Here is a 70910-nt window from a genome sequence, read left to right as displayed (position 1 = left end):
CATTGCCCGGGTTTCTTCTTCTGATTCAGTTTGACCCTGTAGTTTCCCTGAAACAGACATGTTCTCTTCTGTTTTCTAAATAATCATCAATCTTTTTTCCCCTCTTGATTTAAGGAAGCCACGATCTTTGGCTATGTGCTACTTAGGATCCTAGGGGCTCAGCGCAAGCAACTGACAGAGAAGCCAGTAAATGATTCCAGCTGAGCGGCATAAACAACTAGAGCTTTTGTCGATACGAAATGAAAATGACCATGCTTTCATTCTGGAAGAAACTGTGGTATTAGAAAGCATAGATTTGACACAACAAGCTAACACATACACTCTTCAGATTCCAGTAGACCTATGCCATATTAATTATTTATCAAGATGTTTTCTTAAAGCAGTGTCTTTGTGCCTTTAATTTTCAATTCCCTTAATGCTATGAGGATCTCTGCTGGCAACGCATCAATTATTAATAGAGTTAAAACAATATTTGTTTTCCCCAAATACATTTTTGAATGCTGTCCTCATACCAGTTAGGTTTTTCTGAAACTTTAATGAGGGTCTCTGATTTCCTCCAGACTCATAGCTGAGGCACAGACTGGGCTGGGCCTTTGATTTGGCTGTCGGAGCATGCATGGCACCACATCCTTCACACTGTTCGTCCCACTGGGGCTGGGGGAGTGATCAAGCTAAAGAGCTGTGATGAGGGAGGAGAAACAGCAGCACGTCTGTAATTGGGAATTTCAGTTGCTGAGTTCAGAGGTTCTGTTGTTCTAGTGACTGTTTTGCATTTTCTTACTCCAGCAGCTGTCCCCGGGCTCAGTAGAGACAGCCTGTGCTTTTCTTGGTTTGGAAAACTTTTCTCCTAATGAAGAAAACAACAAAGAAGTTCCTTTAATCTATGAGAAAGCCATTTCAATTCAGCAAAAGGATACTTGAAACATCATGGGTTTAAGAATTTTATTCAATCTCAGACACTTCTCTCTCTGCTAGGGAGGATATAAAAAATTAAAACCACAAATACTGCTTCTTGCTTTTCTAGGTCCTAATTATAAATACATTTTCACAAGGAGGAGTCAACTTAAGCTTAATATTGTGTGAAATCTCATAATTCCAATACAGTCTTCACTTGATGTGGATTGGTAATTGGCGCTGTAGAATCAATTTTTCCCATACTTGAAACACCCAAATGAGTATGAAATGTGTTGCATTTGTTCCATGCACGTCTACAGTTCTGCACTTTGCTTGGAGAGGAATGATCATTCTGATGTATTTTTTATAACAGAGCAACGTTTCCTCAGACTTTGATGTTTCACGTATGGAGCTATTATAACCATTTGCCATTTAGATGCATGATCCGTGGCTAATCTCCAAAGCTTCGATGCATGCAATAATTATTACTATTGATGTCACTGCACCATATTTAAAATATGAACATCTCTTTGGAAGTCTACAGCTAACAGAGGAGCAACCAGTCCACACCAAGGCTGGAAATTTCCTGTTGGTAAAGAGTAAACCTCTGAAACAGTGTTAAGATGACATCCTATAACCTTCAGTGAGGCACTGACTATGATGAATGCAAGGGCTCAGAGAGCAGGAGGGTGATGCAATGTGTGCTCTGGTCTCTCTGCATGGAGAACAGCTCTAGGAAATTGAGCCCTGGGGTCTCCAGATGCCACATTCTGACAATCTGCTCTTGACGCCTGACCCTGAACTCAGCCATGTGGCATGTTTCACGCAACTCCTGCACCTAGGGCTCTGAGTAATTTTACCTGTGCAGTGTGTCACTGGCATTCAGGAGCCTGGTGTTCAAACCATGGTTTTCAGACCTGGCTAAGCAGAACAGCTGGAAGTTCCCCAGAGCTCTCCACTGCCCTGTCATGAAACCTGGGGCTGGTTAGATTGTTAACTGGGGCATTGTCATGGGGGTTTTCATGAGGGCTGAAAAGCAGTGAGTCAAAGAGAATCCCTCTTGTTCTAGTTGCTTTCACACATTGACATTTAACCAGAACTGCCTGTCCTGCACAGATGTGCAGGAACATAGGCATGGAGAGAAAGTGAAAATCCTCAGAGAAGTTTGCTACTTGTGCATAAATTTGGGGTGTGGGTTTAGCCTTGGAGGAACAAATGTCATGTCTGTAAAGTTTAAAAGATGCCTTGACCTGGCTGATATGCTGCAGTGGAGTCAAGGTTTCTCATTAATTTCATCAAAAAGTTCACTTCTGTTCTCCTGGAAACTCTTCCTACTCTTTGTCTGCTTCTTCAGCTTTTTGGGGACCATCTTTGCAACAACAAAAGCCAAAATGGTCAATGGCAGCAAGCTGTGATGACCTGGGGACCAGTGGTGAGAAAGAAGCAGCCACTGGATTACGACACAGGAAACAGACCCTGGAGAATGCTTCTGGTGCAGGAGGCAGAGGGAGAAAGTTGGAGTCCCAAAAGACTGTGATGCACCAGTAGCAGAGGACCTCAGGACAGTTTGTCAGGCCAGTACCACACAGTGCAGAAAGCTGCATTTCCAAGCATGAACGTCTCTAGGCAGAGAGCAGTCTGATAGATTCACATTATAGAAGTCACTGAGAAAGAGACGCTTTAATGAATACCTTCTCCAGTACCTTGATTAGACTGTGCAGAATTATGGCCTGCAGAGAGATGTGTACCTCTACCCCAATGGGCACGGGTAAGGTATACTGGCAGCCTGGGCACCTACCGTGCAGTTGTGGCTGCACGGCCAATCTCCCACAGATCCCCTGCTGACGGTTTGCTCTTCTATGCAAGTTGTGACAGAAGTGGATGTTTTTCATGGAGATTAAGACAAAATTACACTTTGGGAAGCAGTTACTGTGACACACCTGCAGAGGAGAAACCAGAGAGCCTCCCCCACTAGACTCCTGTGCATAGCCTAGAGCCCCTGGCTGAAACATCTTCTGGAGAGGGACCTCCAGCCCTGCCAGGCAGACACTCACTGCCAAACCGCACCACATTCCTCATCCTGGTGTCTCAGAGAAAGCCCCTGCTGCTGTAAAAGCATCTCATGTAAAAGTTGGCCAGTTTTAGCAGGCTGAGTCTGAAAAGCAGAAGTGCAGTCACCTCTTCAGCCTAAGCCCTGTTATCCTCTGTCTCTTGTACGCAATCTCACAACAGAAGTACTGGTCTGCTCACAAGTCTGGGAGCATTTCTTACCCCTGAGATGGTAACAACCAGTCAGGGCCAACCAGCTAACTAACTGGCCCACTAACTAACCAGGCCTTGCATCCCACATACGGAGACACTGAGTGGATGTGCCATGTCTGAGGTTCCACAGAGTGCTGACCATGCAGGCAGACCCAGCCCATAATGAACGCTTAACACTTTTTTCAAGTTTCAGCTGAATTACAAGATCAGGAAAACTAACACTGCTCACAGTTCCTGTGGTCTTATTTGCTGCAGTAGCCTGAACATATGTTTATCATTAGACTATATCTAGAGCTCTTCTGTTCTTGCAGAGGAAATGCAACATAAAGCAAACACATTTAACAGGCTGCAGGAAAACACCGTGGCTTGCATGGCACTACCCCACACTGGGGAAGGTGAGTCCCTGCTGGGGGAATAATGCGAGGCAGCCATGCAACTTGCTGCATAATTACTTCCAATGCAAAACTGGCTCCGCATCACTGCCACGGCCAGGCGCAACTTCAGCCAGCTCTGCGCTCTGGGAGCACACAGTGCTTGCACTAACCACAAGTTTGGCCCACGGGTGGCTTCATTTTCTAAACCAATCAAGTTCTCCAACATGGATTACAAAGTTGTTGGAACCTGCACCGCTTAAATCATTCAGTACTTTATTTATTATGTTAACATACAACTTGCCCCACCAACCCCTGCAAAACAGGTCAGATTCCTCCATTTGTTCTATGAGCATCCTGGTCTCCACACTCCAGCAGCCTAGGTAACGTTACAAAGCTGAAAATGTGCAAATGTGTGGGCCTATATTAACACTTTCAATTTGCTAAAATGTACTTTATTGGTCTCTAATTACACCGAAGCAAACTGCACTAATATATTTAGCTAACTGTTAAATTATGCTACTGGCAACCATTTCTGGAAAGTCCAATTTAACAACTCTGAACTTCTAACTAGTAGGAAAAAAGTTATGTTTTGATTGCACATGAATGTTAATGGTTAATAAATTCCTAAAGCTTATGTATCAAAATAGTTTTGGTGCGCAAAGGCTCATTTTTGTATCAAGAACCAATATTTGCTTTAGTTATCTTAGCATAATGTTGTATCTACAGAAAAACTTATTAGAAAATAACAACAGACAGAAAACAGACCAAGGTCTTCAGCCTAAAAAGTTGCATGGGTCTGAATGCACTGGGAAGAGTCTGCTTGGAGCATATAGGACAAGATTAGTTTGATTCTGAAAAGTGGATGGCTTAAGCTGCTAAACTGAGCCTCTTCCCATGGACACCTGGAAGCAGCCTGCAGTGCAGTCTGGCTTAAAACAGCCAGCTGACACCAAGCTAAAGTTGTTACCCTGCATCTCCTTACAAAGAAAGATGTGCAACCCACAAAACTCAGGCTCCTGCAAGCCAAGCCAAGCGCCAGGGAGACAGCCTGTCTGGACAGGGCATGCCCTTATGCCTCTGTCTAGTGAGACCACCTTTCTGCCCTTCCATAAGAGGTGTTAATTATAGGCCACCTTTGCCTTGCTCAGACTCCACTGGTTGGTCTGACATGCCATGTCTGAGTAGAGATTTCATTGATTTTATTACATACAGCCAGTGTTTTACATAGCAGGATCAAGAGACAGAAGACAGAGAGTGATTAGCTGAAAAAGAGAACAAAAGCCCAAGGCCAGCAGGGGCAAGATGCAAGGATCAGGAGTCGAGGGCAGACGAGAGCATCAGCAGTCAGGGAAGAAAAGAGCTCTTTGGAGCCACAAGCCAATTACACATAGCAAAGACATTCACTTTTCACTGACTGGATGGCCTCATCTTGCCTCCCAGCCTTACTCAGCCACTATGATCAGAGCCATGACCTTTACTACCTCTGCCTCTTCAGAGATGCATGCAGTTGCCCCGCTCATGTGGTCCTGACCTGCTCTGCTGGCTGCAGGATCTCTCCTTCCTAGGCCCCTGGTGACTTAGGCAGCTGCTGGTAACTCAGGAGCTGAGCCCTGCTATGCAAACAGGCTACAAAAATTGCTCCCGAAGACACTGGATATAGTCGACTATCTGGAAGAAAATGTGAAGCCATGCAGAGAAGTGCAACCAGAACTCTATGCAGGTTCTGACCAAAGCAAAACTCTTCCCTGGCAGGCAGAAATGCCTTTGTTGGCCTCCAAAGGCAGAGCTCCGCATAGGTCCTGGAGACTCCAGTGGACACCCTGGTGCTCCCAGCATCCATCACCTCCTTCTCAGCTGCTTTTAAGATGATCACTGTACATGCTCTCCCTTTCCTCTTTTAATCTACCAAACCAGGAAGATTGTCAGTGTCACGGTTAGTCCAGCTGTGCTGTATTGTCATGTCATCCCAGGAGCACAAACCAGGCAGAGACAAGTGTAACTTATTCCTTTATCAACACTGTCTAATGTCCATGCCTGACAAACTAACAGCACAGAAGACAGACGTAACAAGAGCTTGCTTTACAGATCACTTTATCTCCTTTCTAGTTAATAGGGTTCTGGTGGTAAAATTATTGAACGCTCCAGTTCCAGCTTCTAGGCACTACTGCTGCTCTCTTGATCCAAGACTGAGCAAAATTAGCAAGTTTGACACACTCCCTAGCAAAAGCTCAATTGCTCATCTTACCAGTGTGCAAATCACAAAAAAAGTTGAGTGCAGGAACTAGATTCACAGCTGGTGTAAATCATACTAGCTCCACTCTTGTCTGTGAGGTTGCTCACTGTGGAGCTAGCCCAGCACCATGAAAAGGCCTTGGCATGTTCATGTATTTCCTATTTTACTTTCAAAACAAATAAGGTGAATACAGCATCTTGATACTTAGCTGATGACAAGAGACCTAACATGCCTCAGCAGGACGACACAAAACGCTCCCGGATGTCTTTATCACCCACCAGGGCACTCCATTTGATTTCCCCAGCAGGGATCGTTGGTAAATCTACATTGTGAAGGAAAGACCAAGTTAATCTAGAACCGAGTCAGGCATTTCATTCTGCAATACAGCAACACAGATCAGAAAGCACTAGGAAGGAGGTTAAGCAAAGACAGAATCTCTCTGAAGGGGGCTGTCAAGCCCCAAGCCCGTCAAGGCCGAGCGTTGCCTATTCAGAACACCCTGTGGCCACAGCATGCCTGCTTCTGCTGGCAACAGCCACTTCACAGCAGCTCTCCTTGGGCGAGGCTACTTCCCAGCCTGACATTTGCATAGTGAGATATCTGCAAAGTCTAATCACAGTTTTAAAAATAGATTAAGTCAAGCATCAAATAGAGTAAGTTCAGAACGCAGGTAAATAGTAATCAAGTCTGGCCTGCATTCCCTCCCATGCTGGACCTGGCCACGAGACCCTCAATGCTGCACGTAAAGATGACACAGCCACCTGAGCAAATCTGCAAAGAACCTCTGGGGTATTTAAGCGTTCAAGTGACAACACAGCACAGCACAGTCTTGCTTTAATGTACGTTACCAGCTGTCCTTCATGAGTCGGGTTGTTTAAAAGAAAACAGAAGTACCGATGGGGGCACTTTTCATAAAAATACGTTTGTGTATCTCAACAGTATGCAATAAAGTTCTCTGGTATAACACTGATAACACATTAACCCTAGGTGTATGTGCCCAGGGTCACATACATTTCCAAAATAACGCTTTCAAACCAACACTTCATGTAGATTGCTTTGAATTCACTGAAATAAGAAGCACAATCAGCACAAGGTCATACCCGTCCCATCCCCTCGTGCTCTGTCCTTGTGCGTGTATCGTCAGTTCCCAGACGGAGGGGTGGGTGGGCAAGCAGCTCTGGCTCAGGACACTACCTCTCTGCCAGATTACAACCTGAACACAGCATCTCTTCTGGACAGGGCTCTAACAAGCCCACATTGTCACTTGAGGGTTGGGGATTATGGTGACAGGAAAGGCATTACAGCATTTCCAAAGAAAAAAAGAGCCTATTAACCTGCTGCAGAGCACAGAGCTCTTTCCTGTGGCAGAAGGTGCTGTCCCTGTTTAGGAATCAAAAAACAAAAAACAAAAAAAAAAAGGAAAAATCCCAGGAATTTTTTGGCTGCTTTCATCTGGAAACTTGTCCCAAAAGTCATTTCTCAATGTGAAAACAAAAGGACACACAGGACTTAATCACCTGAAAGATGCCGCCTCAGATCTCATTCTACCCCAAAACAAGTACAGTTGAAATATACAACACAATTTTTAGGCAGCTGTGTCAGCCTTGGCTTTTTAACTTGCTATTCGACCTTAACCTGCTACAGGAATCAGAATGAACAAGGCTTGCTCAGCGTCTCTGGCACTCTCCCACTTATTAGCTGCCCAGGTCTTAGTGTGCAGAGCACACAGCAGTAGGAACAAATGAACAGTCATTGCTGAGAGGGAAGCAGCTGAAATACCCATAATGAAAATTCAGTGTTGAAAATGCTCTGAACTTACTCTCATTTTTTCAGGCTTACATTGAAAATCTTTATTATTACCAAACATTTGATGTAATTTTTAAAAGCGATTATAAAACTGAGAATAATGGTGATATTGTGTTACCTTCCCCAAGGTGGGCATCAAAAGGTAGAAAGTTGTGTAGTTAACTAATGAGGCTACAGATGGGACACAGGTACCCACACAGCTTCTAAAATCCAAAAGGGGACTCTGGAAAAGACCCAGGTATCTCTCAACTCAAGAGAAGAGAGGAGAAAAAAGAATTTCAGCTGTTGCTGCCCTGGTCATTCTGTCAACAAATCAATAAAAGAGCTTCAAATGCTGCATCATTTCTGCATCGTCAACAAGCTACTGGGTAGTTTCCCTTTCCTCCGATTTCAGTTCCAGAGATGAAGAAATTTCTTCTGAATAATTTGACAACACATTGGCAGAATAGGCTTTGCACAAGGACACCATAACTCCTTATCTCTTGCCAGCCTACAGAAATGGTGGAAAGTCTATGGAGAAATGACTGTGCATCCTAGATGGCAACAATGACAGTCAGTGCTTAGCAAAGATACATTAAAAATGGTGAAGGATGAAATGCCATGCATGGAAAATTGCAACTACCTTTTCCTACTACCTTAGGTTCCTCGTTTTTTCTGCGCAATCACTATTACACGATAGTGACTCCTAGCACAGTTAGATCACGGCCTTCTGTGGCCAAACTCTGTACACATATAAACCACGTGAAACTGTCTTTACCACTGAGGTTTATATTCCACTGGATATATTTCTTCTGAACACCAGAGCAGAAAACAGCAGCTGATGCCTCTATAGCAGAAAGGCAGAGCTTAGTGATAAAACAGCAGTCAGACCTCCATCACTTTACTGCCTACGAGTACTTTTGGTGCTTGCAAAACTGTCCCTGCATCACATCTCCAGACAGAGTTCTCCTCATTTTTCCTAGTGAGGCCAGAAAACATCTCAGGGCTAGGTTCACAACAGCTCTCTCCAAGCAGTTAAGGAATGAAACACCAGCATCCTTTTCCTCTACTCAGCCCTCCCTCCCTTCCTGTCCAGGATCTTTTTGGCCAGCTAGCTAGGTAGAAGAGAGCCACATTCTGGGCAACTTCAGGAATAAGGAAAAGTCCCAACTTCTTGCAGCAAAGTGCCAGAGTTGCTTATCATCTGGATACACAGAAGGAATACCTGTACAGTATATAAATCACCTGTCATCATCCTCCCTGGAAAACTCATTATTATAATAGTCTAATCATTGTGATATCCACTGGTATTACTCCCACTAACATTAATCCTGATTAGTTCATTTGGTATTAATGTGGATGTCACAAGTACTTCCACGTGATTTTCCAAGCTTGTTGTGTACTGAAGACCATCCTGGTTTCTGCTTCGAGGAAAAAAGCTGTTCATTCATCACCTGTAAGAGAGTCAGGCACCAAAGTCCCAGGATTCATTAACTAAGCTGATCCCTTAGGTCTCCCAGTGTCTTCCTCTTAGTGAAAAAAGTACTTCATACCCCGCCACTGCGCAAGCTCCTTGGTGTAGGGGCTTTGTATTTTCATTTTGGTATTTTGTGTACATTCCACAGAGCTGAGTGCAACATCAGTGCTCAACAATTAACAACCTGTCCACAACTCTGGAGTCTCAAAATCCATCCAATAGGTAGGGTCAGTCTTTTAAAGAGAGGGAGCAGCTGGGGTTTCCTACATGTGCTCCTCTGTGCCTGTGCTGTCCCCTGGACGTGGGAGCGGGCCCAGCCTGTGGGCAGGTTCCACGGGCACCGGGTGTTTCACGCCAGCCTGCAGCACGCAGCACCGCTGCTGGTGAGAGGCACGTTCTCCTGTAGTAACAGGAACGGGGATAACGCTGTCTGCTCAGCCCAGGCGTCTTATCAAAGAGCCAAGAGTTTTACTACCAATTCCTTCAATGCTCTTTTAGATTTCACCAGCTCTGCCTTGGACATGGCTGGAATACCAAGCACATGGAGGAGCATCAGCTAACCCATGCTGCCCTCTTCAGGAGCTGCGACTGAACCATCACTGGGGCGCAGCACAGCCCTGCTGCAGGGACTGATTTGGACTGGTTTTCATAAACAGGCACACCAAAAACTTCATTTTAGCAAAGATAAAGTGCTTCTCAAAAGGAAGGGCTTTTCCTACGGCACTAAACGCGCTCATCTTGGGCTCAGGCTCATAGGAGCAAGAATCAGCTTTTCTTCAGGAAGAACGCGCACCCAGGAGATGCAAAGGAAGATGAAGAGCAGGGCAGCAGTGGCAGTAGCTATACCCACTGCCTGTAACTGGGGAAGCAAACAGATGGAACGAGATGAAGGGTAGCAAAACCCATATTCCCTGCTTCACATTCTGATGCAGTGGATAGGACACACATGGGGATTCCTTGACGGCACATGCCATCACACCTACACCACAGTGAGCTCAGCTGCTTGATCACAGTCACGCACTTGAAACACTGTCGCCGTCATACTTCGACAGAGGACTTTATAGCTCAGGAGGCAAAGCATCCAATGACAAAGCAGTTGGTCCACCCAGTGATGGGAATATGCTGCCCCAAAACCAAAAGGATGGGCATGCCATGGATGGGAGAGGAAGAATGCCAGGAGCTGATGTGCACACTTCTCTGGGGCTTGTCGAGTGATTAACTCCTGAAGCAGGTGTAGAGAAGGGGTGAGTATCAAACAACAGGGACATAGCAATCAAAATGCAAACATAGATCACATGAAGTGGGAACAAGGGAGGATTTTAGCATTACACCAGTACGGGGAAAGACCAGAAAGAAAGTCCTTGAATTTCAACCTGTTATGTCTCATCAAAGAGCTAGAATTCAGCACAATGAAGCTGTTTTTGAAAGGTGCAGCTCCATCTGGGAAGGTCATGGTCTAGCCTGTGCTGCAAAGGCCTGCCAGTAATGCTGTCTCAGTAAAGGGCTTTTAGCTTCTTCCCATTACACAATAGGAAAAAGCCAGACCCATCATATCCAAAGCAGCTATCTGGAGGCAAGCTATGGCACATTTCAGAGATCGTGTGTTTACAGTCCAATGATGTTTAAATCTTTTGCTCCCATCTGCCACCCAGGGACATCTTTGCATTTTGCTTTTATTTATCACCAAAGTCTGTTCTCATTCCAGCCCACAGAGACTAGTGAACAGTGTTTCTTTATTTTTCATTCCAGAGGATTATTACTTATGTTGAACCCATTTGTCCCTAACAGAGATGTAAGATGTAGTTCCCTAGGAATTCAGATGTTATTTAAAGTTCTTTTCCAATATCCAATTTGCCTTTTATTTATTTAGGGAGCTATTTCAGCGGGAGCCTTGCTGTTGAGAGACACCATGACTTGTTTACAGTGCTGGTCCTGAAGGCAGCCAGGAGCTGGGGGAGTTGGGCAGGTGGCAACATTACAGATTAAAGAAGTAATTACAACAGAGAATACAACATTAAATAAAAGCAAAAATAGCAAAGACAAGAGAGGAAAAGGAAACATAAATTGGGAAAAATATACTGGTGCTTAGGATAATCACAGTGCGGGGACTGGAGTATGCTCCTGAGCAAGCACTTCCCAGCCAGCCATCACCTCACTTAGAATCACAGAATGCTTTGGGTGGGAAGGGCCCTTTAGAGCCCACCCAGCCCAGCCCTTGCAGTGACAGGGACAGCTTTAACCAGCCCAGGGTGCTCACAGCCCCGTCCAACCTGGCCTGGGATGTTTCCGGGGATGGGGCCTCCACCGCCTCTCTGGGCAACCTGTGCCAGTGCCTCACCACCCTCACTGTAAAACATTTCTTCCTTATATCCAGTCTAAATCTATCCTCCTTTAGTTTAAATCCATTACTCCTTGTCCTGTCACAACAGGCCTTGCTAAAAAGATTCTCCCCACCCTTCCTGTAGGCCCCCTTTCAGCACTGGAAGGCCACAATAAGGTCTCCCCGCAGCCTTCTCCTCTCCAGGCTGAACAACCCCAACTCCCTCAGCCTGGCCTCGTGGCAGAGGGGCTCCAGCCCTCGCATCATTTTGGTGGCCTACTTCAGAGTAGCTCTCCCCGTGCATGTTGTGATCGTGTATGTGGCTGCTAGCCGGGCTGGCGTGTCACCTTTCCAGAGGCTACCAGCCAGGCCTGCACTGACGTGATGGCTCCTGGACCACGGTGCTGGCTGGCAATGACAACCCCCTTCTCACTGTCTCACAAGAGAGTGATATGCTTGCGCCTGTCTGGAGCTGCTCTGAGCCTGCCTGACAAGAGCAGAGGGACTGAACAAAATCTTGCGGCCAGGCATTCCCAGGCCCCCTCACAATACAGCTCACGGCCAGACACGCAGCGAGGAAAGGGACCGGCCTCAGTCAGGAACCAGGGGCTGAGCAGCCTCATTGGCGTGGAACTTCCCTGGCAATAAGGCTCCTTGTGCAGAGAACTAGCCAGGCCCCTGGGCACAGCACCATGCCGCCAGCTGGACACTCCCTCTGCGGCACTTGCTTGGCAGCACCAAAAAACTGCATTATCCTTAACTGTAGGGGCTTCTGAACAAGCATTAAGAAGGTACATCTGTGCCCCAGACACAAAGTAGCTGGTAATTATGCCTGCTACTGGTAGTTTCCTTTGGTCTCACTCTCCGATCATTTAATGGAAAGTAGATTATGCAATAACTGAATGTTGGAACCAGCAGACACCACCCGCCCCCCAGCAGGGGATACACATTATTTACCCATAAATAATATTCCAAGGGTTATTACCATGTAAACTGTGATTAATTAAATTCACAGGAATTATTTGAGGCATGTAAATGGGAAGATTCCTGCAGAGGAAAAGATGGGGAACTGGCTCTATCCTGACAGCAACACAGCCATGGAGTGAGAGGAAGCCCTGAACTTGTCCCCGTGACTCTTGTACTACACAGTGAGCAACAAAGCATGCAAAGGAATGGGAATGGTGGAGACCGGAGTCAGTGTCTGCTTAACCCATTCAAAATTTCCATCTAGAAAGGCCACAACCTCCTGACTGTCTGCGTTCCTCCATGCTAGAAGGCCACCATCCCCTTGCACAGCCTTTAAGAAGACTCACCAAAAAGTTCATAGGCTTAGATCACCATCCACTGCACAGAAGCCTCCATAAACATACCCAGGGCCTCGCTGACTGTCTCACAGAGAACTCAGAAAGGATCCTAGATGCTGACTGACCCTCTTCATGCCCTTTCTTCCTCCACCCCAATCAATCAGCAAAACATCACCAGATCAGGGGCTCACCTACCGATCTCCAGTGGAATCCGATATCCACGCAACAAGGCACTCGTCTCCTGTCTTTAGACCTGACTTCCACTGCTGGCAATACAACTTTCACTGCAAGAACCAAACACATTGCAGCCTAAGTTGTAGTCATCTCTGATGAGCCAGAGGGACATTTTAGTGGTAAATAAAACAACAGTAAAAAATATTGGCCCTAGGTGTAAACCTGCCTCATACGCAATTTCTTACCTAAAATGTGTCAAACTTAGGATAACATAGACATGTAAGAGCGGCCACATGAGTTCAAACCTAAAGTCCATTCAGCCCAAGATCCTGCTTTTGGCAACAGACAGGAGAAGAATGTCTAGAGAGGAATGTAAGAATTAGGAAAACACGTAGCAGCACGTCCCCAGCCTCTGGTAGTGTGCATACAGTTTGGAAACTTTCTGAGTCGGAATGGGGTGGGTCTTTGGTATTTAATATTCACAGATGGATTTTTCTTCCAGAATTTTATGCTTTCATTTTTTGAAACTTTCAGCACCTACATCATCCTGGCACAAGGAGTTCCACAGCTCCAGTATGCACAGTGTGAATAAGTATCTCTTTTTTTTTTTTTTTTTTTGCTTTGAGTTTGACATGTGTATTGTCATGACCTTCCCTCCACCCCCAGCTCCTTCACGAACAGAGGCAGTGAACAATCATTCCTTCCTCATCCTTCCTATTCTACATGACCTTATGCACATGTATTCCATTTAATCGTCTCCTTTCCAAGGCAAAGCTCTCCTCATAAATAAGCCATTCCAGATCTCTGATCATCTTTGTCTCTCTTATCTAACGTTTTCTATTTCAGTTCTTTGCTTTCTGAAATGAGGGAACAACACTGCATAGAGTATTCGAGGTGTGCAACACCAGGAATTTATGCAAGGACATAATCCTGTTACCTGTTTTGTTCCTTCTCCAAGAACTCGTAACGTTATTTACTATCATGACTGAGTGCTACGCCAGCATTTCCATATAAGTATTTATTACAGTCTCAGGTCTTGTTCATGACTTAATCACCCCTGTAGTCATCACTGTATGCACAAAATTAGGATTGTTCCTCCTGCTCATCACTTTCTATTTCTCTACACTGAATTACATCAGGTCAGTCACTCACTATATAGAAGAGTTTCCACAGTGCTCTGCAGTGAACTATTTTTACTACCTTGAATAGCTGAGAATTGTCAGCAAACGTAGTCATCGTTTGTCCTTTTCTCCAGACCATGTACGAGTATGTCAAACAGCTGAAGCACGGATCCCCACAGGATTCCTCTGGTGACCTCCCTTCACCGTGAAAACTGGCCATTTCCTCCTATACGCTTTTTAAGTTATGTGTCCATCTGGGGGCCTGTCCTCTCAATCCATAGCTGCTTGCTTTATTTAGAAGTCTTTCACAAGTGACCTCAATGAATTCTTTTTGGAAATGCAAGTGGAATGTATAAATCCAGTTCTTCTGTCCCATGTTTGTTGCCTCCTCCAGAGAACTCCAAGAGATTTGTGAGACATGCCGCTCTCTACAGGAGTCCTAAGTCTTCAGCGTACCACATTTACTCAGGTGCTGCTGACTTCATGCATTCCTAGGAGAACAAGACACTGATTCCTCCCACACCCCATGCTGTCTCCAGGTTTCCCCTGATTAGGTTACAATGACTGGTGCACAGGGAGTTTTCCCAAGTGGCAGCATTGACATACCCTGGGAACATTCAGCCAAACGTTCCTATGAAATCCTGCCTGCGCCCTCAGCAGCACAGGACAGCTGGGAGAGGTGCCACCACTGTGGAGGTGTGTATCGGAAAGGTCAGAGGTGGTGCAGTGAGGGGAAGGTGAGCACTCCCATCCCATCTGCATGGTGGTGCTCCTCCTCCCAGGGGCACAGGAAAGTTCCCTGGCTCTAGGGTGCCAGCCCGCAGCTCTGCCATTGGCAACGGGCCGTTCACCTGTGTCCACCCTGCTCTTGATGTGCCCTGCCGCAGGGACTCCTAAAACCAGCTTCAGAGCAAGCAGTTCAGATCCACACTCACAACAGCGGCACAGGTGCAGCAGACAGCAGACTGAAAGAGCATGTGTAACTTGGGAGCTATTTGTCACAGTCTTTGTTTAATTTCATAGAGTGAAGACAGAAGAATATAGGATTAATCACTTTAAATTCTATATAGTGACAAAGCAGCAAGTGCATTTAACAACTGAAATATACTTTGTAGACAGTAATGGATACTGTTAAAGTGTAACCTGGTAGTTGGATTATCAAAGGCAGAGTCTATCAATTTTTGGTTTTGTATTAAAGTTGTTTTTTCCATCTGTTGAAAGTGGCTCTTTGTGATTTCACAGGGCATTACACTTCATGTGTCTCATTTGCTGCACCCAAAGGAATTTCACTCTGCTACATTAAAAAATACCTTGGGACGCTGGCTAAGCTTTTAACTTTCCAGAACACGCTGTTCCATGTCTGCCTCCACCCCAGCAGTTACCTTCTTTGAAGGTCTAATTTATACATACATATATGCATATAATGTAATTCACATGCCATATTGCCTTTGTCACAATGAGGATTCTGTCTCTTTCCCATTGTGCGAAAACCATGGTCAGCAGCCCAGCTTCTACCACGCTTGTCCGGAAGGGATACACCTGATCTCTGATGCACACTTTGATTTGTGTAAGTGCTTTTGCTTTCCTGTGCACTACACACAGGTGAACAAATTGGAAACTACATCAAAGTTCATTTTGCTGCGGATGTCATACAGATGCATACTGAACACACAGATACATGTGGGTATGCTTTCACTCTCATGTTAATCTTATTTTTATCTTTTAAGGTAAAGTACAGGTCATCCTAACTGAGTGTTACCATGCCAAAGCAGGACTACCTCTTAGTAGAGGATCATCCCAGTTGTACCACCAAGACTACCATCCATTACAAGTGCCATCACAAAACCCACTTCCAAATGCATCATCTATCCTTCCTTTAAAACCACAGCAATTAAACACCAGCAATTTTGCCTCAGTAGTAAGCTGGGTCTCCCAGTTGTCCCAAGTTCTCAATGCCTCTAGCTACCTGCACACTTGCCCTTCCTGTTATTGTCACTATATTGCATCGACTCAGGTCTTGCTGTCAGTAGATCCTTATTCTGAAGGATCTTGCTTCAAAGTAAATTTGGGGAAGGCTTAGTATATTGCTGAATCTAAGCTTCCTACTGGGTCTTCCCCAGCTGCATCATGGCTTCACAAAGCTGTTAACGGGAACCGGTGGTTCAGCTTGGTAGGTGGTTTGAACCTGCTGTGCAACACACACTGGCAAAAACAGAGAAGGGGCTAGGTCCTGCACAGCTGTGCAGTCTGGTGGACTACCTTTTTAGAGCACCGCTACAGTCCACAGTTTCCAAACACAGGCTGCGTGTAAAGCATAGCTAGGTGACTCATTGTGACATGCAGCCCACTCCCACGATGATGCATATTACATTCCTTTTAAAATCATTATGAGAGAATTTCCAGGGCAGAGGAAGCTGCACAGCATTTTCATGGTTTGTTACAACATGAAGGGATCCAGAGTGCACGCTGCTTCTCTTATCTTCACTGCAGTGACCCAGAAAGTTCTCTTCCCCAAGAGCTCCAGTCTGCTTGTACTACAGAGTTGCTCACAAATAAACAGAGGATGTTCCTTCTCAGAAGGTGGATGAAAACACACCCTTAACTTTTCTATTAATTCTCCTCACCACAACAAGTAGCTGCTCATTTCCAGAGCACAAGGGGAGCATGACCTGACTTTGCAAGGATGCCAAGCACTCCCGCCCTGGACAGCCTCTCTGAATGCTCTGTGAGGAGCTTTGCTACCACTGGCACCATACAAGGTGGGTACGCAGGTGCTCAAGAAGAGTCAAAACCAAAATTCCACTCTACATCAAGTGCAACACCTTGGAACTAGTCAGGAGGAGGCAGCAGAGCAGCAGGGGCCTCTGCCACTGCAGCAAGCACCCATCTACAATCTGCCCGTATGGAGAAAGGAAAAAACCTGTCCAGTCTGAGAAGAACAGAGAACAATGCTCAGAAGCAGCCCCTGATTCCTGCTGGGCACACACAGAGCCACAACAGAGTGGAGCTTCAGTTTTTCTGCCACAGCTCAAGCAGTGACACCAAGCTATATACAAAGCAGAAAAATGCTGGGCATCACAGGCAAAACTGAGAAGCCTGAGCTTGATGTGTTTCTCTCCTGCATTTTCTCACAACCTCCAATATTATTATAGTGACGCACAACACCAGAGAATATAATTGCTGTAGTGATTACTTACAGCCATTACATTAAGCTTTAAAATGCTCCTTTCAAATTGAACAATGTTTTTTCAAAGTCAACAGCTGGTTCACAGCTTGAAAGCAACAGTTAAGATAAATTAAATAAAAAGGGTAATAAAATCACAGACTAAATTTAATTTCTGAAGCACATGCAAACTCCAGCACAGCCTTTAAAATATCTTTTAAAAACATCCACAGAAACAAAAGTCAATACAACCAACAATTGCACTGTGCTCATTAATAAGAATGTGATGTATGAACACAAATAACCGTGTATACTTCTAAATATACTTATAACAGAGCACAAAACCAAATGCATGCAGCATTTATAGCCCTAGTCTGGGGGATAAATCAAACAGAAGTTTCAAATAAGATTTGTAAATCTTGGGAGGAAGAAAAAAGATGTTTATATATATATTCTTCCTCTTAAGGTACATACATATATATAAAGTGTGGTTAATGAAAATGACACTTCCCTACCCTTAGGATAAAAAAGTGATCTGGTGTGCACTCAAGATCAGTACAATGCCAGGAGCCTTTATCAGCTCCTGAAATGCTGCACTACTGGAACGACAGGCAAGACTTACATTTCTAGAGTGCACGACTTCATTTAAATGCCAAGAGACTTTTCTCTGGCCTGATCTTCTCTTTGCCATTGGGAGAACACTATTCACAATTCAAATGGCCTCTGCTTGGCTCGCAATGAAGTGCCAAAGCTACACATCCATTCGGGTGAGGCAGAGAAATGCAAAGGAGCCGTGCCCTGGCTTCCTTCCACACTTCTGTCAGAAAAGCTTTCCCCCTACCACACTGTTCCAAACAGGCCGACTAGCAAGCAAGATGACTCTTTGCCTCTGTCCTTTATATTGTTGATCAGCTGTTCAGCATTTTACATCCTAGCACAGTTGAAAAAGAAAATGATGCAAGAATCAAGAATAAATATTCCACCTTCTTTATCACAACTGAGTTTTTCTGCCATATCAGAAAGGCTGTTTCTCATCAATGCTCATTAGCAAGAAGAAATATCCCAAACCAGTTTTCCTTGTAAATCTTTCCAGCAGGCAGACAGATTTGGTGTCACGGTTTTACAACAGACGTATATGAGACAGGTATATTGCAACAGACAGGTATGTTCTCCAAGTTACACACCATTTTCCTTCCTTCCTTGCTGTCTGTCCCTTGCAAGCAGCAATAGGGACTATGACAGAGAGAAAAGATTAGCCAGCCACTTGCCCTAGAAATCACTGGGACTCCCTGTGTAGTAAAAACTGCACTAAGTACACATCCAAAAGAATGAGATGAATATGTAAAAGAGGATGTACCTCATTACTTTTAAGGAGACGCATCTCTGTGAAGGTGGATTACACCAAATATTTTCCTACACTTGGTGCATGTCGTGGTTTAGCCCCATCCAGCAACCAAGCACCATGCAGCCGCTCGCTCACTGCCCCTGCCCCGATGGGATGGGGGAGAGAATCGGAGGAGCAAGAGTGAGAAACACTCCTGGGCTGAGATAAGAACAGTTTAATAATTCAAATAAAGTAAAATAGTAATGATAATAATAACAATATAATAATGAGAATAACAATAATGATATACACAGCAAGTGATGCCCAATGCAATTGCTCACCACCCGCCGACCGATGCCCAGCCAGTTCCCGAGCAGCGATCGCTGCTCCCCAGCCAACCCCCCCAGTTTCTATACTGCCCATGATGCCGTATGGTATGGAACAGCCCTTGGGGCAGTTGGGATCAACTGTTCTGGCTGTGCCCCCTCCCAGTTTCTTGTGCCCCTGGCAGAGCATGGGAAGCTGAAAAGTCCTTGACTGGCATAAGCAGTACTTAGCAACAACTAAAAACATCAGTGTGTTATCAACATTCTTCTCCTACTAAATCCAAAACACAGCACTATGTCTGCTACTAGGAGGAAAATTAACTCTATCCCAGCCGAAACCAGGACAGTGCACAAGCAAGATTTTGGCACTCAGAAAAAGAGGATGTGTTGGCATATATTCAGTATGTGGTTCACCTCATCTACGTTTATCTGCCAAAAAGGCAAGAAGGTCATCTAAGTTAGTCTTTTAGCTTCCTTCTGTAGCCTGAGGAGAGAAGCGGACACCCACAGAGCGCAATTTATTCCATGTGCTTGCCTACCCCAAGTATCCCATCTCAGGCTGGGATGGATCCCTCTCTCAAACAACTCGAGAGAGTCCAGAGGACTGGCTTAGGCTGGACACCTAGCGGAATCTGGCCTAGTCTAAAATTAAATCTCCTACCCAGGGTCCAGGTGAGACAACAGAGAGAGTACTGACTGCTATAAAGATTTTTTTTTAAACATTTTTTTAAAAGATTTATTGTAAAGATTTTTTGCTCCTTTTAATGTTGAAGGAGCTGTCTAAGCATGTTTGCAAATATGAAGGAGATTCAAGTTGATATAAGCAAAAGAAAGAAATAACTAAATTTTAAAAATAGTCTGACATAATTTCCATCCAGCAAAGGTAACTAAGGCTTCGTATGTAAGCAATACTAATACTATGTCTCAGTTGCATCTCAGCACTGACACATATGTCCCAGATGGATGTTACATAATGTTTTTGGAAAAATAAGTGTTTTCCAGTGATTTCTGAAAGTAGAACTGGGTGTGCTGTTATAGCCTGCTCCAGAAAGAACACTGTGTGTCCTACACACACTGCAATGAAATGCATTCCAAAGTGCCATGCAAAATGTCACCTTATCTTGCTTAAAGTTATTCCATCTAGTAATATCAGAGAAATTATTACAATATGTTGTTCTACATGAAAGTACATGACAGCACTATTTGTGAGACCTGGCAGCTGCCACTCTCGGCAGAGCAGATGGCAGTGATAAAAACACAATGTAGGAAACAGGTTGATAAAGACATATCCGTCATTACACTTTCGCTGTACAATTAGACTCAACTCCAAGATACAATCGAAATGCATGGCTGTGTCACTCTTGAGCAGCAAGACCTTGCTTATCTGAGGAAAATAACTCCTGTGTAACAATTAATTCTGTACATATTATTAATCAGAATCATTCATCTCCTGCCCACAGGAGCGGAAAAAGCAGCCAGGAAAGACATCCAAAGCCTTTAAAGTCTTACACGTTCATACTTTTGTTTTTGCAGAGGGATAGACAACCGTTCATCCCCTATAATGGAAAATCAGAGTCAGCCATGATAACAAACACTCTCATGGCAATCATCAAGCCACACTCCCATCTAAGCACCAGAGGGCACGTTACCTCTCATTTTCACTTTTCTTTTTTCCCCCTTTTTTTGCGGGGAAGATGGGCAGAGGGGACAGGTGTTAAATGAGTATAATGCTCATGGAAGGTACCAGCCAAACACTTCTGGAAGCAGAAGCAGTCTACTTACCCTAAGGCACACATGGCGGGGCAGCAGCAGTGCTAGCCTCTCCTCCCCTTCATCCCTGCCCCAGGTAGAAAGGGCCACTGCTAACAGCAACAGGCGCTTCTCTGCTGCGATGGCCAGTAAGGGCATGCACCACCCAGGCCAGCCATGAGAGCATCTTCCTGGTGCAGATGGCTGGAGGGGAATTGACTGCTGTCACCTCACAGAAGCACCACAAATGTAAGCAGCAGTCTCTACCAGCGTGGAGCCAGTAACCCTGACGTGGCAGAGCTTCAGGTGCCCTCAGCAGCAGGGCGGCTGGACAGCAGTCCTGCAGGGAGACCTGCAGCGCACCGACATCAAACTAAACAGCTTTCTCTCACTTTGCAGAATGAAGAATCGGCAGATGTCGGTTCGGCTTAGATCAACCACTGGAAATACCAATTCAGAGAACAAGGATACTACACATACTACAACATAACAGTATTCATAGCCTGTTAACTCCATTGAGACACTTACTTACCGTAAGGCTTTCTTTTTAAATGGGCAAACTAGTAAGATCAACTAGAATTTTAAGTGCTAGCTGAAAATCTGTTAGCTTTGGTAACAGAATCTAGACCTGGGGCATGAACATAAAATGCATATATGTTTACTTTAATATATGAACTCCAACCATGATACTTTTTTGATGTTGATTCCATCCTTGCTTATTAAGTAAACAGAGTAATTAACCTTGCAGGACATGTGTACTAGTTTTGAAATGTCTGTAGAATAAACAATAAGAGTGTTTCTAGCGCTATATATGTTCTTACAAGACATTAGTAGAGGCCACTTGTATTTTCCAAAATAAACAAAAATTAATCTCTAACAACACAATAATTAATGATATGCAATGTAAGACTAATATACTGGTAATTAACATGATAAAATATCACATGGCTGATACACAACCAATAGATACAGCTAAATGCAGGTATAATTGCAACAGTTAGGAATAAAGATTAGCAGGTTTTAAACCTTTGCATAGTCAGAGAAAGAGCTGCTTTCCTAGGAAAAAAGTGCTCGTATCTGTCACTCATTTTGCTTCTACTAGAACAAAAGATAGTAAGCCTGATAATAGCCTGTTAAGATATTGTACTTGCAATTCTTATATAAGATTGGCTATACTATTACACTTTAATCTTGTGTGGTTTACTGTGCAAGCATACATTATATCCTGGCACAATTTCAAACATGTCAGTTAGTTTAGGAAACAAATAATTAAAAAACTGGCATCTAACTAGTTTGGTTTAGGTAACGTATACAAGCCTAATAAAGACAGCAGAGCTGACGAGATGGGACCCCTAGAGACGGTTATGAGTATGAATTACCAGAAGATATTATTCAGCTGCCCCATCTCACTCCTGCAGCACTCAGAACTTGGCACTTCCCATGGAAGGTGGCAACACCGATCTTAAATGCAACTGCCTATACTAATACATGAAGGGAATTAATCCTATGATGGTTTGAGAAGTGGAGAAGTTAATTTATACCAGAAGCCTGACAGCCCCTAACTCCAACTCACAACTGCAATTATTATTCATCATAACAATACCTGGTTGTTAAAAATGTGGCTGCAAGCCTTGGATCTCCGCAAGGTCAACCTCACTCCCCATGTCCTGAACTGGATAGGCTTCATTGTGCAGGTTGTTTTTGAACTTTTATGCTTTCCACTTGCAAAAGCATCATGAAATTCTGGATCTATGCTCACCTGACATGACTACAGAGTCCTTTTCTTTAATAGCTCACTACAGTTACTGCAGGACCCTCTTTCCTTTGAACAAGTAATTGGCCAAATAATACCATTTAGAGGCTAATGTGTTTTAGCAACACAATTTATTGCAGCCTAATGGAAAGCTACAGTGTAAGCTTAATAAGATGTATATAAAATTAGTATTTCTGAAGATACAGGATTTATAAAATATTGTGACAGCCATCAAAATGTTATGAAATGTTATTAAAGTTTCGATGTAGCTTCCATAGTTTCACCTTGGTTTATCTTCTTTATAAAATGGGAAGGAGATATATCAAGAATGTAAATTTTTCATCTGTTGTCATAAACTTATTTAAGAGCAACTGCAGTAACTCTGATGAGCACAATGTAAATTCCAGCTTAGGAAACCATCACCACCGAAAGTCACAGTGGAAGGAAACACTAATTCTCAGCACAGGCTTTCCTCATCAAGCTGCAACAGTCACTTCAGGGCTGGTCTCGTCAACCGTCAGGATAAGGGCAAGAAGTCCCACAGAAAGCATCTTCCGATGACTTTTTCACAAAGCACAGGTAATGACGAAACAGACCGCCTCCCTTGGTAATTCCAGAGTGCTAGGCTGCCAAAAGGGACATGGAGTTCCTGAGGAGCTGAGTGGCAGCCTGAGGAAATGGAAAACCTTTGGTGCTGCTGTTGTGCTCCTGCAGCGATTGTCCAAGGAATTACTCGGTGTAAGAACACACCTCAAAAGAGCGCCCGAGAGCACACCTGGGATTTGAGACAAGGTGGTCCAACAGCAAGTTTCCTCACACTCGGATCCCTTTTTGCCCATTCTGCTAATATATCGGAGAGGCAACTGACAGAGACCTGCCATGCTTTGCATGCTATTGCTCACGCTGCCCAAGCACTGCAGAAGTGCTAGAATTACACCCAGAATGTTCTCCAAAAACTCCCTTGCATGGCTGGATGCGAGGTGGTGGTGCAGAGGATTTCATCTTTAATAAAAACTCCAGACAAAGTCAACCCATCTGACACTATTTTGCCCATCAGCAGTGCAAGTAATTTACAAGTCCCTACTTGGGTTTATATATTTGGGGCATCTGTTTAGTTTTTATTACTTCTGGCCTTGGCTCCCACACTCCTTCACAGATCAAATAACTGCTTTCCCTATTTGCTAATTCCAACAGCTGGTTATTACTCACCAGACTCCTGCTATACTCGCCTGGGGAAGAATCATAAATAAATGTGTACAAGCAAGCAGATGCTGTCATTTTAAAGATCGATCCACCTAGTAAAAGCGTCCTACTTACAACTCAAGTGGTGAATCACTGAGCATGTGTCTTGATGTCATTTTAATAAAATCCAAAAACAACTGCAGGACTTTGTACAGTAATTCAAATTAGTATATGAAGAAAGAGTGTTACAAAAGAGAATATTACTACAAATAAATAATTAAATTCTGAACAGGTCAAACACCTGCTCTTTCCTATGAAGACAAAGGCAAGATAAGATACGGTGCATTTTTTTTTATATTTGGTGTAACTAATCACTTTTCCAGCAGTAGCAGACAAGGTAATATCAAGTAACCATGGGTCCTGGAATCTACGACTGTAAACAGAAAAGAGAAATACATATGGTTTATCAGACTTCATTATCTCTCTTAATTGTGTGCCTGTTTGTTTGGGTTTTTTTAAATAGACAATTTCTTTCTGAATGTCAGTGCTAGGAGAAAGTGAGCTGCCTGGAGCCTATTTAAAAAAATACACAGAACATAAAAAAGAACAAAAAGTGCTTTGCAGACTATACCACAGGAAGCAGCAGGGAAAAAATTGCGGTACCAACTTTTCCTCCATCTTTTAAAAGGGACATCTTTCTGCAAGTTTAGGCAGTTTGGCTGCCAAAACCTTTAAAAAATTTACTTCTGATGAAAGCAGCACAAGTTTCAGTGATGCTGGCATAATCCGCAAGGAAACGGGACTCTTTTTCACATCAGCTCCTGCAGGTTACACAGATGACAATAATCTTTGTTCGATGGCAGCAGGAATTGAATTACCTCTTGTTGACTTAGAATGGAAATGTCTAGCACTGAAGTCACCCAATTCCTTGGTCAGACAGCTCACAACAAAAAATATCTGCATTAGTTTACAGACATTTCAAAACTAGTACGCATGTACTGCAAGGTTAATTACTCTGAGAGCAAACCTTCCCAATTCAGCTTTTGCAAATCTGTTGGGGTTTTTTTCCAATAAAGACAATCTCAACCAAATTGCTAAGATGCAGTATGATATTACAAGATTTTAGTGGTTTTCCCTCCTAAAGGCCAAACAAACTACAAGACTTAATACACACCTGAAAACCTACCTTTATTAGCTTATCAGATATACAGCTCAGCCCTTTCAAGACTATTGATGCTATATCAGCATTCAAAGCATTGTACCAAAATATGGCTGACTAGAAATAATTGTATTCCAGTGTATGCTCAAAGAGAAACACTGAACCTCCCTGACTACCCAAAAACTACAATCTACTCCCAATTGGTTCTTCGCCTACAGTAAAACTGATAAAGCTTATCCTGGCCTTAATGCCCCCACCATCGTGCTAGAGATTACATGTTCAGAACTTGGTGTTATTTAAAATACCAGAAAGAAAATGCAAATCTTCAAAATGTAATTTGTGAAAATATTCCTAATATTTAAACTAGGAAAACTGTGATTTAGTGAGAATTGTATTAAGCAACTTAAAGAGGAATAAAAGTTAATAGCAATAAAAATTGGACAGTCCGTAAGTACAAGACTAGCAACACTTGCTAGCATCATAAATTACAGCTATTGAACACAAGGTCTAACAAGAAGCTTTCCTTGCCAGTTAAATACTTTCTCCTGTAGCAGCATATATTAACATTTAGCAATCAAGGAGGAGAAAATTCTAGATGAAGGTGCTAAAATCACACAGTCACAGTACGAATTTAAGGTGCCAAGAGAAAGGCAGTTAGGACACAGAGAATAGATGGGCCAGCATGATAAGCCAATGCAGCAAATCTAAAGTGTGACAGAAGAAAAGGAAGTCATTTGAACAAGACAGCTGGGGAGCGGGGTAGAAGAGAATCACAAGCAGCAGCAGCAATGGGACTCCTCAAATCAACCCTTTTTTTCTGAAAGCACTAGTGACTGAGCATGGGACAAAGTAGAATCAGTGTTCTCTCAGTACGAAAGGTGATGATTTTAACTTTTTTTGTAAACATAAGATTTTGCATCAAGTATGAAGATTTCAACCCCAGACAAGCAACATGTTGAAAATTTTTCATGAGTTACAAATCCCTCATTTCTTGTTATGTTGCTTTAGATTTTGGTTTGTGATGTTAAGACTTTCCCCAGAGTTGCTGAATTTTAAGTAAAATAGTATTTTCTTTGCAGACAAGTGTTATGTACTGAGAATATGTTTGGGGCACATTATCAAAGGAAGTTAGGGCTGAAAGATGCCATGCAAAGTGTGTTAGAAGACTGAGGTGCATATTCCATACAGGAAGCACATCTTAAGCACAGATTAAAAGCATGCAGCATAAAACACATTGCCTCAGAGCAGTGTCCATCCCTGACACTTCTAGGCTTCTCTCATGTTACTCAGATCAGTATGCAAGGTCCCAGATAGGCTTTCTTCCTAATACTTAAGATCAGCATTGATTAGAGTATCTCCCAGTCTCACCAGGAGTCATCTACTTGTTCACAGCTGTCCCACTTTTGGAATAGAGAGATATCTGAAGTGAAACAGCTATCTTCCTCATGCCATCACTGTATGGTTAACATGTAGAGCTACAGTAGAAAGAGAATGAAATTGGATTGATACGTTCCCCTTCAATGCAAACAGCTGTGTCAATCATACAATTACTAAATTCCAGTAGACTCGCTGGTCAAGGGCCCAAATTACAGTATCTAGACGGAGTTTTGGCGATTATACACTGCTCGTGGAGACCCGGGCTACAGCTCCACAGAGCCTTTAACCCAGCAAAAAACCAGTAAAGCCACCGAAAGGAATCGCTCCACTTTCTTCACCCACTTAAGGCCCCTCTCGCCCCCTTCTTTACATCCGTAAAAGCACACACAGCTACGGGACGAACCAGGTGATGAGACTGACCTGGGCTAAAACAGACCTCAGCAAATGAGTACGGTTTGGCCTAGGAGAGGTTTCCATTACCAGCTCGTTACGCGGCTGCATCAAGACCGGTAGCAGCGTAAAGAAAACACGCAGGAACAGAACGGTCCGGCGAGGGCGGGACTGCCCCTTCCACCAGCGGCACCCCGGAGCGCCGGCTCACCGCGGCCAAGAAACTCTCCATTATGGGACCCTACCCCGAGAAACACGTGAAGAGCAGCGCAAAGAGAAGCCTGCATCTGCCACCGAGCCGGCTGCCGGCAGCAACCGAGGCGGAGCACGTACGCGAACGAGACACCGCTCCCGGCACCAGCACGGCACCGGCCGGCCACGGGCCCCGCCTGCCGGCAGCCAGCGGCAGCCCCGCACGGCCCACGCGCGGCGGACGAGGGCGGGCCCCACGGGCTGCGCGGGCCCCACGGGCTGCCTCGGCGGGGCTGCCTGGGCCCCACGGGCTGCGCGGGCCCCACGGGCTGCCTCGGCGGGGCTGCCTGGGCCCCACGGGCTGCGCGGGCCCCACGGGCTGCGCGGGCCCCACGGGCTGCCTCGGCCGCGGCTGCCCCGCTCCCGCTGCGCGCCGCCAGCACTGCCTCCGCGGCCGCCGGGGCGGAGCCGCCGCCGAGAGCCGCCCCGCAGCCCCGAGCCCGCCGGGGCCTGCCCGCGGCCCGCCCCCCCGCACCGCGCAGGCCCGGCGGCCGGCGCTGCCATGGCGGCACCCGGCGGCGCGGAGGGCTCGGCCGGCGGCGCGCTGTGGGCGGAGGTGCGGGCGCTGCTGCCCCGCACCGAGGAGGAGCTGACCTTGGCGCTGAGCGGCGAGGTGGAGGACTGCGTCCTGCCGCTGCTGCGGCGCGCCCGGGGGCTGCTCTACGGCGCGGCGGGCCGGCCCTGCGGGGCGGCGGCGGCGGCCCTGCGGCGCCTGGGCGACGTGCTGCGCGACTACTCCTGGGAGAAGCTGAACGCGGGGCCGTGGCGGGAGATCGGCAAGGCCTGGCGGCAGGTCTACGCCTACGGCTGCCTCTTCGGGGCACTGGCCGAGGTCGCCGCCGGCCGCCCGCTGGCGCCCGCCGTCCGCCTCTGCGACATGGGGCTGCTCATGGGCGCCGCCGTCCTGGACAACGTCCTCGCGCGCCTCGTCCGCCTCCTGCAGCCGCGCCTGCCGCGCGGGGAGCCGCGCGCCGCCGCTGAGGGCAGCGCCCAGGTACGGCCCGCGCGCGCCCGCCGCCCTGAGGGGAGCGGCCCGCCCGGCCCCGCCCGCGCGCTCCCCTGACCCCCCTGGGCGCCCCCCGTCGCGGTCCCCCCCCCCCCCCCCCCCCCCCCGTCGCTGTCGTCCCCCCCCCCCCCCGTCGCGGTCCCCCCCCGGCCCGGGCTCCCTCGGGCTCCCGCCGCCGGCTCCGGGGCGCCTCCGGCCTTGCGGGGCCCGGCGCAGGGCGGGCGGGGCCGGCGGGGCCTTCGCTGTGGGCTGCCGAAGGAGCACGGAGCACGTCTCGTCTCGTCTCGTCTCTGTCCCAGAGGGTCCGGACTGCCCCCCCTCCCGCCCCCGTTCTGCAGCCAGAAGATGCGCTTCCACACCTTCGCTGCCCTTCGCTGGAGCATTTCAGAGACAACTATCTAATTCCACAGAAGCCCGTGGTCTTAGAGGGGATTATTGACCACTGGCCATGTATGAAGAAGTGGAGGTGAGAAATAAGAGTTTCTTCCCTGTCCGAGTAGGGCCGAGGATCGCTGTCTGTGCCGGGTTCCTGATGCTCGGTAGAGCAGTAGGGACCTTCACAGAAGACAGGTGCCATCGGGAGTGGCTTTTGATGGCAGCACCTTCCTGCTGCGATGTTGTCTTTGCTCTGCAGCAGTCGCTCCACGGATGCGGGAAGCGCAGCAGACCGTCCAGGGCGTTGCACGGGAGGCGCTCCGGTGCGCCGGGGAAGGCCGGTGCTGGGCGGGCAGGGGCTGGAAGGCAGCCCTCAGCCCTGCCTCCCAGGGCTGTGCTGGGAGTGCTCTGGTGAATTGCTGACGCTCTGCGCTGCTCGGCTGGAAAGCAGCCATGAGCATGCGTTGCTGACTGTTCCACTGAGCTGCTCACATCTTAAGTGGGTCTGTGTCAGACACAGCTCGGTGATTTTTAAGTCTCAGAACTTGTTGATAATTAGTGCAATGGAAGGTGAATTTCAGACGAGTGTGAGTAAGCGTGATTGGTTTTTTCATTTGCAATTACAAGCGCTGATACTTATTCAGTGTCGTGTTTGAGTTTCAGACACCGCCGTTCAGGAGTGAGTAATAACGTTGTGTTGCTTGTGTCATGTAAGCAATGGAGCCAACGTTCCTAATACTGAGAATCAAATATTTGTGAGATAAAGCTCACGATTCCTTAGAAAAGCGGAAAAACCACTCATGCTTAGTTTGAGCAATTGCTTTTGTTCCACAGCCAAGGGTAAAATTGACATTAACTGAACACACTTGTTATTTCATAGGGGTTTTATTTTTTTTTTTAAGGGAAGGTACTCCACTGCTTAACTTCAGACACTTGAGAAGATGAACTTCTCCATTTAGTTTATATCCTTGTCAATGCAGAGATGTATACCACCCATCAAAGTAATTCCTCTGACTAGCCAGGATGGGTATTATGGCACCTGTATACAGAATTTGGCGTAGACAGAGAGTTGATCTAGCATTAAGGATAAAAAGATACAACGTTTTATTTAGCAAACATGGCAGCAGGCAGCAAAAAGATTAGCCGTCCCTCGTCAAGAGAGACTATCAGCTTAAATCTCCTTAGCTTCTAAGGAAACAATAGTTAACTGAGGTAAACGAGGTTTTAAACCAAAAGAGACCATTGTGGCATAACATACTCAACTGCTTGTTTCCTTGCTGCTTGCATCCTTTTCTGCTGCCTTTTGTCTCTGCTTCGTTGGTTTTAGAGAGAAGAAACTCATGGTAGTAGAGTTCTATTACACTAAAAGATTTATTTTGATTGATTGCCTTACATTCAGGATTAGTAAGAAGAGCAGCATAGAAGGGTAATGGAACTTTCTTTATTTCAGTGTGGACTATTTTTGCCAAGTCGCAGGGTGCCGCACAGTCCCCGTGGAATTGGGTACCCGATACACAGATGAGGAATGGTCTCAGAAGCTCATGACTGTCAGTGACTTCATCAGCCAGTATATTGTGAATGAGGTCTGTTATTCTCATTTTGTTTTCATCTCCAAATACAGCATTTGTTACTGGTACAGAATTTCTGCTTAGAACAAACATGCTTAGAGGTGAGGTCAAGGGAGGGGGTATGCTATAAGCACAACTCTGATTTAAAAGGTTTGACATATTTTCAAGATCTGAAGCTACAAATAGTTATTGCAACAATAGCTAGGTTTGATTTTTATATATAATCAAGTGTACAGCAGCTGGAATTTGATGAATAGATAGATACCTTCTGCAGCAAAAGCCTGAATGGTGGAATCTAAGGATAAGGGATCGTCAGCCAGCAGTTTTGTTCCTCTTGGTTATTAAACTGCTTAGTGAGATCTAGGATCGAGATCTAAATACACGTGCCACCAGAAGCTGATTAGCAATTGAATGTCCTTTTAGTTTCACAGCTGAGGATCTGAAGCCCTCATTTCTGTTCCCTTGTCTTCTGGCAGGAGGGACCATGCGCCATTGCAAACTGGTCTGTGGTGCAGCCTGGAATAGAATATCGAGATACTTACAGGGCGTGATGGTGAAGCCATCTGTGTCCCTGCAGAGCCTAGCTATAAAGATGCAGTGTTGTCCCAGGATTGACAACAGAACTGTCGAGACTCCGTAGGATTATAGCTAGGCTTCTTCCAGTAACTCGAGCTAGATAATGTGTTGACTGTGGGGATATATCTATGCTCTTACAATTTCAGTGTAGCTGTAAGTTACTATTTCAGAAGACCCCTTATACTAGTCAACTATTGAAACAATTCTAGTACTCTCAAGTAGGACATTCGAGATTGATGTTACCTATAAGTAAATTCTACTCATCTATAAGTAAATTAACTGAGTGAGAAGTCTTACCCTATATGTCACTATGCATTTTTTTTTCTTCTTTTTCTGCTGTAATTTCAGAACAGTGTAGGATACCTTGCCCAGCACCAGCTTTTTGATCAGGTAAAACTGAGTAAATGTTTTTGTCTTTCTGAAGTCAAATATTCCCTTTGTAGCACAAGGCATCTCTGAGGATGTCAGCTCTACTAGATGGAAGGGCATACGGAGAATTCACAGTATTGCTTAAGTTTTCTGTTCCCACAATTTGAAGTAGCAGAGGGAGGGGTCTGTTCCATTTGGCCGAAAGGCATGGAAACAAACCCCTCTCAGGGGTGGAGGCATTCAGTCTTTGTGCTGTTTTGGTACAATGTAGCACACACATGCTTTTAGGGGTATCATCTGGAAAGCAGCATTTTCCCAAAGAATATGTAAATCAGGGAAGAGATTTGGACAGGAAGCAGTCTTCAGTGGTGGTATGTTCACCATATTCTGAAATGTCATTCCAGTTAACCAGAGATTAAGTTGGTGGGAGATGTAAAAAGGAATCTCACGGAGAAGCAAGCTTAGTGTATAAAAGATCAGCTGTTACTTTTCCATGAACAGCAAACCTACTCATTCTTGTGGGTTTCTCTGGTTTCTGCTGAAGCAAAGGGTCTCTGAGCAATGAGAAACCCCTTTCTTTCTCCCACCTCTCCTTCCAACAGAATCTGCTTGCTTATACAGAAAGTGTGAGGACATTTCCTGCAGATTCCTAGCAGTTCAGCTACTTCTCTCCTACCTTTGCTGGACAAGCAGGTCATTTGTTTTTGTGTCAAGCCTTGTTCCCCTGTTCTATGAATTACATACCTTTGGCAAATCAGCACATACCCTTTCTAATGTTTATTTCTTTATGGGAGTAGATCCCAGAATTGAAAGAGGATATCAGTATCCCTGACTACTGCTGCCTGGGGGAAGGGGAAGAAGATGAGATCACCATTAACGCTTGGTTTGGTCCAGAAGGCACGATCTCACCTCTTCATCACGATCCCCAGCAAAATTTTTTAGCCCAGGTCTGTACTCTACTTACTCTACACATGCCATTAATGCTATAGATAGAAAAAAATCCTTGTGGTATGTAAGTGTTAGAGACAAGGGTAGCAGACAACTTGATGAACAATTGAAGAATAGAGAATATGCAGATATTATTTTGCTATTCTATTGCATTTGTCACTACTGCAGCTTAATACTAAATGTAATCTTGTAGGCCACAAGTGCTCCTCATTGAGATAGACCATTGCTTACCCTCATTTTACAGACGATAAATGGAAATCACAAGCAGCAGCTTTTCCAAGGTCACACAAGGAATCTGTAACAGAGTTGTGAAGAACCTGGATCCTGTGATAGTGTACCAAGGAACTTCCTTTTCTGGAACAGCAAGATTTTGGGGTGGACTTAGGTGCATACTTTAATCCCTTCAGGTTACCCAGTAAAATACCTATTTGTGCATGCATTGAGAGTCAGATGAAGTAATATTTGCACTGTGGTCTCATTGTTCCTAAGTGAATTACTGTCGGTAGGCTTCTTGACGATGACTTTTAGTGCAGGGTAACACAGTAAAATACTGGGGCCCTTTGGTAAGCACTGTGCAAGTCCAAAGATGTATTCCTGATCCAAGCAGCTGACAACTGTACATCTTCAAACACTGAGGGGTTTTTCGCTTACTGGAAGGAGATTGTTGTGTCTTCCTCCATCCCATCACACACTTTAAAAAAAAAATGGCTTACACTTTCAAACATTTTCCAGCAGGATCGTGACATTGAATACTTTCTACTTATGCTTATTTATGGGTTGGGCCTTAGTTGCTCTGTCCCAAACAGCTGCATCTTGCTAACCTGTGTTTTCACTGTGCAATGATGTACATACTGTATTTCTCTTCCCCAGCTAACCCACCACACACACACACACACACATACACCCACCCCTCTGCATTCTGAAAGCGAAGTAGCCTGCTGTACACACTATGTAAGGCTTGAGAGGAATTTCGGGGGGTGGAAGTCCATTATAGGAGTTGTTGGACTGGGAAAAGATACTTCCCTTACAAACTTCAGAACTTGTATTCTTCTGCCTGAAGAATGGGAGATTATCTGCCAGTGCTGTAAACGGGTCTTTGTAATTTGAACAGCAGGTGATCTGGCAGTTTTCGATTTTCAATTAAAACTGCCCTGCCTCTTGATGCCATTTAAACTGTGGCTGCGGAGTACAGGAAGGCACAAGTACAAGTAACAGTGGAATGATCCCTACTGGCTGGGTGGTAGCTGCTGCAGAGATCGTAGTATTTCCATTAATGAGGAAACCAGTATCTGGAGATGCAGGCTCATTAACTTGTGTGTTCAACCTTGCAATACACAAGGCCTTAACCCAGTGAGGCAAGTGAAGGAAGGAACCGTTAATAGCTCACGGCAATCCAGGTAACACCCCCCCGCCCCCCCCCACCCCCCCAAAAATTTCCACGATTCAGAAAATGTGCTGTTGGAGCAATAACCAACATTTTCTTTACTTCCATACATCACCAAAAATATCACTTAGCACTTGGTTCTTTAGAGAGCTAATTAACGTCCACAATCCTTTTGGGGTATGGAAGGCATCTGAAACGGGGACAGCCATAGTTATTCAATCAATGCTCTAGTAGTTTAACCAGTGATAGTGAAGAGTAGGACAGGCCAGGAATACACTGATACTTGTCCAGCCTTTAGAATATGTTTATGTGCTGTCCTCGAAGCAACGCACTGTAAACATCTAGCATTACAACTTGGGCGTTGGTAAGATTTCAGGAAATCCTCTTCTATTATATGGGAAGGGATGTTAAGAGAGAGGAAAAGCAGCTTGGTTAAGAATAGTGTGGTAGCATAATGCCAGTCCAGGGTGCTGTGGTTAGTCAGAGTACTTACTGACTTACCCTTTAACGTGACGGTCCCAAACAAATACGATCATGCCTGGCCCTTGAAGAAATCTTGAATCCTGGCACAAGCAGCGTGAATATTCACCCTGTGCCTTCTGTGGGCATTCCACTGGTATCAGTGCAGGAATCAGCTTTGACTCGTTTACTCTGCCACTTCGTTCCAGGCACCATCGACTTGCAACTCAGTGTAGTGTTCAGGTCAGTCAGTCCACCTGCCCTATGAATTCTAGGCTTTCAGTTGAGCACACCAATGAAAACTGATTTAATGATGACACAGAAATAAGAGCTAAACGAGTATATGGAAGCTTAGCAGTCACTCTGTGCAGGTACCGCTGCCTGCTGATGTGAACCGCACTGAAGACTCCACCTCCTTATTCTCAGTTCTTCTAATTACTTTCTAGCTACATAGAGCCCAAATAACATCATAATATGTATAAATTGGGTGCCTTAAACTTTGAATTTAAAGTAATTTGGTTAAAGGCATTTCCTGGTAATTCTTACCTGCTCTAAGTGAACAGGTATTTGAATTCCAATAGTCTAATTTGTTTTAACTTTTTATTATAGCAGTGTCTGTTTCTTACTAACAAAGATAATGATGTTTCTTGTAATCAGGTATATTTTACTGTTAAATGCCAGCTACGGCCCACAGTTTTCAGTAATGTGCAGGTTAATGACAGATGTAAAACATTTATTGTAATATATACAGGTATTTGGAAGAAAGTATATCCGTCTATATTCACCACAAGATTCAGAAAACCTGTACCCGCATGAAAGCCAAATTCTTCACAACACTAGTCAGGTAAATAGTTGCCTGAAATTTTAGTATCAGTAATGCTACTTTATCAAATCATATTTGAGTAAAGACATTCTACTGATGATTGTTTTGGTTTTTTATAGGTTGATGTGGAAGATCCTGACTTAACTAAGTTTCCCAATTTCAGAAAGGCTGCATTTCAGTCCTGCATTCTGATGCCTGGACAGGTTTTGTTTATTCCAGTTAAATATTGGCACTATGTACGATCGCTTGATATCAGCTTCTCTGTCAGTTTCTGGTGGTCATAGCTCTGAAGCATGCATAAAGTCTATTAGCATTGTAATAGGAATTAAAAATCAGAAAAAGCATCTGGCATCTTCTCACAAGAGAATTCTTTTTAAGCATGAGAATGTTCTTCCCTATCCAGAGATGGATTAAAAAAAACCCAAAAACCAACACACTCTTGCTTCAGCATGGTGAAAGAATCTGGATGGGTAAATGGAAAGAAGATGCTACAGCCACTTTATTTTTGTGGATGTTTCTAATATGAACTCCTCATAAAGAACATCTGTTAGGTGGTCATCTTGTGTGCGTGTGTACCTCTGAAACAGCTCTATATATGGGCACTGCCAGGACTCTGCTTCAAACTGTATTTGGAACATCAGGTTAGTGTTATCTTCTGCTTGGATTTAATAACAGTAAAAATTGGGAGTTACACGAATGATGAGGGATGGTGCTCCCCAAAGGTTCAATAGGGTAAAAAAAAAAAAAAAGCTAACACAAAGCAAGATACCAGCCTCCTACATGGAAAAAGTTACTAGTGTTAAAGCCTAGGAACATAATTAGTTGTAGTTAATCCATAGTTTAATTGCAGTTAAATAAATGGAAGCTTCATCATACTTTGATTAACCATCAGCTGAACTGCTGATACTCTGCCTTCTGCAGTGTCACACATTTCTACCAAGGACAGATGCTGCCATTCCATTCTGGTACCTGGCAATATCTAGTCCTTGTCTTTTTTTCAAGTCACTCTTAAAGGAAAAAGCATCCTTACATGGAGAGTGAAATGCTAATACTAAAAACTAAAACAATCTTAAGATGATGATTTTTTCAACGCTTTGCAGACATAAGCTGGCATTGCCCCAAAAGTCTTGTCCTACTCCTTCCCAATCGTTCTGACTGGGAATATTCCCTCTCTTATTGAGCATAGCTGTTTGTGACCTGGCCTTATGTCAGATGCACTCTTCTGTATCTAAAGAAGGGACAAAAACCAAGCAACAGTGCCAACTGAAAGTGTTCAAACTGTAGCCCTAGATCAGATATTCAGCCAGCCACCTTAGTGAGGAGACTACAAGTGCTGCATTAATTTTTCACCTACCTGAAGCCCTGTGGTGCTAGGAACAGGTTTCATTTTCAGTTGTGCAACTGAAACTGTACAAACGGAGAACACTGTTGCTCAGAAAGGCTGCTTTTAATAGTTGCCTGCATAGATCAGCTTGCAGGACTGACTAAAAACATTTGCATCTTTCATTCGCAAACATGCACTGAGGGTCCCAACCCAAAAATATGAAGAACTACATACACAAAACAGCCTCCAAGAAAGCTGTGCAGGCATAACTGTAAAAGGAAGGTCAATGACAGTTTTATTGTAAGATTCTTAAAACTTCAGGAAAAAAATAAGTACACTGTTACTAATGAATACAGTGCAGTCTGGCTATTCTACAAGAGTGGGGAAAAAAGATTTCACTGAAAGCATATTTTACTAGCATCGTCTAGTGCTGAGAGTGAAGCTCTTCTCGGCTCTCCCTGTTTTTGATGGTGACTCGGAGTCTATCTGACTCGTACCTGTAAAGAAAACAAAAAGAAGGTTAATGAATGACACAGGAAAAAAGGATGATATTGTATAACCTCCAGATTTTTAAAATGCTTTATATATTCCTGTGTTCCTCTTCAGAATGTCCCATTTCCCTGCATAAATAGAGGAAACCTGAAGAGATTGTGCTGCTCTTAGCAGCTCAGTATTTGCAGAAGTTTTAGTGTCATGTGTCTTGTCTGTCCCCTACTCCCCTCCACACTTTAATGTTGTTAGAAACAATATGCACAGGATCTGTAGTGACCATAAGGCATAATCCTAGCACTTTCGGGGCTCAGTGTTGCCCGTGTATGGTTTACTGTTGGAAACGTACAACTGAAGTCAGAAATAACTGATATTCAACTACAGTTATAAATAATACAGGCAGTGCCACTGAATATTACAGTCCATTCTCTAGTATTATTACACTCATTTATTTTTTTAAAATAGGTTGCTTGGTACCTGGAATGTCACAAGACCAGAAATCATTACACTGCGGACAGCGTGGTTCAGTGTGAGCTCTAAAGTACTTTCTGACACAAGGTAAATGCATTCCAATTCCGCAGGATTCACATACTTGGCTCTGAAATCAGAAGTGTTGATTAAAAAAAAAAAAAATCATCTTTTTAACCTTGTCCTTCAGTTTAACATAAAGTTGTTACAAAGGGCGGCCGATATGCAGTGCTTTATTCCAAAGAATGGTTCACAGAGTACAACTGGTGGATACTCAAAAGTCAAAGCTGATAAATGATAAACTGTTGTATTTTCCTGGAAACTAGGAAATACCATTTCCCTATATGGGCAAAATTTAGCTTGAAAGACAAACAACGCTGAGCTATTTGGGTGAAATAAAGGAAACCAACTGGGATGGAAGAAGTAACCTGGAAGCACGTTAGTTGGGAAAATGAGAATGATGCAGGGTCAAGGAGCAAGAGAATGCAGTAGTTTTGGAACAGGAGTTCAGGCTGTAACCACTTATGCAAGACTAAACTCGTAACTTACCATCTATCAAAATACAGTGCTTTAGCATGCTATATATAAGCATACATGTTCATTTTGAAGTCCAAGACACAAACAATTCCTGAACCAAAATCCCAGGACCAAAGATGAACATGTGTCACATGAAGACTGCTATTTGTAAGGTCCAAAGATAAGATAGCTAATGCTTAACTGTTACAACTATTAAGGATAAGGGGTTCATCTCTAGCCTGCTGGCTCTGGCAAGCAAGACAGCACAATAATGTTGCTCATTGGAAAAAAACTTGTCTTGGAGCAGTATCTCAAAGTATAAACTTGGAGAAAGCGAACTTGCCCACAGACAGAAGATAAAATACCTACACTGAAAAAAAAGGGGGGATTTCCTTTATATACATGGGCAGCATTACCAGATTACTAGACCAGAATTTTTCTCAAAGTATCATAGACTTCAGCTACGACCATGTAAGTACATCGGCAGATGCCTGCTAACGTAATAAAACAAACGTTACCTGGATGGCAAGGCTGTGACAGATGTTACACTTCCTTGCGACATCTTGGTAGTTGCTGAGAATGTATTGTTCCATCTCAATTATACAGCGAGTATGCAGAGTATACTCTCCTTTTCTCTAAGGAAACAAGTGGCAAGACAAGGAATTTCTTTTAATTCCTTTTTTGACTTTTCTAACCACCTGCTAGCAAGCATTTGACATCCACTTTTTCCTGCCATCATGAAACTAACATGCTGACACTGATACAATGCAAAGCTAAAATACTTTTGAAGTAGCCGAATTAATTTGTTCAGAGAATCAGAATAAAGATCTCACGCCTTTAACAGGGACCTAGTCCTTGGAAGGTACAGACGAGCAAGCATGCTCTCCTTAACAAAGATGTGCGGTTTTGGGACCCTCCATTTGCACATTAGCAGAAATTCTACTGGCTTTCTGCAAAATCGAGGCATTTACTGCTTGAGGAATCTTTGAAAATCTCTGCTAAATCACTCTAACATAAGTAAATGCGTGGCAGCAAGTTGGAGATCTATGACGCAATGAATCCAGGAGAAAAGGGATTGAGGTCTCACTTGTCTTGGCCAGCAACTGCAGCATCCACATGGTAAGCTCATCTCAATTTCTGCCTCATGAAGTAAAGGAGATTTAAAAATGTGCACAGTGGCCCATGCATTTCTGGTACAGGCGTTTTCAAGATGTTTGGCCTCTAGCCTCACTGCTTTTCAGGATATTCTAAATGTAACTAACAGCACTGATCACCCTGAAGAGCTTTTGCCAGCTCTTGTTCCAAGTTTCGGTATGCCATGCTGTTGTGTACAAAGGATGTCTGTTGCAATGCAGGCTGTACACACGTACCCACCTAGCTCAGGTAGAAGAAACTGAAACCATGTTGTCCGGCACAGACCTACCCAAGGACTTTTTCCTTGTAAATGTACTACCTTTTCTGCAAAATCACTGGAGCAGCAATAAGCACAGGCCCCACAAAACTATTTTTGCCATCATTGATTAAAGAACAGCTCCAGTTTCAGCCATGACATCCATAAGAAAATAATAGCTGGACCTGTTAAAATACGAACACTTGAAAAGATACAGCTGTTACCTCAGAGAGCCATTTATCCTCCACAAAAACTTTCAGCACTTGTTCTGCTTCCTTTTTCTTCATTTTTTTTGTCTTAAGATGGTCAGCCAAGTTTAAAATATCTGTAGAAGAGGCAAAGCCATTTTCTGATAAAATGATTAGGTCCATCTACAGAAAGAAACATTTTCAGCTATTAAAAAAACCATGCAATTAGATAGACACACCTTACAGTAATGTGCAGCTTTTTTAGCATCCATACATATATGCTACAGCATATGGCTTGAACCAGAACTGTGAAACAAAGGCCAAAAGTTGAAACAATCATTGTTACCTTGATAGTTTTAATCTTTGCCAAGAAACCATTTCCACAAATAGAACTGTACAGCGCTGCCTAAATGAAGCTGCGTTCCAGGGACCCTTGAGCATACTCGGGGTGACAGATCTGTTTCTTCTTGTCTGCTCTTTGTCAAGGTTCTTTTAGGGAACAATCTCTTTACTACTGAAGTTTGTCCACTCTGGAGTCGTTAGTAGTGCTGAACCTACCTGGCACTTGACGGTTGTAGCAGTATTAAGAATCTTCAGAGAATCTCTCATTGGAAACACTCCTGCTGCTCATTATCGCAGAGCAGCATGCAGAGTTTTTATGTCGGCAGTAATACATGCCACAACAATACCATCTCTGCAGTGCTGACATGGCTGTATAGGTGCTTCACCAATAAAGGGGCAGGGCAGGGAAAGCTGTGGGTACTATCCACGTAGATTAGACTTTTGCAGCTGTCACAGAATAGTCAATACACCTCTCTGCCCAGTATACAGAAAATCTTATTTTAATGAGTGTGCAAAAAAAAAAAAAAATTAAAAAGTCTAGTGACTGGAGAAATTAAATCCTCGAAGTTGAAGACACTATGAGAACAATTCACTAAAACATGCAATATATGTAGCTATGATCACAACTCACATTAATGGTTGTTGATAAGAAATTAGACATCAAGTGTCCCAGAATCTCAGCCCAATGGTTCTATTTGGAACTTCAAAAAATTCTCAAGTGTATGTTTTGTTTAAAAAGCAGTATTCTGACTAGTTTATTAAACAGAGAATTAATTGGCTAAGAAAGAACAATATACAAATGTTTCCATTCAAATCAGCAAATCCAACTTTTATGTTATTATTATTAAAATCTACTGTGTATTACTAGACTTCTGAAGCCCTTGAAAAATTCAGCAAATCACAACTGAAAATCGTGAAGAAAGTTTTTAACTAAAAGCAGGTATGTCAAGTCACTAACTCCAAGGAGCATTCCCCTACTGCTGATTTCAGTTTACCAATAACCGACTTTCAACAGGGAATCATTACTTGCATATACTCCCATCCCCGCCCCCTCCATTCGATTTGGGATAAACTTGGCAACTAGTTCCTGAACCACATCTCCATTCATTTCCATTTCCATTCATTTTAAGATGGTACCTTCATAAATAATGTGGTTTACTAACTAATAACTGACATACTTACTGTTTTTCTGAACAATTCTAATTCATTTTCTGTATAGTCAGATGCCATTTTAGTTACTTCAGTTTCTGCCAAATTGACCTACCAAAAAAAAAAAAAAACACCTTAAACTGAAATTGAAGTGCCTTTGTATTTCTACACCATAAATTGTAAAAGATCCTCTGGGGTAAATAATACACCTTACAATTAACAGAAATGTCATTTCTTTAAGTGGCATGAAAGAGGCTGTTCTTTAAGATGGCACTCGATGGTACTCAAGTCCATCCTTTACAACCCCTGATCTTCCAGCCACATGTTCTCCACAGCTGCCTCTGCCCAGTCCAAGCTCTTAAACCATCCCACTTCCCCCCACAGAACTAATACAGAATATTAGTTCTATGTAGTACAACTAATACAGAATATTTTGTATAGTTGTTGTGGTTTAACCCCAGTCAGCAACTAAGCACCATGCAGCTGCTCGCTCACCCTCGCCCACCCCCAGTGGGATGGGGGAGAGAATCGGGGGGAAAAAAAAGTAAAACCTGTGGGTTAAGATAAAGGCAGTTTAATAGGACAGCAGAGGCAGAGAAAGTAATAATAATGATAAAAGAATATACAGAACAAGTGATGCACAGTGCACGTGCTCACCACCCACTGACCAATACCCAGACAGTTCCCCAGCAGCCGTTCTCCACCCCCCCACCCAGTTGCTATACTGAGCAGGGCGTCATTTGGGATGAGATGTCCCTTGGGGCAGCTGGGGTCAGCTCTCCTGGCTGTGCCCCCTCCCAGCTTCTTGTGCCCCTGGCAGAGCATGGGAAGCTGAAAAGTCCTTGACAAGTGTGAGCACTGCTTAGCAACAACTACATCAGTGTGTTATCAACGTTACTCTCATACTAAATCCAAAACACAGCACTATGCCAGCTACTAGGAAGAAAATTAACTATCCCAGTTGAAACCAGGACAATAGTAGAACTAATATATTACACCAGGATACTGTGCTGAACAGCAGCAGTAACTACATTATAATACCCATTTTTGTTTTCACTGTGAAAAACAGTTACTGATAATGCATATTCTCATTGCACATGCTACTGCTATTTATTATTAGCGCAACTTAATTAGCAAAATGACCCAAGATGGTTAAAGCAGCAGCTAATGTTAGAATACCTCCTGTATGGTCTTTTGAAATTACTATATAACCTTCCCCTCTCTGACATGCACATTTCAGAGCATCTAGGGAAACTTTTTATAGGCCATTCCTTAGCAACCTTTTTATGCTAGGTTGATTTTTAAGTAAGAGAAAAAGAAAAGTGGGAGGGCTCTTCATGTTTTCTAGCTAAAAATTCCTCTTGAGAAAGAAAGTCTCCCATGAAAAACAAATCTCGCTTCAGCACTTAAGCAATGTTTATGCCAAATAAATCAGACGCTGCTGTAGTCTGTGCTGCCATGTTCCATTTCCAGGCACCTAGGCTGCTGGCAGTTTATCCTTCCGCTTCCCTGTTCTACAAGTAACTTCTACAGCAGCTGCCAGCATAGCAGTGGAACAGCCCCGCATAAACCGCACAAGACACTGCTGTGAGTAAGAAGCCTGCTGCCGCACACAGCCTTCAGTTCTAGATTCTCTATTTTCTCTAAACAGCTGGTCCATTACAGATACGCTGTAGGAAAAGGACCCTAGGTAACTCAATCTAACATCCAAAGACGGTACTTAGGGCAGCCTTATGTTTATTATGCACAGATAACAGCTAGATTTTTTTTGCCCATTTACAATCGAAAGGTGTGCAGACCTTTTATTGGCACATTCTTCAAAGGTTAATTTTAAATTGGAGACACAGGAGGCTCCCTCTGCTGTCCACGCACTAGTCACGAGAAACGAAACCGTGCAATGGCAGCACATCACATACTTACTAAAGCATAATGTGCTCTCCCATCATCTTCCGACATTCCTTTCCGGATCTGCATAAACAAAGGCTGTAGATGGCTGTTAATAGTACTGATGAAATAATCCAGTTTATCATGCGCGTAGTATACTGAAAATGAATAAGAAAAAGCACATACACAAAAAGCCCAACTACACATCAGGCAGATCTTTTTATCTGCTGAAATATTTTTTTCCTAGGTAAAAGAGCTAAAAGTTAGTGAGGCAGAATTAAAACAGGTCTGTTATATTCAGCAGACACATCATTTTCTTGTGGTGCTGACTACTAGCCTTCACAGAAGCTCAGCTCCTTGAAAGTCGGAGTTTAGAGAGAGAGAGTCCAGACATTCTGCCTTGCTGTATGGAACCCACTGCTTAATCCATTAACTACTGTGACTTGAACTAAGCTGAGTTGAAAATAAAACATGACCAGGAAAAATTATTATGCACAATACAAATATATACTTGCTTTCTTTCATTTACACCCAGGAGACTCCTTGTTTCTTTGTGTTCCGTTTCACAAATTAATGGCATGTAAATGATCAAGTTACATACCAGAAAACTTAAAATTCTAGCATTGTAGAAATACAGGTAGTATCTTGTGTCATATTCTACAAACAAATTAAATACTAGCAGAAGTTCTATCATAGGCATAATTAAGGTGGACTTTGGAGTCATTCTGTAGAAGCACATGCTATGGCTTCTGCTTGCACAGCAACAGCACACACCCTCAAGAGTTTCCATCCAAAACAAAATTATATCAGTGGTAAAACTCCTGTTGACTTCAGCAGGCTAGGGTTTAAAAAACAGAGTGAATTAACAGCTCGTAACTTTAGAAAAATGACTGATGTCTCAAAATACTATCAATTATCACTAACTTAATACTATGCTCAGTCACTTGTATGACAGCATAGGACAGAGGTCCCACTCTGAAAACCCCACTATACTTCATAGCGTAGTACAATGCAAAAACATCACAGGATGCTCCTGCCCAGAAAGTTCATGATTCTGATATATGAGGCTCCATAAGTGACCAAGCCAACAAACAGCATGAACAATAATAAAGAAGTGTAATATTAAAGTAAACATAATTTTTTCAAATTGTTGTGCCACCTGCCTGGCACCTGTCGGCAGGAAACGCTCTGCATACGTCAAAGCCGGGGAGCATTAGTGACAGATCTAAGAGACAGTAAGATGAAAGACAACAGAAGAATATTCTTTTGTACAACAGCTGTAACATTTTAATGTGACATGAATGGCTGCTCTAGTAGATCTTCTGTGAAAAAAAGGCATATAAACTCTCCATAAAAAACAAACGGGGGACAGACCACACCAAAAACCGCACTTAACAATTTTAACATCTAAAGAAGCTGGTCGGTTTACAATTCCAGACTCAGGAGAAATGACAAATGCCCTTTACTATTTGCAAAAGCTTATAACTTACCTCTATGAAACAGTTCTTGTGCACAGCCATAGCAACTGATGGGATAGAAACTGTTAATTCAAATGCATTTCTACTGAAAACAAGTTATTTACTGTCAACAGATTTAATGAGAAATTAGACAAACTAATGTGATCTTCATTCAGTAAGTATCCAGAATCTTTGTATTCTGACTATGCGTGTACAGGAATCTCTTTGTCCTTTTTTCTTCTGCTAAAATATCTCAGAGGTGTCAATACTACTTCGAAAGACTGTATTTAAGAAGACCTTGTTGTAAGATGAGTATGTTAGATGCATACCAGAGCCAGGACTACCCTACTTCCAAAACACTGGATTAAACTGTTTGAGAAGTCTTAATTTCCAGTAACTTCCCCTGTAAAATCTAGTACCTTAAAAAAAAAAAAAATCTAAGACTTAGTTACAATTGCTGTATATTAGTTTTTGTAACAGAAATTATTTCCTTCTCTAGGGCATAAAATGCAATCTCAACTAATACTATATCACAGATGTACTTACTGTAATCTGTTTGCAGTCAAATAAAATTAAAGCAAATTGCTATTCCAGTACCCAATTATGAACATAACAAAGTTGCTCATAGCATTTAAAACCACGTATATGCAGGAACCAGGTATTATACTTTCAGTCAATAACAATTCTCAGCCCTGAACACTTAATAACATGACAGCATTACAAAGAGAGCTCATTACGTGTTACCCTAGAACACTGCTTGGGAGCATTTTCTTAAGAAATTATTTCAGTTCAATGACAGATAGCAGATGAGCAAATAGGAAACAGCAAACAGTACATAAATGAAACACAAATATTCTGGGGTTTTGGGGTTTTTTTCCCCTAAATTTAAACAAACTCTTAATAATGAATATTTTCCACAGAAAAGCTGAACAGATCCCTCACTGAAGATAAAACAGAGGTGCTCAGAGAAACCAGAAACTTTTCTGAATGTGTCTGTATGCAAACTATAATCATATAATCATAGCATAATAAACAAACTTACAGTCTTGTTTAATTATCACTTTTCAACAGGCACTGTTTTAAACTTTCTTGCTTAAAGACAAGCAAACAACAGGAATCTTTATTAATTAGTCTGAGATGCCACAGCTTCATGATAAATTTAAAAATAGACTGGCACCATTATAAAATTAGAGCTCCCATGTCTACAGCAAAAGACTACAAATAAGCAGAGTGAATGCTTTAAAAGATAGGACCTTTACTCATAAAAAACCTGAACGCATGGTTGTTGTATCTATGTACTTCAGCTTCCATGTTCTCTGTAACCAGAAGATTAAGCAGAACTACAATTCTAGTCTGCAAAGTAGCATTACGAAAATGTCGTGTTTTTCTTCTACTTTGATGACACTGAGCAGATGTAACAGACGCCACTGATGACCAGTGTTGATATTTATGGCTGATTTTCAAGATCAAACCATATTTTAAAAACTAATAACTGTACAACAGCTTTTGGCATAGAGTTGATCAGTTTGCAAACTTAAAAGAGTTAAACAAAAAACTAGAACAAACCATGAAGAATAATATGACAGATTACTTTGGATTTTAAGTCACTGATGCTCAGTTTTCATTTCACAGAAGAATAAAAGAATAAAACATTCAGAAAAGTTAATTTCTTTGAGGAAAAAAATGTGGTGGAATTTGGGGTTTTCTTCCCATTTCCTTCAGTTACTCTCTTAGTACTAAGCTGATTAGTATAATAAGAAGCTCCCTATCAGGATTTGAAAATGCTCCCATCTAACTTTATTATAGCTAGAAAAAAACTGAAGCAACAGGACCATTACCGGGAAGAGAATCTAAAAGCTTATTTACAAAGTTCTTTAAAAACAAAACATTCTTAATTACACTTTGGAGCAGTACGTTGTACAATACCTTTTTTTTTTTTTCCCTTCTGTTTAATAACATCAAAACCAAGCCACAACACTTCCTTGTAGCAGCACAAGGTATTATACATAAATACGTAACACCAGGCAATCCCTGCCTCGAGGAGCTTAAGGACATTTCAACTATCGACTAGACTACGTCATTCACTGTTAGTTTTTTTTATAGGTATCCTGCTTTACATTAAACTCATATGAAACCATTCACAATAAACCTCTTTCTACGCATACATCTACGATACGCGTTTCAGCCTTCCCATGAAAAGTAGAATCACTGGGAAGAAGAAAAGTTGCTGTTTCTAGTAGCGTACTGCAACACAGCAGGCTAGAACAAAACTAGTCAGACTGCAAAGGAGTTTGGGGAAGGAAAATACTCAGTTATTCAAACGGCACAGATGAATTTTCACCAGCACTGTAATGCTGATACACTTGAAAAGTTCTACCGAAATTCAGCAAGGACTCATAGCCAAGACTTCAGTTTTAAAGTGTAACCACTAACCCACTACGTGAGTGATGTCTAACACCTACACTCTGCTACAATGCTTGTTCAGTACAACTTGAGACCAACACATCCAACCTTTTTTCAGTCTTCTTAACAGAGGGAGTACTGAATTCTGACCCAAGGGATATAGTCAGTCTCCATTACCAGAACATCTAGATGAGTAACTGATAAGCTTCTCTACATTTTATGTTTCAATCCAGCTACAAGGCATCTGATACGCAGAAAAAAATATTTAGCAGAAAGTATGGCCGGCGTTATGTGGGGGGCAAAAAAAATTACTTCATTCTGACCTTAAATTCTGTGGCTAAGTAGATACAAATTCACAGTAAAAACAGAAGAGTCCCTGTAGAGTGGGTAGCACTGTGACGAGATAGAATAGTGCTACCGAGCCTGGGAGGAGCACGGCTTCCAGAACTAGTAACGGGCCGCGTGATGCAGATGAGATGGGAGACAGTACAGCCATCCACCAGAAAACCTCATCTCATCCTCACCAAAACATCTCCCCAGCATTCACTTCTCCCACAACATGTAAGAGAAAGAACTGAAGTGTATTTACTTGAAAGTGCTCACTACACTATAGCAAAGTACTGCTGAGGAATTCTGTGATCTCACCGTCTATACTCCCACTGATCTTCCCCAGTGCCTCTTCTGTTGGTGCTCTGTGATACTCTTCATTGTCTACACAAAAATGCCTAGTTTGAGGAGCCAAGAGCCATGTTTTCTTTTTCTAGTTTTGATCTGTTTGATGCACTATAAAGCGAAATATCAAAACAACAGTACAGTAGATTTTTCCGTTGTTTTGCAATGCAAACACTTCTCTGGTAACATAAAACTTAGACTTCAGATGGTTATCTGCAAATTCCACCACAGATAACAAAAATTCCCCTAAGCTTTAGCTGAACTTTGCAGACAAGATACAAGCATAACGAGCACACTGGGTCACACACAGGAGCAGCTGCTGGGGCTTCTCCTAGAATACTACATACTAAGAGACATACAAAACATGTAAAGCAAAAATACTTGTCTATTCATGAATCCCTGATTCTCATATATAATTTATTTAGTGGGTCTTTCAATGGTCAAGCATGAAATATATTATGCCTAAGAAATTAGTATGACTGTAGACTAAAGTTGACACTAACAGTCATTTTCTTCTGAGTTCAGCTACCAAGCCAGTTAAATAAAATACAAAAAATAGTTACACAACAGCCAGTCTGAAACAACCCACTTTAATGAATGGTTAATCAATATGCGCCTTCTGTACATCCAAGTAGGCAGGGAAAAAGCAGTTTTCTCTCATTCTTCCATTTTTCTAAACATCCTTTCATATATGGACTGTATCAGCCATTTTTCTAATGAACTTCACTGTAACTTAACACAGTTACATTTTATAATTAGTTGTATAAATATTACCTAATATTGTCCTTCAGGCCCTTGGTTTGAAGGGCAACCTGATTTTGTCCCTCTAAATTATCCTTAGGTTCATCAAAAATATAGCAAAAGAAAATATATCTGTGTTTTTGTTAACCTTCTGGCTGTGAAGAATGTGGCAAAGAAAATGCTTGTGAATGACCATGTCTTTGGAAAATAAAATGCTGGTCATGAAAATGCCTAATATTATCTAAATACTCGTCAAATGAAGATGTGCTGAATCCAAGAAAAAATAGATAAACTTGGAAATCTATCAAGCGATAGAGAGCACATGAATCTCCATATTTATTCCATGATCTGTAAAAAAAAAAAAAAAAAAAAAAGTCATGCTATTACAGAGAAAAATGTGAGACACCATCTTTCCAGCTGTACTATTTACAGCAGTGTAAACCCAGAACTTCCGTTATTAAAGAACTTCAGCTGGCTTGGAAGACAGCAGGAAAAATAACTACAAACTCTCATATTTTTTTACTGTTCCCTGATTTCAGGCTGTGGTCAGGGTCAGAATAATATTCCACATATCCTCCTCCCACAGACAGTGTTGTAAAGGGATCCAACAATAGCCAACTCGGATACTACCCCCGACTACACAAAGAAAGGAAAAACCAGCTTGCACCCACAGACAACACAAAGCCACCCCTTTGCCCCAGAAAGGGTGCTGAGAATGTCATGGTTCCTCAGCTATTACGTAATGCTAGAGATCTGCAAGATGTCTTTAACTTTGCGCTGAAGTTTTTACTATCATGTGTTTCGTAACTGGAGAAGCCGTAACACAATGCAGACAGAAACAGCACACACTAAGGGATTCCAGTAAAAAAGTATTAGCAATTGTAATTCCCTTCCTCAACAAGCCTGCAATTTGCATCCTGAGTTGTACACTTTCTAGTGGTCCTGCGCAGCACTTTGATAGATGTTTGAAGCTTTTCCTTCAGAGCTGTGTGCAGATTTTAGCAAAGACACTTGTCTGCTAACAGGAAGCACGCAGGTGATACACAAAGCCTAAGAAGGTGTCTCCTGGCCAAAAGGCTTAGGATTTTGAAATAAACCAGAACAACAGAATGTGCCAAACACCAGGAGGGAAAGTTTTCAGATCACTTGGCTCAGGGGCTGTACAGGCTGGTTACTGTATGACTTGACTTCATTTGACGCAGCTTTTTTATCCTTTTGTATTTAAGGAAACCAATGTCATAGACAGGAGACAGCCTTGTTATGTAATGCTTACAACCTGCAGGAGAAAGGCATTAATTCAAACAAGCTAGTTTTAGTAACGTTAGCTTTGATCCAATTTGAAAGTTATTGTTCAGATTGCACTAAGCAGTATTAAGATGTATTTGAAGAAACTACATCAAAATCAGAGCTTCATCTAGAAACAGTCCAGTCAGGCTGTTTCCTCATAAAAATGGTATTACCATGGTCTCATAAACTGTGATACTGTTAACTTTGCCCGTAACAAGGATGGGTTTGTTAAATCGCTGGTTATTTTGTTCATAAAACAAATGTGGGGGGAAGTGTTCCATTCAGTGAGTCAAGTTCAACATCCTTTTGTCTCCCAACGTGACAAAAAGCTTTCCTAGGTAGAGCATTTAATAATACTCTAACAGTTAAAACTCCCACACTGTATCTGTGTAATTTCACAAACTTTTCCATTACACGTCAACTGTCACCATGCAGAAAAAATATCAAGTACTTGGTAGGCAGCAGTTGCAATGGAGCCTTTTTTTTTCTAAATCCTTCTATTAAGTAAACCTTCATAATGAATAATAACTCTATCAGCATTTACTGCAGTACAGCTCACTGATCCTGCATACTGAAAACACTATCTAGCCATGAAGTTTTTTTCTTAAGGTTCTTTGTTCTTAACACACAATAAACTCATTATAGCCATGCTATTGGCTTAGGCCATCTCTAGCATGTAGGATAAATTCTTTCACAAATCACAGTGGCTTGGTTCTCACAAATACAGGAGTAAACCTGTAAAAAGCAACACTTCCATTTTTTCAGTCAGAAATTTGGGCAGGTGCTGAAATAAGCTCTTTTGGCTCAGGAGAGTTTGAAAACCTACGGAGTCTGTTTGACTCGTTTTAACGAAGGAAAATACATAAATAGTGCCATCACCCAGAAAGGACTCCACTTGTGGCCACAAAGCAAAACGGAGTTCACAACAGGTTGCGCGTATCAGTGACCACATCTTCTCTCTTAACAGAGGGGAAGAATACTTAGTTAGCAGCGGCGATGCTAACACCCCAGTTAGCCACCAGCACCCGAATAGTTCAGTTCCCTTGCAGTTACTGGTTCAGCTATGAACAGACTCACACACATATCCTGAACTGACTAAAACCCTCCGGGAACTGTTAAGGCGGCTTTTATTTCTGAAGTCGTAAATACTAGAGAACTAGAAAATAACTTGAGACATATATTCGGTGCATGTTAGATCTCAGAATTTGTAATTTAAACATTTGCTGGAGTTATCTGCCTTTCAAGAGTGGTGATTTAAGATCATTAGTGTGAACAGCATTTGGGTGTTTCCTTTTAAACGGCATTTTTTGTTCTTACACATTCCTTGTCCTTTTCAAATTTGTTCATAAGTAAGGAAAAGATGAAAACAGAGGCATTTTATTCTTTCACTATTTTCTGGGAACCAGCAACTGAAACATCTAATACCTACTAATTAATTAGTGCTAAACACATTACTCATTACAGCTTTATTTCGGTTTGTGCTCACCACAATTTTCAAAATCAGTGAAGATGAAATACAGATCTCTGATCAGTAAGCAGATCTCTAAAAAAAAATCCTTATCAAGTTGATTACACATTTATGTACTATTTAAGTTTGAACAGGAACTTCAAACAGATTTGATAGTACACAGGCAAATTTTTGTTACATGTGCCATAAAATTCAGCTTGGTTTAACATATATTAAAACTAAACAGCTGACCATGTAATTGGTCAGATGTGACAAATTTACTCAAGATGGATAAGAGCATACACTTCATACTGTATTCCAAAGGAAATCTTTCCAAATAAATGTGAAGGAAAACAGTCTGGAAATTTCAGCACTATCACTGTCAAAAATCAATTTTTTAAAAATGTGTAACCTATAAAAAACCATCTTTGCTAAAATAAAAAGTGCTCTGTATGAGTCTGACCTGATTAAAACTCAGTTTCCTCATTGATGTGTTATTTTATCTTTTAGGAAAGAGAAAGAACACTCACATCATTAAAGTTTTTTAACTTTTTTTTTTGATGGTGTATACTTTTCAGAAATCTAATTACTTGTAAGCTGCACAAGGAAAAAAAATTAGTTCTTCCACCTCCCTACTTTTTCTCCAAAAGAGACACACACCTTTATGGATTTCACAGCAGCGCCTGTGTAATTTCCTAGCCTCTGATCCTTCCATTATCCCATGAGACATCAGGACCTGCAAGAACCGTCGATGAGCATCGGTCATCTGAGCTGCCATCGCAATATTCCACCAGGCTGCTGGAATGCTGCAAGAGGTGTAAGCTGGAATTAGTGCACGTGTTCACGCAAATTAAAAATACAGAGTCCAGGCATACATAAGATTGCAATTAAACTCTCTGACATTGAATCGGGGCAAACCAGCACATCCCCCAGGCTGTTCTCAGAATACAGATGGTGACTAACTTCAGGGTTCTAGGAAAAGGACGCAAAAGATAAAGTCCAACTAATTTTGGCTAGAGAATAAAACAACATAGGCATTGCGCTATCATACCCCCAAACCGAAAATAGTAGCGTTGTACGTGCAAGAGTTAACAGAACGCCTGGCACAGTTTTGCGTTAGGTGCTTCTGCTTGCTACATGTCCTAATAACGTGTCTAATTAGAGCGTAACTTGCTTCGGACAGAAATCCTTCCCTAAATGCTCTGAAGAACATGAGAACTAACTAAAGCATCTCAAGAAATTCCTTGACCACTGCAGCCAAGTTGTTGCCAACAGTTCGCGAGACAAAAGCAGCTGCCAGACTTCCAGGCCCCCCCCAAGGAACGGGCCGGGCTGCGGAACGCTGCCGTGCGGAGCCTGCGAAGCCGGCACTCCCATTCCGCCCCGGCGCTCGGCCGCTCTCTGACCCGCAGCACCGAGCCGGGAACACGCTCCGGGGATCAGAGCCCGCCGCTCCCGCCGCTGCCGCCGCCGCTGCCGGTGCCGCTGCCGGCGCCGCCCGTCCCAGAGCGCCGGAGCTGCCGCGGCGGGCGCGCCCTCAGACTGGCAGCGGCGCAGGGAAAAGGTGGGAAAGCTCCCCCGGCAGCTTTCCTCCGCCAGCGGACTCGCAGAGCGCCCGACAGCCGCCGGCCGAGCTCCGGCCTGGCCCCGGCCGCCGCCGCTTCGCCCCCCGCTCGGCCCCGGGCCTGCCGCCAGCCGCAGCCCGCCGGTGAGCACGGGCGACCCTCCGAGACACCGCCCCGCTCCGCCAGCGCCCTGCCGCCCTCCCTTCGCCCCCCTGACGAGGCGCACCTCCCCCTCGGCCGCCGGCCCCCACCCTGCCCTCCCGGGCCGCCGCTCCCCCGGGCCGCCTCACCCGCCGCTGCCCCCGCGCTCAACCGCTCGGCGATCGCTGCAGCCGCCTGCCATCGACCGGCTCGGCAGCCGGCGGGGCGGGGCCCGCAGTGCCCGCGCCACGCCCCGTGACGGACGGGAGGGAGGGGCGGGGAGGCCCCGCCCCGTGACGAGTCGGGGGGCGCCCCCCGCCTGCCTCGCAGCGCCCGAGGGGCCGGGGCCGGGGCCGGGCCGGTTCCCGATCCCGCCCTGGGCCGGGCCGGCGGCAGAGGCGGGCGCTTCCCGGGCCTGGCCGAGCCGCGCCCCCGCCGCCGCGGAAGGGCGCTGCCCGGGCGGGGCGGTCCCGGCCGGGTGCCACGGGGTTCGTGCCCCCATTGTCCTCCCGAAAGCCCCGCCAGTCCCGGCGGCTCTTCCCCGCCCCGGGAGCGCGGCCCCCGCCCGGCAGCCGCTCCCTCGGAGCCGGGTCGCGCCGCCGGCGGGGCAGCGCTCTGCGGCGGGGCGGAGGACGCGGATCCGGGGAGCGCGGCGCCCGCGGCGGGGCGGACGCGCAGGTGCCGCGGGGCCGGGACCGCCCCGGTCCGGACCGAAGCCCGGGCGCGGGAGCCCGCCGCGCCGCTCCGACCGGGAGCCGGACCAGGCCAGGTACCTCCGGCGGCTCCTGCCCCGCCAGCTCGGCGGCAGGAGGGTCTCCTCCGTTTCCCTGACGAGGGCTGGAGCCGAATTCGTGCGGTCTGCGCCTCGCGGCTGCCGCGGTGCCGCTTCTCCGTGAGCTGGCTTCTCCGTGCCGCCGTGCCCGGGCGGAGCGGGCTGAGCCGGGCCCCGGGCGGCGGAGCGGCGGAGCGGGCTGAGCCGGGCGGCGGAGCGGGCGGGCGGAATTCCCGTTTCCGCTGCGAGATGCCCCGCGGTCGCGCCGGGAGCCGGGGCGGGGGGCGGGAGGTGCCGGGGGCGGAGGTGCCGGCCCGGCCCCGCTCGGGTCCCTGCGCAGCCCCGGGCGCGGCCGCCGCCCGAGCGGGGTCTCTGGCAGAAGCGCCTGTCCCTCTCTCGGGCTCGGGAGGCGGGCGCTCCTTTCGCAATGTCTGGGACGGAACCGGTGCAATTCCCAGAAATGTCCGTGCTGCTGGCAGTCCCGCCCGGTGGGTGCGGGCAGCGCGGGGACCCGGGCTGGCGGCCGCAGCAGCCACCGCGCCGAGCGCGCTCGGAACCGCAGGGCTGCTCCCGAACCTCGGACCGCGCTCCCTGAAAACTCCCAGGGGGCCTGGGTCCCAGGAGAGCCTAAAAGCAGTTTCTGCTAAACCCTCAGAACCGGGGTTCAGACACGTAGGATCAGAAGTGAGCTGCTGTGGGCATTTTAGTCTCGGTGTTCTGTAACTTTGGCATTTTTTTTAACAAGTCCAAATTCAGCAGTTTCCATAGTTTCTGTCAGTTCTAAATTAGAAAAATATCTGAAGTTACCTTTCTGCTTGCGGACTGTGATTTGCAGTTTGTCAAATTATGTGAAAGTACTGTATTGCTTACAGGCCCAAATGACATGTTATTAATGCCCTTTGACTTCGTCATCTCACGATGAAAATATGCCGGAATGCGGAAACTTCAGCTTAAGTCATAAATAAAAAAATGACCAGTTTCAAGATTTTTAAAGAGAACCTATCTCCTCATTTTGAGGGGCTCTTCTCATATTTACGAGGAGAGGTTTATCCAGACGCGCCCTGTCCTGCTCCAGAAATGCAGATATCATTTGTATGTTGTTGCGTAAAATGACACTAAAGGTAAATATTCCAAACCACATGAAGGAATTTGTGGAACAAGGATGACATTTAAAATATTAGTAAAATTACTCATTTAAAAAGAATAAAAAAGAATGTCTTGCTCCTTTAAAATCTGCCATTCCGAAGTTAAATTCCTTCTTTAGTGATCATCCAATGATGCAGGAAATACTGTGTCAGATAAGCAATGATATGTGTATTATGCCCTTTAAGAGAAAAAAAAAAAAAAAGCGACAAAGCTTCCCCACTAACGAATCGGTAATCTAAGGACTTGGTCATGGATTTGAGTTTCTGCTTACCCAGTGCTTTCTACTGCAGCGGTCTCGGCAAGAAGAGGTAACGTAACACGTTGGTGTATGAACTGAAAGGCAAAGAAGCATATGGGAATGGCTTACTGTTCAGTTTAGATAACACAAAGTGGGGACTGTTGAATTTTATCTTTTGGCCCTTCGTTGACCAAAGTTCCCATCCTTAATTATTAGAACTTCTAAAGATCTTCCAGTCTACCCTTTCATTTAAACCTCTTCCTTCGTGTAGTATACAGGACTCCCTCCTCAGCTTCCAAATTCTTGTGAAAACCCACTTGGTCTTGAGACGCCTACGCTTTTCGCTATACACATACTTCGTGCGGTTGCCTCTGACAGTCACATTGCATGTCAAAGAGTAGGTATTGCGATCTGTGTTCCTGTAGGTCTGCCATTTTGTATTGGCACTTAGGAAAAAAGTCAATTAAAAGCAGCAATTACTCCCGAACTTTTTTTTTCTTTTCAGATTTTGATACAAAATCCGTTGATGAACTTTTGCTTTGCTGTATACTGCTTATCTCGTTTTAGTCTGCAGTTACAGCCAACATTTTAAACCAGAAAGAATAAGACAAGAGGTACTTTAGTCTTTTAAAAGAGCCAGTTTTAAAATAGGGAGTGGTCCTTTACCTGTACAATTGCAGTAAAGGTAAATTAAGCAGCCTTACGTAGAAATTACTATCACCTGTCTTTTGGGCATGAGTTACTCTGAGCATAACAATTTTGCAAACTATGCCTGTAGATTAAATGTGACCCTAATTAATTTAAAGCCCAGACCAGGAGAAGTTATTGGTTTTCTTGATAGTAAATGAAATCTTTTCAATCACATTATATTTTTTTTTCAAGAGACAGAAATGATAAAAGAGCACAACTTGTTCCAGTAATCACATAGACCTGCTTCTATCCCCGACAGAGATTTCTTTCATAGTTTTGGTGAAGTCACTTATGTCTTTTACACCTTACTTTCCTCAAATAGATTTGGATTGCTAGCGTTGCTGTGATTTTAGTATTCTCTATGTTTTACATACTTTTTTAAGATTGGTGTTTCACTATCTGATATAAAGAAGAACTTAAGAGCTAACAGGCAGGAAAGCTATTGCCATTTTAAAATTTTCTCCCTTTGCGTTGGATTTACAGTACTACTCTTATTTTTAAAAAAAAAGTTTGCGGTTTCATTAGAGCTATGAATTAAGAGTACTCCTTTTTCATCAACATTTGCAGATCTTTTCTCCTATGGGGGAGATACTTTAGCTCTGCCATTTGCTGATTCATGTATGCCTATGTGATGCAGGATTCTCTGCCAAAGTTTTAAGAGTTTCTTGGAACTCCAGTCTTGTGACAGTATTACTTAACAGTGGACTGGAAAGCAAACACTTCCTCTCTTGAGAATTCCAGGAAAAAGGAGGAAAAGAAGAATTTTTTTCATGCTGGAGCAGTTTGCTCTTCTTTTTCCTGAGCAGCAGCAGCAGCAAAGGCACTTGTGTTCTTTTCAAAAAAATTATTACTATGCTCAGTCACATTTTGTCTGTTCGCAAAATGTGAAAAGCTTAGCTCTTGAGTAATAGTTTTCTTGAGCATTTATGAGAAATTCGTCTTTCAAGTATGTCCTTTATTACTAGATGTGCAGTAACTGCCTCAGAGAAGGTCAAAAAAGAGTTTCCATTCTAATCTTCTATTTTCACTGACAATGTTCTTATCCCTTAACCTCTAAGATTGAAATTTTCCATGTTTAATCTTTAGAAGCTTGTTTTAAAGAATAGTCAGTCACGCATGTGAGAATGGAACCAATGTAGTATCATTAAACATGGCTTTTCTGACAAGCGCAGAAACTTGGATTATGAGGTAATTGCCTTGGAGCTGGATCTGACATACTGAAGTAAAGATTGATCATAAGGGAAGTGCTAGTATTTCTAAATATATTGGGGAAAAAAGAAAGAATCTGTTGCTACATTTCATAATAGTTTGATTTATGTAGATATATTTGTCAATAAAAGGTGTGGTCATCTTTATAAAAAAAGTGATTTTTCTGTCCCTTACTCAACTGAGAAAGAGTCTGGCTGTTGCCTGTCTTGCATTTATTCTATTTGAATATTTGACAACAAATACTCAGCAGCCGTGCTTGAGAATCTTCCCAGTTTTAGAGAGGAGTTCTTTGACAGTATATGCCTTTGGTAGCATGCCTTCGAGGCTGCACATCCTTACATGTATACAGTGCCCACATGCATGCTTCCAAAAGGTCATTAAATTTTTCCTAAGCTAGTCACTTAACAAGTTTATACCGTAGCAGAGTTGCTGATCCCTCGCCAATCCTTTTGTCTTGTGTGCTGGTGAAACTCAAATCTGTTAGAGGCGTCAAAGGTTGTTCTGCTGCTGCAGTTGGAGCAGAGGGTATTGAACCACCATCAACAAATACGTATCAATGGTCTCTTCTGCCAAAACTTCTGCAGAAAGCCCAACACCACTCCTGCTAAAGGAGCTCTTCTGAGAAGTTCTCTCCTCTTTACTCAGTCACACAGAGAAAATCATGAGGTTTTGACGTCAAAACTAACATGCCACCTGGGAACTTTGCAGATGTAAGTAGAGCAACTGCAGCACACAGGTAGTAAGAACACTGTGCCCGGACTCGGAGATTGGAAAATACCAAGAGCATGCGAGGAAGGGACAAAAGGGTTGTGTATTAACAGACAATGTGCTGCTGAACAAGTTTTATCCCTCTTTATACTGAATGCAAAGTTATGGTTATTCCGTATTGGGCACATGACTTTACCTACAGAATTTTAAATGCATCGCATATGTTTCTAGTGATATAAAAGCTGGTAGCCATATCTAATCCAGAATATGATCTTCCACTAAATGTCTATGTTGCGTCAGCAAAAGAATCTTGGGGAAATAAGTTTTTTGAAAGTCTTTAATTATTTCATCTGTTTTCAGTTTCCTTAAGCAGTTTTGCTATGCTTAAAGAATTCTTGTATGTAAAAGCTGCATAATTTTCCTTCTCTGAAGTTGTGCTGGTTATAGCATGATTAGGTATGTGTTTTGCAACTTCTCATTACTTACTGTTTTAATGAGTCTGCATTCTGCTGAAGCAAGGCTCAGAGGTCTTTGCTAAAATCTTTTTCAAGAGGATAGTATTCTTACAGTCTACAGTACTGGTGATAGGACGAGGAAAATGTTGCAGTCATTAGATCAGACACTTCGTTCTTAAATTCTTTCAGTTATCTGAGTAGAATCATAGGACTTTGGTGACATGTTGATTGTCAATGATTTTGGTTTAGTGCTTACCCTTTTAATATCTCCCATACCAGCAGCTTTGCTTTTCTAGTAGCTGAAAAGAGTAGGTCCACTGTCAATGTCAGTCTAGTATCCTCTGTAACTAAAACTTTGCAGAAAAGTCTTCTAGCTCATTTGTATTATTCTTCAACACTTCTCGTTGTTCCATGAGTTGACTTTAGGGGGATCAGGCACTGCAGGGGATCTGAATCCTAACATCTAGCAGAGTGGTACGACCAAGTACACCCTTGCCTTAACTGGGACGCTGATTTAAGCTTGTAATAACGTTTTCTGTTGGCAGAATTTCAGCACAGCTTGTCCTACTGAACCTGGCCAGTGTCGACGATGGCAAGACTCCCAAGTGCTGCACTGCATACCCTGTGGATCCTTTTCTTTTCGTATACAACAAGTGAAGGTAAGTTTGTCAATGTTTTAAATTATTATACTGAAGTTTTTGTCAACAGCATTTTCCCATGGCTAGTAGGCAACACTATTACCATTAATTAACTAATACAAAATGTGTTACTTCAAATGTCAGAAATATCCCTGTACTAGAATAAATTCTTGGATTTTTTTTTTTCTTTTTATTGACCTTTTCCTTATGGGCAAGAAAAAATAGGGATTTGCAGGAGGGAGAAACTGAGGTTTGGAAAGTCATCTCCCTGCTCCCCCATTATGCAATCTCTGTTGGACCCTTGCTTCAAACAAGGTGCTCGGCAATAACCGAGGGACATCTCTAGAAATCCCGTACGAGTAGCAAGCACTTATTTGCTTATTTTCATAACTGCGACTGCTCACCATGTGGGCTACGCTCATGAAATGGAGCATGTAGATCTACTGTTAAAGGGCATCTGTCAGTTTGTGTTCTCCACAGTGTGCAGAGTTACTAAGCTGGAAAAATTAGTTGACTGGATTTGAACAAATTTTGCAGGCACTTGCTGTGAGGCATTACATGCGCTGACTTGTGCCTGTGCAGGGGCAGATGACTGACATGTGATGTCCTATGTGCTCTTTACTACATCATTTTTTTGTTTGTTTGGCAGGGCACGTAGCTGCATTAAGTCTTAATGCTGCTTGTTAGCTAATGGTTATTTTCTGAAGTTCAACTGGCAGGGGCTGAATATGAGAATGGTTTTTTTCCTTGTATCTTTTATGGTATTTGATTATAAAGACAAGTTAGATATATAAAATCATGTTTTCTGACAATGCATTTTTATTCTCTGGAAAATTAATCTTACATTTTGCTTTGTGTCGTTTTTAAGTAGTTCTGCAGTAGTCTACAATTTTTTGGGTGGTTTGGGGTTTTTTTTACGCAAACTAAAATAGTTAAAATAAATTTAAAAATAGCCTGTCTCTAAAAAAGAAGGTTTATTAGCTACTTTCTTATGTACTATGAAATAGTACAATTTGAATTAATGAGAAGGATCAAGGTTTGCGAGACTGTATTGGCTGGGTCATCTGATCTAGATAATCCCACATTTTCTGTAAATGATCTTTATCAAGGTTTAATTTTACAGATTTGGGGTTTTTTTGCCCCCCTAGTTAAGTACATGTTTTAAGTTTCTTCAGCATGGTATTCTGGTTGAGGATTAAAAAAGAAATCCAGTATTTCAGTTCCCTTTTTAAACTACACAAACTGAAAACAAACTCTGTACTGTATGTGGTTTCAAAAGGAAATTCTCAAATATCTGGGGTTTAAAAAAAAAAAAAATGGTGTACCAGAGATGGAGAAGGGAGAAGGTCACAGGAAAAGAATACAGAAGATAATTTAGAGTTCTGGAAAGACATGAGGACACTGAAAAGCGAGATAAAGTAAAGCTGCTAATCATCATAGCTTAACACAGTAGGAAGAGCTTCATTTAATTGACGTATTCTTGAAAGTGTAAGATCATTAACACATTGAAAAATAATGATGTTCATCTTTAAAGGGCTTAAAATGTTAGTACTTCTTTTAAAAGTGCATCTTGAAGTGGAAAAAAAAAGAAACCAACAATACAAATATAAATGGCAGCAAAATATAAACAGCAGCAACAGGATAAATAGATAATGGTTCTTTTAAAATAAATGAGCAGTGTGACTGCTACAGTGTTGCAGAATTTTAATCTTTAACTTGCTGCTCTTCTGGTGATCTTGAGTTTTTTTGAAGAATCGGGGACCATGCAGAACAAAAGGGATCTAAATGTGGTGCTGCCATCCAGAAAGGATATGGGTGATACTTCTTATCTACAAGATAAATACCTAGCCTTAGTAACTAAAACAAAACACATCATCTTCTAAATATTTGAATGCTAGTGAAACCCTGAGCTGCAGTCAGGCCTAGGTTTATAACCAGTCAATACACCAGACGTTTTAGATTATGATTTTTATAGAACCGTTCAATGGTTCCCTGTCACTGCCATGCATCCTCATTTGCGTACGTGAGCCTCACCGAGTTTATTGAGCTTACTCAAGTGATCCAGGACTGCCTGGTAGTCAAGTTTTGTGGGAGGCCTTTCTAAAAGGCAAGTGAAAGTGATGCGTGGATTTTAATGAGGGTGAAAGACCATACACTGACAGTACTAAAGAATTAAGTGTTTCATTGAGTCAGGTTTTTACTGAAGTACCAGAGGGTCCTGGTGGTAGATCCCGTTTTACGTAATGTGTCGTGTCCCCTAAAAGGCATCTGACCATCATGTTTGTTACATTTGCAGATACTGTACTGTATCAGAGTATGCAGAAGTTATATCAGAATAAATAACACAAGTGGACTACAGAAAAGTAGGAATGTAGGAAGGATAAAATGAAATTGGGTATTTCTGATGACAGAAGTTTTTGCTTGGGAGGAATAATCTGAAATTTAGGTACCCACTGGAAAGAACAAGCCTGTGAAGCAGCAGTGGCTGAAGGACAAGGACCTTACAGGATGTGAACTGTTGGCAACCTAATCTTGAATTTGCAATGTAAATTACAAGAATGGAAAGTTAGTAACGTGCTGGGCCATGTAAACAAAATTATTTATGTACTATAAAGAAATGAAATCATGTCTTTATATGGCCCTTGTATAATTGCCACAGGAAACCTTCTAGCAGAATCCCTTAGGAAACGATCAGAAAAATATCAATTAATAGGATTCTAAAGACCAGACAAAGCTATTATGAATTTTTATGGGGAACTGAGATGTAAAGCAGGAGAGAAGGATTTAGATCTATACAACTTGTGCAAGAAAAGGGAGATATTGTTAGTAGTTACCAATAACAGAGAAGTCAAGCATCAAAGAAGGCAAAGAATTGTCTGGGATGATAAAAGTATTAGCTATTTCTGACTGCTTCATTTAGAAATGATCACGTTCCAGTACCACATTTGGCACACTGAGTTCCTCCGCTTCTGTTCCTTGTTTCACTCATGTGGACTGCATTGAAATAATGGAAAATGAGGCTGGAAGGGATACTGAGGATTGTGTATTCCATTTGCCTTTCCAGTTCTAACAAAGATATTTTGACTAAGGTTTTCTATTTTTTTTCTTATATACTGCCAGTGAAAGAGATTGTAAGCATGAATATTGGGAGCGCGGAGACTTTGGGCTTCTCTGTACCTTCTCAATGCCTGTAACAATGTGACTCTAAATCTCCCCAGGTCTCTGAACACTATCATAACAATGAAAAGTAGAAGACAGAACAGGAAATACTGAGTGAAATTAAGAAAAGGTGTATACTAGAAGAAAGCCTGTGACAGGAGGATCTTATAGGCAATGGGGAACTGCTCTGGGGAGGCAGAGCGCATGTATTTGGGAAGCTTAGAACCGTTGTAGATGAAGTACAAGGACATGCCTATAGGCAGTGATCTTGGTCCAACTCTGTTAATTATCTGCATTTTGGCTTTTGAACCTTTTGTATTTAACACACGGGATGATGCTGGTTTATAACTAAATGTTGATGTGTTGTAGATAGAGCTATCAGAATCAGATTTTCTATGCTTGGAAGACTGTTGGGTGAGCTGTGCCTTCCTATTTCAATATTACTACTGCAGACCTTCCTCTCCAAGACCACAGATGTCTCCAGAAAGGTGGAGACATTTGGTGACACACATCTCTAAAACAATGCTTTAACTTAATTTATAGGGGGTTGGTAGCTCAGTGTAGATGGAAAAGTTAATGTTTCTGCTTAGTCCAATTGATTCTTTTGATTTTCTTACTTCTCATTGTGTGCTGCTTCTCCGTAGTTATGGCTGCAGAGCAGGTACAGGAATTTGCATGCTTCACTGACTTTGACAAAGAGCTGGTTTGTCACTGGAAGGTACCTGCACAAATTAATTGCTCCAAAGAATTTCTGCTGTACTACAGGCAAGAATTTTTTCCGCTGTAAGTGTTTAATAAGATGTTACATTATCATTGTTGGAACTTCATATATCCTGGAGCCGTTACCAGCTTTGATTCCCTCCTTCTACCATGGGTGTCTGGGACAAAATGTAATCCAGATTATTTTTCTTGCCAGGAGGAAAATGGGTTGCTGCAGTTAACAGCATGCTCTGTTCAGTGGTCTACTTTTCTGCAGACCTCGCTGCATTCTTAGTACAGAGGAGAGATTAAGTCCTGCTTATAGGAGTGGTAGGGCTCTCACAAGTTTACCCAACCTTCATTTCATGCAAAATTTTACCTCCTTCAAGGAGAACTCTTACCTGATTTACCAGTTTGTAGTCTGTGTGAAAGGTACTCTCCCCTGGAGCCCAGGTGCTTATCTGCATACAGTCTAACTCCGTGTTCAAGCACAGACTGTTGTCCCTATTCTGCAGCAGGGCCAGTTGTCATCTGCTACAAAGGAAGATGCATCTGGGCTCTCCTGTTCCTCTCCGTATGATTTCTCCACACAGACATCTGAATAACCTCACTTTGTACACTGTAGTAAACCTGTTCCTAAACTAGCAAGCTGCCAGTCTGCTCCTTCAGATGAAGTGTGACAAAGGGTGTTAAATTTTCCTCTCGGGACTAGTCCTCAGCCTTTCTGTCAAGTGTTTCATGTGTGTGATACAGATATCTGGGGGGTGTTTGGGGAGGGCGGGCTGTTTGGGAGTTTGGGGGAGCTCAGTTTTGGTTTGGATTTGTCTGGGCTAAATGTTTCTAGGAGCTGAGCTTGTTTGTCTCAGATTTGATTAGCGCTACACATTGGGAAGCTTGATTTCACCTTTTCAAGAAATAGTGTGCCACACTTTCTAAACATCACATAATTTTCTGCCTGTTTTTCAGAAATCACGTGTGTGTTCCTGAGAATGGAAAAGACAGTTTAAGGTGCACTTGCACAATCAGTCCGCGTTATTTTGTATCAGGCCTCACGTATATTCTAGCTTTACAGTTCAATGGGACAGATATGTGGAATTACAGCGTTACACCAGCCATGGTTGGTAAGAAACCATTTACTTTGTCACCAGAACATCTGGTTCCAGGCTTTGCAATCCTAGCTGACTCCTCATTCAGTTTTTCCTTATCAGAGGTGAAAAGTGCCATGCTGGCTTAAATGCAAAATCCATTCGGCTTAGAAACCTGATTCTGGAGTAGATTCTTAAGGAAAGAGTATAAGTAATGAGGCAAGCACAGAGTGATTCTTCCTCTAGCTGTACCCTCTCAGCTGCCAGCCAGCAGCAGTTTGGGGGCTTAGGCGTGTCTTCAGTGCATTTTACTTGTGGCTGCAGAATTCAAGGATGAAGGGGAATGTGCTACTTCCAGTTTCTAGAAAGGCATTAGGCTATCCCTACTGAAACTTATTCCATTCCTGTCTCTGTCATACTCTGATTTTTCATGCTAGTTGAATCATCCTTCTGAACAGAGATTTTTTACAGTAATTGCTGTTGGATTATAACAACCAGTGATAAAAAGTTAATGACTCTGCTCTTTCACAGGACAGAGCATAGATGCAGTTTATGTCTCTCTAAAGGCACCTAGTTTGCTTAGAACAGTGTGCTTTTTCGTAACACTCGTCACCTCAAACCCTCAGAGAAATCATTCACATACCTTAGGCAGGCATTCATCTGCATCAATGAGCTGGTTCTCTTCAGAGTACTTGATTGTCACTGCTGCTTATCAGCAGAGTGATCGGGAGCCTGCATCGGCTTCCAAGAGACAGGTAGCCAGGACAGCCTGGCTGCGAAGTTGTCAGAAGCAATGTGCCTACCCCACAGCACAGCATGCTATTGTGAGGGCACAGGTTGTTCCCATTTTTCCAGGCTGAAAGCTGCATCCAGTGCACCAAAAGGTTGCCAGCTTGAAGATTTAGTGCTTGTTAATGAATACCTTGCACTTGCTCTGTTTTGGCCTCTATATCCTTGTGCTGCAGCATAGCGAAAAGGGCTAAAGGCATTGACTGTGATGAGATTCTGGTCTCTGGTGAATGTTTCTCTCTCTGCTTCTCTCCATCAGTGTTTTCCCATTGCCATGTTCTCCTTAACTGTATTTTTTTTTAACATACAGTTAAGCCAAGAGCCCCCAAAAATCTTGCTGTTGAGAAAGTTGAAAATGGTAATTTCAATCTGAGCTGGGAGGAGAGCTACTCTCCTAAATCCATGCTCTCTGGACGTCCGGTCATCTACGAAGTGAAATACTGGAGGAAGCAGCACCCAACAGAGGTAAGAGACAGCCAGTCTCTTCATTTTCTGTCTCTCCGGAGCTTTCAGGTTTAAAAAGTCTTCTGAAAAGTCTGGAAACCATTTCATGAATAATGGTGTAAGGGCCAGCAAGGGCAAGTCCCACAACGTTCCTGATCACACACCTGCCACAGGTCACATTGCAGGGTGGTTCAGCTGGGCTTTAAAGGATTGAAACTATTCTGACTGCCACCCCAAAATCATCTGCTGCTCACAGGGCAGAGATTGAAAATAGGATGCTTCTGTTCCCTGAACTTCATTTGCTCCTTAGACATCAGGAAGCTGGAGGCTGTTCATGGCTCTGTGGCACGCTTGAGGCATTTCAGACACCCTCCTGAACAATCCCGCGCTTTAGGGCTAGGCTGCCTCTGGGAGGGAAAGAAGATGCACGGTGGCGTCACAAATACCACCCACTCATGACAACAAAATGCAGTATCACACATAGCAGATTAGGTATACAGTTGTTCATTTGTGAAAGGTCGCTGAAACACACAACACTGTTGTTATTTAATTGCTGTCACTAACCCTTCACCTCATAAAGAAATCAAAGTGAACTTTCTCACTTTCTTTTCAGGTTTCTGTTAAAGCAATTAACTACCAGGCAAAAAGCTTTGAAATTGCTGCAAGCTCCTTGAGGAGAGGCTATGACTATGTTGCAAGCGTAAGGTGTAACTATACAGACTACCCGGCCTATTGGAGTGAATGGAGTGAAGAAGTTGAATTTCACTATGGTAAGTATCGTAACAAATAGCAGCTTGGTAAAAGTATGGTATAGTTTCATAAACCATATCATATATACCCCGCTGCTCTCCTCTCAGAGGAGAGTTACGGAATCATCATCTTCATCCTTTTGAATGTATTGTGGATACATCTGTAAAGGCTTCCAAAGGGGCATAAGAAGGCAACTCCTGGGGAAACTAAGGAAGAGAAGACTAAGGGGAGTTGGATTATTTGGCCTTGTGGAAAAAAAGGTTGAAAGGGGATGTGTTTACTCTCTATAAATATTTCATGAAGTAGACACCAGGGAAGGGGAAGAGACATTTAATTTAAAGAAGAGCATTGACGTAAGAGCAAGTGGGTATAAATGAACAAGAGATACTTGGGCTGCAAATGAAGTGATACTTTAACCATCAGAGGGCTGAGGGTTTCTAAAAATCTCTGAAGAGCAACAGAGAGGACAAGAAGCATAGCTGCACTACAGCGGAGATGATAATGCTGTTTTAGGGACTGTGTGACAGGTTTGTCCCCGAGAGCTGACAAATGGCCTCATAGTATATGCTGGCTCTCCCAGCTCCTGACGCTCACAGTAACTGACTGCAGTAGCTGCATCGACCTTTCAGACATGCCACACACCACTGCCACGGGCAGCTGTGTATGTTCTGTTGTTTATCTGCTGGAGGCTTTATTTTATGTCCTCTAAAGGAGCATTTTTTTAAGGTGCAAAAGAAGAGCAATGAATTTGGTATTGCCAGTACTTGTATTTATATGCACAGATACATGTGAATGTATATGTTTATTTAACAGATTACCAAGTAACAACCGAAGACATTCTGCATATGGCTGTTCCCATATCCTGCATACTGGTCATGGCAGTATCTGTAATTTGTTACTTCTGTTTTACCAAGTATGTATCGTACTGTTCACAGGTTTTATAGAGTAGCATTTTGCAAAGATAACGGTATTGCTATTGATTAGCTGAATCTCTAGTAGTACAGGAATCTAATGTTTCGGTTTTTCTCAGCACCTTTATCTTGCTCTCTGTGAGCAAACATTTTATAAACACGAATCAGTTGCACCCTGTCATTTTCTGAATAGATAACTGAATATTCTCTATTAATCTTACTCGAATGGGCTTGTTACAGCGCCCAAAACAGGCTGCAGTTATGGGGTTTGTCAGTTTTGGACCCCAGTCTTTGCTGGAGTTCCAGTAATGATGGTTAAATATCTGTATTTCTTTTTAATTTATTTTAGTGGTAATGTGAAAGTGAGATCCTATCTGTTTTGCACATCATTTCAAACATGATTAGAAGAACATGTGACTGTGGTTGCGCAGAGCAATCACGCACCAAACATACAAACATCTTTGCACTAGTTTAATGAAAAGCAGCACTTGGAGATGCAAAGAAAAGCACTTCCTGTTGCTGCAATGCAGATGGCTAAGAGGGAGAGAAAAACAGAAGAGGGAAGTGTACACTGATGAAGCCAAAATGCAGTCAAAGCAAACTATTTTAATTCTTCCCTTGCAGAATGAAGAAAGAATGGTGGGATCAAATCCCAAATCCAGCAAAGAGCCATTTGGTCGTAAAAAATGTCAAGGTAATTTAAAGGCTTTGCAAAAAACACCTTTTCCTGATCAACAGAAGTAGAATATGTGATAAGTGCTATTGTCTGGCTAGTGCAGGGGATACTAAATACAATTCACATGTGTCCTAAATCTCATTTGTATCTTCATTAGTTTTCAGTTTTGTGCTACATTGATGAAATTAAGTTCCCTTTCCATGATTTAAAGCAGAGTCATATGGAAAACCAAATGTAAGTAAGATAAAGGAAAAAAAACCCCAAACCTCTACTTTACAGCATAAAATAATTTCCTATTACATAAACATTAACTGTCCTTTCCTTTTGACTTCCAAAAGCAGAAGTTGCAAGAACTGTCTGGCTCAAAGTTTGTCAAGCCAAAACTACAAGGGAAAAGATAACATCAGAAATGTTGAGAAATCTTGCAGTTGCCCCAGCAAGTCTGGAGAGTGGTTTCCAAAAGGCAGCAGTGCAGTTTTAACCCCCGAGACAATTCTGGTTGAAGAGTCTGTAGAAATCTGTGAATGTTTAACAGACGTTGAGGCTGAGAGCCAGGAAGAGACTGGTGACCAGATCACCATGTTTGAGCCTTGTGAGAGCAGTGTCAGTGCTTTCAGAGAGCACACGGAACACAATGATGTACTAGCTAGCATGTTTATTGAGCTCCTGGCAGATGAAAACAACATGCAAGACAATAAAGACCCAGACATCATCACAGGTGAGAATAAAACCTTTGAGAAACTTGGGTCAGAAAATCTATCACAGCAAAATCCAAAAGAAAGCACAGCCCAGAGTCAGCAGCCATGTGGTATTTCTCATACAGTCTCCCTTTTCACTAAAGCCTGTCAAGATGACTACAATTGTAGTACAGCCAGCAAGAAGTCAGAACAATCAGAAGAATCCTTTGAATCTGGCTACCAGAGCTCCAGCATAAATTCTGCTTCTCTGGATGCAAGAGATCTCCAACATATGGTTCATCAAAGCCTTTTTCCGTGCAGTTCTGAAAGTCAGCATGACTCGTGTGTCCTGATCCAGGAATCTCCAAACAAACCATCCTTTGGGACCAAAAGAGACAGAATAAGCAACTCTGCACACAAGAGTTTTGATACCTTTCTGTCTCTGTCCATGGGGCTGTGTAGCTCTGCATATAAGAGCTTTGACACCCTTATCTCTCCATCCTTGGAGCCCTGTGGTTCTGCCTACAAGAGTTTTGACACCCTTACGTCTCCGTCTGTGGAGCCCTGTGGTTCTGCCTACAAGAGCTTTGACACCCTTACATCTCCGTCTGTGGAGCCCTGTGGTGCTGCATACAAGAGCTTTGACACCCTTACATCTCCGTCTGTGGAGCCCTGTGGTGCTGCCTACAAGAGCTTTGACACCCTTACATCTCCGTCTGTGGAGCCCTGTGGTGCTGCATACAAGAGCTTTGATACTCTTGTGTCTGCATTCAAGGAACCAAGTAGCTCTGCATATAAGAGCTTTGATACCCTTGTGTCTCAGTCTATGGCTAACAGTGGCCTGACTCTGTGTTTTGAAAATATGTGCTCCTCATCATCATTGACACAGTGTTCAGAGACACCAGAACTTAGCTGCGGAGATCAAATTTATCAACCCCCTAGCAATCAGACATGTTATACTAACTACAGATTGCCCTGCACTGAGCTTGATTTTCAAAACACCTGTTCAGAAGATACTGATTTTCCATCTTTCTCCACACATGCAAATGACAGTGCATCAACTTTCCTACCAGAGGAAGAAATACATAAGCAAGTAACATATCAAAATGTTCAAAAGAAAGCCAATATAATTTCTTGCCCCACTGGACCTCAATCATGTGGTTATCAACCTTTTGATAATGCAGTTAAATGTAATGCTACATACTGTGACAATGACAGTGAGGTTATCGCTAGGTCACTATATGAACCCTTTATTCGTCTTTTGTACAAGAACCTGAGAGAGGCACCTCCAGATACCATAATCTGTGAACCTGACCAGAGGACAGATGACCACGTATGTTTGATTGTACAGGGCTTTGACTGCAGCATTGTCCCAAGTTTAGCCTCTAGTGAGAATGTCACACAGACCAGTGATGGCAGCATTTGGATCATCAACTCTAATCAGCTGTCTAGTGAGAGCAAAGATGAAAATACCAGCAGAGACAAGCAGCTGTTGCATTTTTTAGAGCTGAACTGTCAAGATTTTAACAGTGGAGAAAGAACTATAAAGGGGACAAAAGCTGACGGCTTTAACTATACTGGTAAAGGAATGCAAGAGAGCAGCAGTAACAGACTAAATACTGACTTTCACTGCCGCATGCACAACCACTTGAGGAAACTTGGAAATGCAGGGGAAAATAAAGAGGTGATGGTAGGCAGGAGGTGTGGCTCAGCAGCTAGCTTACCAGAAGAATCACTGGACAGCATTGGGCTAAATTTAGAAAGAAAAACCGCAGAGCCCCTGGAGCTCCTGGTCTCAGACAGGCTGACACCTCTTTTTGTAGATAATTGCTGTCCTGATTCTCACAGCATTCACAGTGAGGGTTCCATACTGGCACCTGCAGTTAAGAAAAGACCAGTAGAACTATTGAGGGAAAACAACAGGAAGAATGAGAAAAAAATGAAACTTGTACAAGCCCTTGCACAGGAGGACAACTGCTACATGAAGGTAGCCTAGCCACACTTGCCAAGACTGAACCAAACCAGTCTTTGGAAATAAACTGTATGGCAAATTGAGATGTTGCTTGTTCTTCCAATCTTGCCTGAAGTGAGGGCTGCTACACTTCAGACATGGATTCAGAGGGTTGTAACACTCGTGCCTGCTGCAGGGCTGGCAACTGGTGTGTGATGCAGGCGCCTGGGCAGCAGCAGGGGTTAGCACTAACAGTTGCACCTACAACTCTGTCCGGGGGCGAAGCCGGAGCTAAAGCTTCTCTGGCCGTGATTGCTCTGTAGAAGTCAGCAGCAGCTGCATAAAGTAGGTGTTCTTAGTACAGCTCCTGTGGCTGTTGCCCTGGCTCTGTATGTTGCTTGGGGAGCACAAAAGGTGATGTGGAAGGTGCTGCCACACCTGGAAGTGGGATGTAGGTGCAGGTCAAAGGGGAAGTGACTGACTTGCACTGACAGCATCACACAGCTTCCATAATTTATGGGGGGGGGGATATCCTGTGTGCCTAGCCCCAGCATGGGGTATATGTTTCTATACTTGCTCAATCAAGACCTGAAATAAAGATTACTGTAATTTGGGCTTAAGCAATGCTGTTATTGATGATTAGTTTCTTATTCTGTAGAAGCAAGCAGTTATTTCATACTTCTACTGCTGTAAATGGAATTAGACATTTCTAAGTAGTGTTTTCCTAGAAAGTTTATCCAGTTTATGGTCAGATTCCCTAAATTGATGGATCGGTTTTTTTGGCTTCTTGTTCTGTCCAATCAGAATGGGAATTATGCCTGCAGCTTTAAGGCAGCATATACTTCTTATTGGATAATTGTTCCAGAAGTTTTACTCATGACTCTGAACTTTTCTAGAGCATTACCATATATTTTGGTATGGTAAATTGCATCCTACTATGCTGGCAGTGGCACAAAATAGTTAAGAACCGTTAAAGTAATTTTATGTGTATTAAAATATGTATGTGTATTCTCATTATTTAGAAAACCCTATTTGCATTGCCATTCATAAGGAAGGAAACCATAATGCTAAGCACAGAAAGTGGTTTAACGTGCTTTGTAAGTAAGATTTTTGTACCGCAAATCTCTCTTCAAAGTTCAGGTTGGCCAAGTGGTAAAGGTATCTATGCATCAATTTTGCAGCGGTAAAAAAGGGTATGTAAGCCCTGGAAGGAGACTCACAGTGAAGCCGTCTGTATTTAGATGTGATAGTTAATATTTGTATGGGCACTGGTTTGTAGCTCACTTTCACCAAGGTGGTGGTTAGTGAAAGACCTTAATGCTTGTAGCTAAGGTGCTGATGAACATGTTATTTATTTGTTTTTACTGCAAATATCAGGTTGAATTTTATTTGCACTCAGGTGAGGTTTAATTCTATCAGAAATACTCATTCTTTGGATGAGAGCAGTTACTGCTGTAGTTACCATCAGCACAAATTCTGTGAAGTGGCAAGGCTGTGGGGCAGACAGATGAAGAGGCCTTCCAGGACCCATCAGCAAAACCTGCACTGAAATGGTGGAACAGGAAGATACATAGAGGCCATGGTCTGCCTCATGAGTAAGCCGACTCACTTCCCTAAATCCAAGCAAAGTCAAGTTTAAGCAAGAACCCACACCTAGTTACTGCAGCTACCCGGAATGGGTTACTCACTGTTTACTGTGTAGCACAGGGCTGTTAAGGGAGGTGCAGGGACAGCAGAGGTGCTTTGTTCCCCTTCTGCTCCTGCGCTCTTCCTTGTGCTCTTTGTGAAATCCTCCTGGAAGGCTTGCCCTTGGCTGGAGCAGCCAGGAGAGGTCTGCTCAGGCCAGGTTTGGAAAGCTGTTCGCTGCAGCACTTCTCTGTTGAGCCCCAGCTTGGTTCTGGCTTTTTTTCTTCTACATAGCTATGCCCTCCTGTCTGCTCACTTCCACTGGATGGCTTTCTCTGGGGGGGTATTCTTCCCGTTCTCTCCCTTCAGTATTTCTTTGGTGAAATCAAACTGTAACTCTTTGAGAAGGGGGACCCCTATTCCTATGCCTTTGCATAATGCAAAACTGGCGATAAATACCAGGGCTGGGCGGCTGGCCAGCTCACCCCTGTCCTGCGACAGGCACGGTGCCTGACTGCAGTGGGACCTACGTTCACGTTCCATCCTCCACTGCCTCCGCTTTCGCCATGTGGAGCTATAACCAGGCTGGAGAACACAGGTGGGTTTCAAATGACAGGTTTCTGGCCTAAGAGGATGATCTGCCCAGAGCGCGTGGGAGTTCTGACTTTGGGCTGGCTCCCAGGGCTGCCAGCGAGCT

The 70910-nt window shown here is 43.3% G+C and overlaps 3 protein-coding genes across 8 annotated transcripts; 2 read left to right on the top strand and 1 right to left on the bottom strand.

Annotated features, from left to right (window-relative positions):
- Window positions 1-27121: 27121 nt before the first annotated feature.
- On the top strand, window positions 27122-34563 carry KDM8 (lysine demethylase 8). 2 transcript variants are annotated; one of them, XM_075718227.1, is made up of 7 exons: window positions 27122-27605; window positions 27842-28091; window positions 29451-29583; window positions 30493-30534; window positions 31311-31460; window positions 34056-34148; window positions 34247-34563. In XM_075718227.1, the coding sequence occupies exons 1-7, from the start codon at window positions 27122-27124 to the stop codon at window positions 34409-34411; spliced, it is 1317 nt and encodes a 438-aa protein (XP_075574342.1). In that variant the 3' UTR covers window positions 34412-34563. The 2 variants fall into 2 exon arrangements, with proteins under 2 accessions (XP_075574342.1, XP_075574343.1); XM_075718228.1 differs by having other exon boundaries at window positions 27122-27613; window positions 27925-28091.
- A 651-nt stretch (window positions 34564-35214) lies between these two features.
- On the bottom strand, window positions 35215-51792 carry NSMCE1 (NSE1 component of SMC5/6 complex). Of its 4 annotated transcripts, XM_075718229.1 has the most exons (9): window positions 51753-51792; window positions 51221-51253; window positions 50545-50682; window positions 41914-42035; window positions 40027-40104; window positions 38539-38685; window positions 37443-37559; window positions 36418-36538; window positions 35722-35948 (listed from the first exon to the last, which is right to left on the bottom strand). In XM_075718229.1, the coding sequence occupies exons 1-9, from the start codon at window positions 51790-51792 to the stop codon at window positions 35866-35868; spliced, it is 879 nt and encodes a 292-aa protein (XP_075574344.1). In that variant the 3' UTR covers window positions 35722-35865. The 4 variants fall into 4 exon arrangements, with proteins under 4 accessions (XP_075574346.1, XP_075574344.1, XP_075574345.1 ...); XM_075718231.1 differs by lacking the exons at window positions 35722-35948; window positions 51221-51253 and adding an exon at window positions 35215-35534 and having other exon boundaries at window positions 50545-50690; window positions 51740-51765; XM_075718230.1 differs by lacking the exon at window positions 51221-51253 and having other exon boundaries at window positions 50545-50690; window positions 51740-51765.
- A 5589-nt stretch (window positions 51793-57381) lies between these two features.
- Window positions 57382-68875, top strand: IL4R (interleukin 4 receptor). 2 transcript variants are annotated; one of them, XM_009493185.2, is made up of 9 exons: window positions 57382-57467; window positions 61250-61388; window positions 62271-62425; window positions 63489-63643; window positions 64236-64392; window positions 65186-65285; window positions 65908-65977; window positions 66117-66193; window positions 66301-68875. In XM_009493185.2, exons 1-9 carry the CDS (start codon window positions 57398-57400, stop codon window positions 68630-68632), a joined length of 3255 nt encoding a protein of 1084 aa, XP_009491460.1. In that variant the 5' UTR covers window positions 57382-57397; the 3' UTR covers window positions 68633-68875. The 2 variants fall into 2 exon arrangements, with proteins under 2 accessions (XP_009491460.1, XP_075574653.1); XM_075718538.1 differs by having other exon boundaries at window positions 66298-68875.
- Window positions 68876-70910: the final 2035 nt, after the last annotated feature.

Source organism: Pelecanus crispus, chromosome 11, assembly GCF_030463565.1.
Source record: "Pelecanus crispus isolate bPelCri1 chromosome 11, bPelCri1.pri, whole genome shotgun sequence".
Lineage (NCBI taxonomy): Eukaryota > Metazoa > Chordata > Aves > Pelecaniformes > Pelecanidae > Pelecanus > Pelecanus crispus.
This window is presented reverse-complemented; position numbering and strand designations above follow the sequence as displayed.

Bases quoted from the DNA above. Each gene is read 5' to 3' on its own strand.
- KDM8 (XM_075718227.1), top strand. From the start codon at position 27,122: ATGGCGGCACCCGGCGGCGCGGAGGGCTCGGCCGGCGGCGCGCTGTGG. The intron at 27,606-27,841 runs GCGCCCAGGTAC...GGCCCGGCGCAG, and splicing joins GCGCGCCGCCGCTGAGGGCA to GGCGGGCGGGGCCGGCGGGG. The intron at 30,535-31,310 runs GTAAAACTGAGT...TTATGGGAGTAG, and splicing joins AGCACCAGCTTTTTGATCAG to ATCCCAGAATTGAAAGAGGA.
- NSMCE1 (XM_075718229.1), bottom strand. From the start codon at position 51,792: ATGGCAGGCGGCTGCAGCGATCGCCGAGCGGTTGAGCGCG. The intron at 51,254-51,752 runs GGGGCAGCGGCG...CGGAATGGGAGT, and splicing joins TCGCCGAGCGGTTGAGCGCG to GCCGGCTTCGCAGGCTCCGC. The intron at 38,686-40,026 runs GTAAGTATGTCA...TTCTTTCTGTAG, and splicing joins TAGAATTGTTCAGAAAAACA to ATGGACCTAATCATTTTATC.
- IL4R (XM_075718538.1), top strand. From the start codon at position 57,398: ATGGCAAGACTCCCAAGTGCTGCACTGCATACCCTGTGGATCCTTTTC. The intron at 61,389-62,270 runs GTAAGTGTTTAA...CCTGTTTTTCAG, and splicing joins AGGCAAGAATTTTTTCCGCT to AAATCACGTGTGTGTTCCTG. The intron at 65,286-65,907 runs GTATGTATCGTA...CTTCCCTTGCAG, and splicing joins TGTTACTTCTGTTTTACCAA to AATGAAGAAAGAATGGTGGG.